At 34.2% G+C, this 72,089-nt stretch overlaps 2 protein-coding genes across 2 annotated transcripts; both read left to right on the top strand.

Annotated features, from left to right (window-relative positions):
- The first annotated feature begins 15,935 nt into the window (after nucleotides 1-15,935).
- LOC127877931 (acetylcholine receptor subunit alpha-like 1) lies at nucleotides 15,936-19,184 on the top strand. Its single transcript, XM_052424256.1, has 5 exons — nucleotides 15,936-16,057; nucleotides 17,150-17,259; nucleotides 17,533-17,713; nucleotides 18,071-18,911; nucleotides 19,045-19,184. Exons 1-5 carry the CDS (start codon nucleotides 15,998-16,000, stop codon nucleotides 19,053-19,055), a joined length of 1,203 nt encoding a protein of 400 aa, XP_052280216.1. The 5' UTR covers nucleotides 15,936-15,997; the 3' UTR covers nucleotides 19,056-19,184.
- A 17,632-nt stretch (nucleotides 19,185-36,816) lies between these two features.
- LOC127877006 (acetylcholine receptor subunit alpha-type unc-63-like) lies at nucleotides 36,817-53,629 on the top strand. Its single transcript, XM_052422577.1, has 7 exons — nucleotides 36,817-37,495; nucleotides 42,566-42,630; nucleotides 50,406-50,450; nucleotides 51,543-51,652; nucleotides 51,926-52,106; nucleotides 52,464-53,304; nucleotides 53,413-53,629. Exons 1-7 carry the CDS (start codon nucleotides 36,817-36,819, stop codon nucleotides 53,589-53,591), a joined length of 2,100 nt encoding a protein of 699 aa, XP_052278537.1. The 3' UTR covers nucleotides 53,592-53,629.
- The last annotated feature ends 18,460 nt before the right edge of the window (nucleotides 53,630-72,089 follow it).

Below are 72,089 nucleotides of genomic sequence, written 5' to 3' on the forward strand. Positions count from 1 at the left end.
ATCATAATTTGTGATGAAATGGGCATCTAAACACTCACCCAATTAAATGGAATTGTATAAATTGAGTTTGTGTTCTCTAAAGTTTGAAGATCACAAACACAACACAAATCAATATATACAAATTGAACTATCATTTTGACGCATGGAAGGGACGTGAAAAAGTGCTTACATCTATTGTATTATGTTATGTTTCGATTTTTTTTATGGTTGAATTAGCTGAATTTGATGTTTTTTATGATAAACAGTTGTTAAATAAACACACAAAAAACATTTTATGGATTTTGTTATCATGAGCCTAAAGTAAAGATAATGATCATAACGTAATGATATTTCAGTTACCATAACCAATACTAAAGACTACCATTTTATATTGCTATCTTATTTCTTTTTGCAATATTACGTTATGTTATTACCAACAAATACAGACTAACATTATTTATAATTATGCTGATGATTGCCGACACACACAAGTTGCGAATGATATACTCCCTGTTTGGGACACGGATTAAAATATCTTTATATTAATTATATATTATCTATTATTTACACAATTTTAAATATTTTTCTATTCATTTTGCGACCTTTCTTAAACAATACGGCTATTTGTATTAAAGGTTAATGCTCATTTTCGGATATGTATCTTGATGGTTACGTTTTCTACTTTTCTGTATGATTAACAGCCTTAGTTCAGCTACTAGGTTTCAATTACAAGTGTCTATTTATTAGATAGCGTATATGTGGTTTATTACGCGTCCATATTTGATCAGCAACACTATGCAAATACTGCGAGAACTCTGTTCAAACAAGGGACATTATCATACCAATGCCATTATTAACTCTTTGTCCCATTTTTCGATCTGATTATCGACCGACAACGTGTCTGTTTTGTACTTTTCATCAAAAGTCACGTCGTTTTTTTTTTGTAAAAAATGTTATTAGACATTAAGTATGTATGTTTGTTCGGCCTTCTGTCGGACCGTTCATCCGTTCTACGTAAGTCTGTCTGCCTGTTCAATATTGATTGATTATGTTGCGCCACTTTTTTTTTCAATTTACATAGTTTTCATAACCTGCTTATAATAATACGGTGTAAAGCATTATCACTTTAATGATGAGCTTTTGGTTTTTATTTAGAATATGATAAGTTTTTCGTCTATGTACTAAATAGAATTCTTAGTTTTAGTTATGAAAGTCTTGATAAAGGATATGCAGTGTATTAAGGTAAATCCGACTAAACGGTCCTGCTGTGTTGGCTATTATACTGTTTCTCTAGTTAAATAATGCACACCTTTAACTTGTTATTTATTTAAAGACCAGCAAAAAGACAATAATTCATTTACAAATGACATTTAACGGTTAAATGCATTGTATATATTTCAATACAAAATTAGTAAAATAAGACATTTTGGTCGATCAGTGTATATTTTACATACAAGTACATTTCGTTTCAGTTTTTAGACACGGAGCATATTAACATTAAATGTTTAAATATAACCACATGAACACATTTTGTTTCGATTTCTGATTTGAACTAAAACAATGAGCATCGCTCAAAATAATTAGGTAAATAGGATTATTCATGCAAACGTAATTACTTAAAGTTTTGTAGTATTTAACAATAATTTCAAGCAATCCTTTTATCATGAATAGGTATAAAGATGTATAATTAAGCTGCATGAAAATGACCATTCTGCTTCATTTCATCATCAAAGATATTAAACCTTCAAGACAGCATGTCATTCTTAGCTTTTTCGTAACATTAACACGTTGATTACATTTGTCTGAAGATTGCAGACATAAATCTTATTTCCTCAAGCCTCCAAAATCTCCATAATTTCCCAATGTTTTGATTGGCGTGAAATAATTGTGAATCAATTCAGTAGCTAACGTTCAAGGGGTCATTTAAATAAGTGCATTGTTGGTTCCGTCTAAAAATAGTGAAATAATTTTCAACGCACACATTCCTTTTTGTTAGTTTGATTATTTCAGCTGTAAAGCAAACTTTACTTATACTTATCTTCATACAGAGTATTTGGAAAAGAATATCTTTTGTAAAGTGTACACGTGTCCCGCGCCAACTTAATTTGTTTCAAATTTATGGTTTGTTGATATTACGATTTGGTTATAAATTATAATTGATTTATGTAGTTTGTATTGATACTTTATACACTTATTTGGTTAAAGATGTTGCAGTGTGTGCATATTCATAAAAATGGTTATCAATATTAATAGATTTATTAATGGCATAATCATCATCAGATTTGTCCATGAATATTTCACATTTATGATGTGTGTTATCCTAAACAAATTTGGTCATAAATGAAAACAGATCATGTTGGCACAGCTCACTATTCATGTCCTTAGTTTAATAACAGTAGAATTATTTATGCAGTGCATTTATAGCAAAATGTCAAGTACATGGACATTTTCTTAAGAATAGCTTTTCATTTCAGTATCTGGTCATTTACAACTATGAGCAAAAAAGTGTTCACAAATCAAAACAAAACGAGCTTAAATCGCTGAAACATAACGTTAACTTTGAGAGAAATGTTGGAGTGTGTATTCATGTAGCGAGGAAAATACCCCATGCAACGTTACTATATCTGTCTTTCGATGCATTACAGTGTGGACAAAAAATCTCATTTATGAATAACTTTCAATTGTATTGACAAGGCTGTGTGATTCCTGATTTAAAAGTATGTTTTATTTATTACTATTTTATTTTATTTATTACTATGCAGATCTTTTGCTAACGTTTGCAATCGTTCTCATAATAATTTGGTTTAGTTGAGATTTTGAAATGCATTTTGAAACTAAAATTGCGTTTGGAGTTGTTGATATTTGAAATAACCAACTATCTTAAAGAAAGATATACCGCTTTTGTTCCCCTATCGGGAATAAATTGCACTTGGAGAAAATTGCATGTTTGCTTTGTTTGCGTGTAAAATCCAGTTGGTATCACTTGTTCAACTTTTGACCTTGTATTTATGCATCAATGAGAAAGTGATCAGGATTTTCTTTTCTTTAACATCCTGACAACAATGTGTTATGTGTGTGTCATTATTTGAGGTTAAGGCGTGTTACATGCTGAACACATCGAGATATATAATCCCATCGCTAGTTTATTGGTCGTACGATATTGGTCAAACACAAATACATATAGTAAGCTTAGTCCCCGAAACTAAATTGTAATTACCATCCGTGAAATGTAAAGGTAGACTTGTCGTGTTCTCTTTAAACTGGGTTCCCACTGCCGATCAGATCAACTCGATCAAGCCCGACCAAGCGGTCGGGTACTGGTCTGGTTCGGTCGGCATGAGTGGTCGGGGGCGGTCGGGTAGGTCGGCATTGGTCGGGCTTCCTTCCCGATATTTTTTGACATGTCAAAAAATATCGAGTAGCGGTCGAATAGGAAATGGATCGAGAAGCGGTCGGGAAGTGGTCGTGTATTAGTCGAGTAGAACATCGATTTGATCGTGAAGCAATCGTGTGGCGATCGGATTGACATCTTTTACACGATCTGTACCCGATCCGCTCGACCTCTAACCGAGTTATTTTAGATCGCAACACGATCCACTCGACCTCTATTCGATTTGATGTACAGATGTTCTAGACTGCTACCCGACGGCTACTCGACCGTACACGATCACTTCCCGATTGCTATTCGACCATACACGAGCTCATGTCACTAAAACAAAACTCACGTGCAAAACGTCGTGCTTGTCTCTCTAGTAAAACTAGTGGTAAATGAACAGTCGTTGAGACTGAAGGAACTGTATTCCCACAGGAAGAGGGGAATGATCCACATACACCTCCAAATGAGGTACACAAATGTTTTGTTTTGCTTCGCTTTCTCTACGATTCTGTACAATAAACCTGACATAACACTTATTTTGTTTGCTAAGTAATTCGAAAGTTATTGCCATACATTTATTTATACTGTTAAACGGTTTGTCATGTTCAATTGTATTCATACAGTTAGTATACGGCTGTATTTGTTCGACAGTTAAGGCTCAAAAGGCATTTTAAACAAACAAAAAACATTGATGATAATTTTCATTGATATTCATACGTGTTCTTTTTATTTTGACAGACTGAATTCAAACCCCGGAAAACATTACAACGTACAGTCACTCAATACGAAGAGGATGACCTTGTTGCGTGGCTGCGAGAGAATTCGTTCCTGTTTGACAAGTCATCAGCAGGGTTTAAGTACAATGAAAATAAAAACAGTACATGAGAGGCTGAGTTTGGCCTTAGACCTGGTGACCTGTCTACAATATGGTACCAAAATATGAGGACACAGTACAGTACTCAAAGCTCATCAAGGTTTCCAACAAATCGGGATTTGGTGCTGCACTGCTTAACCCACACTTCCCTGCGTCGTGGCCGCCTACGCACCTGGGCGGCTTCCTCCTCCTCTTACTCTAATACAGCCATGACCCTGTCTCTCTAGAGCTCTAACCATCTGGCCCACAACTGTAATTGTTCAATCTCCATGATGATAAAAGCGATTAGTGAACAACAATGTTTGAAGGTTTTATTCTAAAAATTTCAATACAATACCGTTCGCGTATAGGTCGAAATGATCGAGCGGAAATTGGAAAGATGGTTGAGTGGACGTCGTGAATGAGTCGTGTGGGGGTCGTGTGTTATCGACAAGAGGTCGAGAAAAAGTCGTGTATACCATGTTTAGTCGAGTTTGATCGGGTTTGGTCGAGAAAGTTCGGTGATCGGGATGATCGAGTTGATCGGATCGGCAGTGGGAACCCACCTTTACCTAGTTACATTTCATTGACAAAGTTTTCAGGTTACTATCAAAGAATATCCGAATGACAAGAACTTATTCAGGGAACACGCAGAACAGATTAAATACATTTTGACAGTAACGACTGCAACACTTACATACCAATAATGCAAAAACACATACATTTCAAAGAATATGTTGATATTTAATTGCATGTATTTTTAACATTGAACTTTCACTGCAAAATGAATATGTACACAATCCGTTATTGTGTGTAATCCAGGTCTACTTAATGCCGTACTTATTGGCCATTTAGTTATGTTATATTGATTTTGATACAATATTGAAAATGTACGATAGCCCTTGATAATTATGACTGCATTGATGGATACTAATGTGTTTTGTTTCAAAGGGTTTTCCGTACATACTATAATCACGGGGTTTATTTTCCACTGCCATGTTAAGATGTTGAAAGCACGCGATGTTAAACGGAATACGATGCAAATTTTCCTCTTTGGCAAATAAGTCCGTATATGTTGATTTGGAAACGTCTTATTTTCCGTGATCAAATTCTTATCTACCGAATCATACATTAAGTACGCCAGATAAATGGGTCTTCAATTTGTCAGAGGCGGTCGATTATCACAGAAATAATCAGTTATTGACTTCCTATCCAATTTTCTGCATAATTATTCACGTGTAACAGACGTGAATATGGACGGGAGAAAATTTATCCCATCTGTAAAACGTCTTGGAAAGCTGGAACGTTATGACAATTTAATCACAGTTGAACATTACACATTTTCAATGGTTATTTTCTCTTTATTTTGGTGTCATTTTGAAAACGTTTATTTATGTTTGCTTTTTGAGCTAATTATATTTTTGTATCTGCTTACTTAAACTGCATTTCAATAGTTATCTTTCATTATGAAAGTAACATAAGTACATTTTTGGCCTAAGGTTACCCAACATAAAAAAAACGCCTGACTTTTCGATCGAGATGTTAATAAAATATTCATCAAAAATTACGCAAACTTAACACTTCATAAAACCATGTCCAGCTTCATTTTGCCAAAACGATTATCGATAGCAGCACGACTTAATTTAATAACAACACAACTGTCAGTTAACATTGAGTACACTTGATGGATGGTTATTTTATAAGAAAGCAAATCAAATAAGGTTTGATCACAATTCCACCATATTTTTGTGTATGTGTACTAATTTATAAAATAGACTGAACTGATTAATGATTAAGATCTTTCAAAACTGCTGAGTGAGTGAGTGAATGAGTGAGTTAGTGAGTGAATGGGGGAGAGAGGGATGAATGGAGGGAAGGAGGGAGGGAGTAAGTGAGGGAGGTTTGGGGGGAGGGAGAAAGGGAGATATTATAAGCGATTGAGCGAGGGATTGAGAGAGCAAGGAAGGGAAATATTTAGAGATCAAAGGAGGAAGAGAGAAAGATAGAGCGATGAGGTAACGGTTTGAGTGAGCGAGCGTTTAATAGGTCTCTAATGAGGTTTTCACTATCAAGTAATATCACCAGCATTTATTCACGTTTAGAAAATATGTTGCTCACTACAATGTTTGTTTTTTCTACGCACATTAGCATTGTGCTAATTTGTTGTTTATAATTATAATGGTGTCATTTTTCTTTTGGTGTCCTTGTTTTAGTCGTCGTATGTTGCAAGTATTAGATTCTTTAATAGCAACGTGTTGGAAATGTTACATATATGTGTATATATATTTGGTATTTTCAAGACAATAATGTTTATAGCTCTAAAAATTTGTACATACATGTCTTTCAGTGTTTCTCACTTGTTCATAGCATGCGTATGTGCATGTATGCTCATGTTAGTTATTATTTCCCCTGATATCGTCTATGATTTCGTTACGAATAGGCGATTGGAAGGAGGGGAACACAACATTCAAAGCTCGTGTGTATAACGAGCTATAACTAATTTGAAAGATTAATACAAGGTAATAATTTCACATACTCGCCCACGGTAGGCTGCATAGATATGAGAACAACAGACGTTAAAGTTGTTTTTGTTTCTTTTTCCCCCATTCTCTCTTTGTCTGTTGCTATATTTTTCTCCATATGTATTTTCAATGCAAACATGTTAGCTGTGGTTCGCTCATTCAATGTTGTTGTTGATTTTGTGTGTCGTTTTTTGTGTTTGTTTTTGAAGCATCGTTTAAAGTCATAAAAGAAAAACATAGTAATTATCTGATTGTTTCTTGTATTTTCGTATTAATTCATAACCATGATATACCATACTTTTCATCTCAGCAATTGTAGTAATTATGTCTTTTTTCTACACCGTCTTGCGTCATTACATGTACATTTATGTTTTCTTTTTGGCTATGTACACATGTATTTGCCAATAAAATTGACTTGACTTGACTTGTAAAAGGTTTTAAATCCTTGCCTCTATATTGAATGTTCTCGAGACATAAGGTGACATTACTGCGACATTAAAAGATAAGAGCTACACTACAGCAGGCGATTGGTGGCGAGTTGTTATTTAAATTCGCCACAGTTTGACAGGGCTTTTACTTTTCCACCGATGAGACTGTTGTTGCATGTGCATATTTGTTGGTAGTTACCAGCTTTTTGAAAGTCATTCATATAACTAATAAGGTGTGTGATTGACATTACTTTCTCGTGGGAACGACTTAAAAAGTCGTGGTAAGATATCGATAACTCAACGGAATGAAGTTAGGAATGAGAACAAATTCGAGATAATTAAACCGTGGGTACGACACAATGTTTCGTGTGAACGACATAACCAAAACGTGGTATTGAAAAAACCATTGTGACAACATTACTTCAAAATCTCAGTGTAACACATCTTTCAAATGTGAGGATCAATATTATCCCAAATACTTTCAATTAACTATGTATACATATAGCACAAACATGCTTTGAGTTGTGCCCAGCTTCAATCGTGTGTTATGGTAAGTATAATGTTGCAATTATTACATTTTAATGTTTAACCCATATATGCCTAGCGTCTAGAAAAAAGACCGTGGCAAACAGCATAGACCCTGATGAGACGCCGCATGATACGGCGTCCCATCAGGGTCTGCGCTGTTTGCATAAAGGAATTTCTGTAAGAAATATTCTAAATATAGAAATAAATATAATAGACATACCTAATTTTGGAACTAAATTGATCCAATTTAGAAGGATGGGAGAGTCCACTAGGCATAAATGGGTTATAAATGGGAATAAAAGTGGCCACTTGTCTGAGGTAATGGACTAGTGAATATAAACAGACATTCCACGTCTCATAATGACTCTTTAGATTCATTATTCCTAAATGTGATAAAAATACCCGTTTACTTGTACTGGGCGAGTGTTGTCCATGATGGAGGTACATTTATATATTATCCTTTAAGAAAGTTGTTCCAGCAAGCTGCGTGGACCAGGCCAAAAGGAGCCTCACGTGCTTCCTGTAAAGCTTGGTATGCGACTGTCACAGGTAATCGACGTCGTAGATCAACGATTTCCTATGCCCGCAAATCTATCCATACATTGTAAACAACATTTATGCTATTATAAATCACTTCCATATTGAGCGAAACATTATCGTCCAACCGATTTATTATTTTATTATAGTAATCTAATAAGAAACTGAAAGGGATAATTTCACTTAATCTTTATTGAGTCATCGGTTTACGCTGCTCATAGACGTGTAATCTGATGTCATATAAACCATTTTCTTTGCTCGAACTTGTACTCATACATTTTAAAATCCTTTTATGTTACTTGCGCTTTCAATAGTTTTTAGCTTAGTGCGTGCATGCTTTCATAACAATAAACATAATCATAAAGATATAGAAACTTATACACTAAATACAATTTGATTCCTCGGTAGACTATGAGCATATACGTGTTATATGGTGTTTGCCTCGTTATTTTGGGGGAAAAAACACAAGTAAAACTTAAAGTTAAAAATACGAAAATTATCAACTAATTATACAAATGATTAACTAGTTATTCACATCACATACAATCTATATATTGTCATTGATAGTTAAAGAGGTGTCTTCGCACTACCAAGACAGTCATACTTTTGCTACATCGGTTGTATGTGCAACTTTGCATGTGTCTTGAGTTTGGCACAATATATGAAATTCTCAGCCATTCACTTTCTTTGAATATTGCTACAGGTATATTCTCTACCATGTGTTCGAGTAATTATGAGGTATGTTGATTGCATTTTAATTTCAGAACATGGTTTTCTTATTATAATTGGTCTGCAATTTTTTGCTATAGGAGTTGTCAAATGTCTTAAGAACGTTCCAGGTTAAAGACTTGCGTTTACGTCAGTACACCTTTACTTACTTTTGATTTGTATATCTTCATGTGGAAATAATTCAAATAACAACTACTTATATGTAGTAACGACGTGTCGGTTAACAACCTGTTCATATATTCGATGGTTTATCTTATGTAGCCAACTTTAGAAAAACAATTGCGGGTGTGTTTGTTGTATTAATACACGTATCGCATCGCTGGTTTATTTATGAAAACGGTCTATTGCAATAATCCTTTTGGGTAAATGTACAAAGGAATGGATAGACAAACAGCTACAGTGGGCCCCTACGCATTTCGGAAACATCTACGTCTACTCCTTTTTCTATTGAAGACATATGGCGCCCGATATTTGTTCCGACATTGTAATAATAACGTAGGCAAGTATGATACATTTGGAGTCAACTCTTATGCTTGATTTGCTGTGCTCTAGAAAAACAATATATGACAACATAATTTTCATTGACACCGATTATTTAAGTACCTTATTCCTTCAGACATGCATCTGGTTAAAGAAAAATAGAATCCATTATTTGTATGTTAAAGTGCGGACTCCAATTTTGCCGTGGTCATTTGAAACCAAAGGTTTTGTCAACTACACTGGTGTATTTGGGACCCGTATCATCAAACAAGTTCAGCCCCAAACACTTCGAGTATTTCTCATTTGATGCGCACGAATGCTCCATCACGTTCACGGAATTATGATGGCGGAGACGTAAGAGTCAGAATTAATTAGTTTCCAGTTAGGGATTCCAGCTTGTTTTGTTGTTTGCCTGTTTTATTCAATTGTGTTTGGTTACGTGAAATGCAATACGTTTGCAACTGAGAAGCATCTTTGCCAAGACCTTTGCAACAAAGGACGGAAACGTAAATTCTTCCTCACGTTCAGCGCATGAATCAGCCAAGTCAACAAGAATAACATATATATGGATTGATGGAACAAATCATTACAGGAGAAACGAGAAAAAGAAAGAAAAAAAGATGATAAAGTTTAAAAACCTTCAACACCCAACATAAGAAAATTGTTATCGAAAATTCGAATGCATTATTAGCAACATATCCCGAAAATAATCTAGGCATCACATAAAGAGATAAGACTTATCGTTGAACATTTTAGGACAACGGACAGCATCACAAAGAGCTATGAGACTTATCGCTGAACATTTCAAGACAACAGATGGCATCACATAAAGCGATGAGACTTATCGTTTAACATTTCAGGGCAACGGACGGCATCGCATAGAGCAATGAGACTTATCGCTGAATATTTCAAGACAACGGACGGCATCACATAGAGCTATGGGACTTACTGCTGAACATTTCAAGACAACATACGGCATCACATAGAGCTATGAGATTTATGGCTGAACATTTCAAGACAACATACGGCATCACATAGAGCTATGCTACTTATCGCTGAACATTTCAAGACAACAGACGGCATTTCATAGAGCTATGAGCCTTATCGCTGAACATTTCAAGACAACGGACTGCATTTCATAGAGCTATGCGACTTATCGATGGACATTTCAAGACAACGGACGGCATCACATAGAGCTATGAGACTTATCGATGGACATTTCAAGACAACGGACGGCATCACATAGAGCTATGAGACTTATCGCTGAACATTTCAAGACAACGGCCGACATCACATACAGCTATGAGAATTACCACTGAACATTTCAAGACAACGAAAGGCATCAAATAGAGCCACGAGACTGATCGCTGAACATGTTAAGACAACGGACGGCATCACATAGAGCTATGAGACTTATCGCTGAACATTTCAAGACAACGAACGACATCACATAGAGCTATGAGACTTATCGCTTAAACTTGCAAGACAACGGACGACGTAAAGAAGAAAATAAATACACGACTTTATTTCTTTTTGAAACGCACTAGCAATAATGACCATGGCAACACTTTGTGTTTGTTTATTATGTTGTTTTGAAAACAGAAATATACACATTTATAAACATAGTAAAACATGATGAAATATAATTATGCTTAATTTCTGCTATTTAGTATTTTTCATCATTCGTGTGCCATTTATTGCAGCAAATGTTTTACCAGAAATATATTGCCATGTGGATGGATCGCAATTATGTTTCTTATAATCTTCATGTCAGCCTGCCCAGTTAGTTCGATTGCAATTTTGCTTAACGCCCTTTCTGTTCACGAACGTTAGTCTGAGAGGGATTTCAAATATAGTCACTTTAGATACAGTTGCGTTTGGACTCGTGATGTGTTATGCAATGTTATTAAAAGCGTATGTACAGTGTTCATGTCTTTATTTGATTAAACATGTTGAATTATACAAACATTATTTTAAATTTATATTGAATTAACAGTTTATTATGTTTCACGTGCAATTCAACACATCCATAACCGTTATTGTAATTATAATATAGTGCTTATACTGGTGTAAACGTATAAGTATGGTAGTATAACTTTCATCAACTGTTTTCTTTCTGCTAGTGTATTCCTTCCACAACAGCTTTGTCAAACACTGATCGTTTTTGTTGTTTGTAACCATGTATATTACAGTCTGTTGCACTATCGCTAACACACCGGCAGTAACAGCTGATGTTTGCTACCGCACGCATTTAGATCAATCAAAGTAGTGCTAACTGTTTACAGCGTTAGAAGTTCATCGGTACAGACTTCTCTAAAATGCATTCTTCACTTCGACTGAACATTTGAAAACTTATAATTGCCCGTGTTCGCGGAATCGTTATTAATATAGTGCACATATCGGTTATGCTAATCCGAAATAAATCATTATTTACAAAGAACACTTCTTGCGTGGCATGCAATTTATTAGAGTAGAAAACCGTTTAATTATGGGGAAAAATTAATACACTCAATCACACAAAACATAGATCGTATTTAACAAACAATTAGGGAACTCGTCGAAATACATCATTGTTTTCGGATTCATGTTGGCCGTATATCAATCGAAGCTATTTAATCTCCCTCTCTAAATTCCTGAAACAATGACTGATCGCGATAATTTGGTCCATGTTGTGCTTCTTGATTCCTGTCTGCCGATCTTCCACAATTAATTGCATGGTTATTCGGGAAGTGCCATCCGTCTTTGTCAGGGAGAAATCGCTGGGAAGCCGTCATGTTAGAGGCGCACGATAAGGCGTGGCATAACAGGGAGAACTTTTGTACTTAACCCATATATGCCTAGTGGACTCTCCCATCATTCTAAATTGGATCAATTTATTTCCAAAATTAGGGATGTCTAGTATATTAATTTCTATATTTAGAATGTTTCTTACAGAAATCCCTTTAAGCAAACAGCGCAGACCCAGATGAGACGCCGCATCATGCGGCGTCTCATCTGGGTCTACGCTGTTTTCCAAGACATTTTTGTTCTAGACGCTATGCATAAATGGGTTAAAAAGATATGCATATAGACAATGCCATCGCCATATTATTTGTATAACGAAAAATACATCGGTGTTGGTCATGAGATACTTCATACGTGACGCAGACATTAAATGATACAGATCAATTTTGAACACCCCATGGTGAGTGTATTATTAAGTAGTTGGTAATATTAGATTTGAATTCTAATAGTTAACAATGTTGAACAAATGCGACGTTATTACACTAATTATAATTTGAGTGCATCAATACTCTTACCGTTTTAAGGAATGGTATTTAAAATAAAATAAACTCCATCAATAGGTTAAATTGCTTTATCAGTATGACAGCATAAGTTTAATTGAAAATGACATTTCTAAAGGTATAGTTTTACGTACTCTTATCAGGACAAGTGCTTTTCCCACGGGTTACATTTGTTTGATATCATTGTCGACCATTGAAAATATGAAACTGTTGTTAAACGCTCTCCCTAATATATAATTACCAAATAAAATCGTACAAAGTTTCTGCGATGAATCTTTGTTAAACGTGATTTTGGTAAATGTAAATGAAACTCCTTTGTAGACATTAGTATAAGCGTAATTATAGATTTCAAAGCAGTTAAAGTTTTATTAGCAACAACCATTGGAGAATTATTCGCTTTGGTACTTAGGTCTTTGCAATGTTAACATACCCTTATTACGTTTTCGAGTGTGCTCTTGTGTTAAAGAATGTTATCTAAAATTAAGAATCTTTGTCAATTGTTATTATTGCTTTATTTTCAAAATGAAAGGATTAGTTTAAATTAAAATTGACACTTCTACTTTTGAAAAGGTCTGGTATTTACATAAATATTCAGGAAAGTGGTGTTCGCACGGGTAATATTTGTCGACTTAATTGACAATTGTTGGATATAAAACTGTTGTCAATCTATATCATTCATATATATATAATTACGCAATCAATCGTGCAAATATCGGTACAGTGGATTTTAGATCTTATACAGGATCATGTGTAGACATTGTGAAATGATTTTCAGCTTCATTTTGTATATTGAAGTACTATACACCAACAATTTAAGGGTTGTATAAATTAATTCCAAGTTTATTTATATTGCACCTTTTTTAAACTAGTGTTCACGTGAAATAAAATTCATTTTTTATATAAACATCGTTATTATATCAAACTTTTAAAAATATTTGTCAATCTATTTATTATATTTTATTTAACTTGACTAGTATTATAATAAAATTGATAATACAATAGCCGATACTGCGACAAAAAGACTTCATTACAATTTGAAGAACGCTCATCGTATTATTAAATGTTTAATATGGTAAATATCTAAAAACATGTTGTCACAAAGTGTTTGGCATATTTTTCTTCATAAAATACTTATTTTTGATTCATTAAATGTTTACACTGGATCATCGCGTAATGTGAACGCAAAGAAGTAAAGAGAGGCAACTATTATTGTTTCGTATGCATGGTTGTATGTGGTGCTTTATTTTTTGTAGATGATCTAATAGACGTACATTCCTAAAGAAATATCCGACCTTTCACGACCGACTGAATTAATGTCAATCATTGCATAGGAAAATGACGTTAATATTTACTATCATTGCAAAGGAAAATGATGTTTATATTTACTATCTGGAGAATCAACACCAGTAAATGAACACTCACAATTGGAACTCGCTCACAAAACACATTAGAAATAAACATGCAAAGATTGTTTTCGTAAAAATACATTTATACAGTATAAATACGTTTTATGAAGTAGTTTATTCTCAATAAAAAAGTTTCACTATTAACATACATACGTGATACAGAATGTTACGCAATCAAACGGTTATTGATTGTTACGGTCGGCTATACGCTCATATTTCATACATCAGGATAATTTTCCTCTTATATACACGCGGCGATTTATACAAAAGTATGTATACATGTGATCTTAAATAAATTGCTTATTGTCAATGAAAATCGACATTCTTATATGGAAACAAAGTAACCCAAACTTAGCCGAATGCAGTCGAGTGCCCAGATCAGATAATAAGGCGGTAGTTTTAATTTCAGATTTTATCATTAATCTTTATAAAACCTGATCTCTGATTTTAATCGGCATATTGGGATAGAAACGATGCACGCTATCCATCAACCATTTGGATGTTTAACCCATTTATGCCTAGCGTCTAGTAAAAAAAGGCCTTGACAAACAGCGTAGACCCAGATGAGACGTCGCATGCACTGTTTGCTTAAAGGAATTTCTGTAAGAAATATTCTAAATATAGAAAATAAATATACTAGACATCCCTAATTTTGGAAATAAATTGATCCAATTTAGAATGATGGGAGAGTCCACAAGGCATACATGGGTTACGCTGCATTCTGCATCATTAACTAGTCTAAGATTCAAACAAAACATCATGTCATTCCTTGTATTTTCCGACAACGTAAACATTTTGATAAAATTGACTTTAGATTTTAGACATAGTTCTTATTTCCCTAAGCCTCCAAAATCTCAATTATTTCCCAATGTTTTATTGGCGTGAAATAATTGCAAATAAATTCAGTGGCTAGCGTTAAAGAAGTCATTTGAATAATTGCATTACCGTTCACGTCTGAAAAAAATCTAATTTCCACTCACGTATTCCATTCGTAATATTTATCAAGTGACGTAAAAGCAGCTTGTTAGTCATTAGAGTCATTATCATCGGCTGTCAAAGTATTAGAAATCGAATGGCTTTTACATATTTAAAATTTCTTTGCCCAAAAAGCTTTATTAAGAAAATGACTCAAAGTTTGATATCTTAAAAACCAAATCTGTTTACATCTTGTTATAGCTTTGCAGCAGACATCTGGATAAAAGTCGCTCATTTAAGTATCTTGTCAGTAAAATGCCAATTGAAACCAGAACCACCAAGTTTATTGTATCATTTATATATAATATATACAGTTATGATAAATCATGAATGTTTGATGGTAAAACTAACAAGCTGGCATAATCTACGACCTAGAGACAGCTGTAAACATTCAATTGAGAGGTTCATTTAATGAGAAATAAAAGTCTGTTTAGCGCTCTTTTAACCATTGAGGCGTTATGATTGCTCTAGATCTAGCCATATATTTTACATTTTACGAATTGGAAGGGCATTGTTCATGACATTGAAGATGCGTGACACTTTTCACGCCAATACTCTGATGCTCTATTGCGATGATAATAACAGTGTTCAGTTGACGATGTCTTATGTCAAAACTTTACAAAGTACTAAAGTTCTTGTTTACTTATTACATACATGTCTTTGTAAAAGAATATGCCACGATACTTTTATACAAATATCATAAGCGTTTATGAAAGTTTTATTGTGTAGGAGCAACATCAACAGACAGTATCCTAATTTTTACTCCTTCTACTACCTACTATTTGACAAATGTTGAGCAATATTTTATCAAATTGCACAACTGCTTATTTTTCTATTGTTCTACTTAAGAAGACAATACAAACTTATTTGTATTGTTGTATTCATATAACAGAAAACAATATGACTTTATTGCAGCCAGAGAAGAACCAGATATTGACAACCAACTTATGGCTTCGCCAAGTAAGTTTTCACTCACCATTTTAAGGTTGTTACGTATGCCAAATATTGAGGATTATACATATAATAATATTTTTATTGGTCAAGACGTCAATATTTTGCATCTACGCTTAAAAAGAAGACGCGTTAAATTAAATTAATGTATTCATTCATATATACAACATCACAACCATACTGCAACATTTACCGAACATAATGCTACGTACAATAAGGCTTAAATGGTCATAACATGGCATCGGGTTGGTAAAAAAACCTGAATAATTTCGGGTCGGATCGGATCAGTTATTAAAGTAACATTGCTACTCAAAATCATCGAAAATTTCGAACAATATTTCGTAAAATAAAGCCAAACAATTAAAAAACATTGTTCGTTATGGCCATTGTCGAAATTTCTACGCCAGATGTGGTCTGGTAAAATAGATGTTTGTGGATACAAAATGCTCGTTTTTATTATGGTTTTAACATGGTGTCATTTTAGTGTTCGTGTGTCGTATCAATAGATATTTTCGCAGTAAATTAACATGGAATTTATTGTGGTCACAAATAAATAAAAACGAGCATTTTGTATCAACAACAATCTATGTAATCATAACACATCTAGCGTTGAAATTGTGGCTATTGCTTAAAGGAACATTGATTGTTTAGGTGTTAACTTTATTTTACAAAATACTTTACGAAATTTGTGTTGATTTTGACAGTTATAGAGACTTTAAAGACGTTTGTAAAACAAACAAGTACGTATAAGTAATACAACATTAAATGTAGACAACTACTTAGATTAAATGCAACGTTCATGAATGCGTCGCGCTCTGAGAAAACTGGGCATAATGCATGTGCGTAAAGTGTCGTTCCAGATAAGCCTGTGCAGTCCGCACAGGCTAATCAGGGACGACACTTTCCGCTTGTATGACATTTTTCGTTTAAATGAAATCTCTTCTAAGCAAAAATCCAATTTAGGCGGAAAGTGTCGTCCCTGATAAGCCTTTGCGGACTGCACAGGCTAGTCTGGGACTACACTTTGTGCACATGCATTATGTCAAGTTTTCTCAGAACGCAACTCAAATGTAAGTAAGGTTTGTGGACCCGTCTCTTCAGGAATGGGTGGACCTGCGCCTTCGCTGGAATCGAGCGATGTTCCAAGAAATCGAGATGACTCATATCCCAGCTCGGGAGCTCTGGATACCGGACATTGGGCTTTACAACAAGTATATGCTCTTCGTGTGGCACTGTACCAGTAGTGTATTTTAGTGTTGTTAAAACCATGAAGCGGGCAAATGTTGTAAATTTGACAATAACTATTGCTGATACATGTTGCGCATTTGTTTGTGTTTACGTTTTCGCAATATAGCGAGTACTCAAGAAAAAGAAAGCAAAGCGTCCACAATTATCTAGAATCATTGTTTTTAAACTAGTACAATATAAATAATACAACAAACCGTGGAAATACCATATTCAGTTAATATGTGCTTGCTTTTCAGTGCGGATGGTGACTTTGTTATCACTTTGCTTACCAAAGCAAAGGTCTACAGCACCGGTCTTATTGTCTGGGAGCCACCGGCAATCTACAAGACCTACTGCCCAATCAACGTCGAGTTCTTCCCTTTTGATCAGCAGGAATGCTTCATGAAGTTCGGTGTGTGGACCTACGACGGCCATGAGGTAGTATAAGCTTCATAGGCTAGTATCATCAACAGCAACAGCTTCATCATCACCGTCATTCTCATCAGCAATAGCAGCTTCATTGTGATCATCATCATCGTCTCATTCAGAATCATTATCAATAATAAAATTAATAAACTAATGATAACAAGGAGCTTAATACTCAACACCATTTTCCTAAACATTATAAAGATTATCATGAAACTCATCACCTCATCAAATATCATAACCAATAATAATAATTTAATGAGCAAAAGGACCGTATACATTAAATAAAACCTCATCATTCGATGTATCGTCATCGTCAACATTAGCAGCAACATAAATATCGTTTACCTTTTTATTAAACATTAACAGGTAGATCTGCAGCACGTGTTGGAGAAACAGGGGGTGGCGGAAGGTGACCAGATGGTGATTCCAAACGGCGTGGACCTTTGTGACTACTACCAGAACGTGGAATGGGACATCATCAATGTGACCGCCAGGCGCAAGGAGAAGTTCTACCCTTGCTGTCAGGAACCATTCCCGGATATTACGTTCAACATCACCATACGCCGGAAAACACTGTTCTACACGATCAATCTAATCATGCCGTGCATTTCAATATCATGCCTTACAGTGCTAGTGTTTTATCTGCCCAGCGACTTCGGAGAGAAGATCACACTCTCGATATCAATATTGCTTGCACTTACCCTGTTCTTTCTTCTGTTGTCCGACATTAATCCCCCAACATCCATTTTCATTCCGCTTATTGGGAAGTATTTACTGTTCACCATGATAGTTGTGACCATGTCCATATTCCTGACCGTATCAACACTAAGCATCCACTTCCGGTCACCATCCACTCACACGATGTCGCCATGGATCATGCGTTTACTGATGGAGATTCTGCCAAAGATCTTGTGCATGAAACGCCCGCCTGTCAATAGAAAGCAAAGCGCCTTTCAAACTGTCAAAGACAGGGAAGTCAGAGATGCAAATCTCGACACAGCCAAAGTATTCATGAACTGGCAGCGACAAACGGACATGTTGCGCCACAGAATATCTTCGGAAAGTTCAGAAGCCTTTTCCACATATCCGCCAGAAATAAGGGAGTCTCTTAAAGGAGTCCGGTATATTGCGAAACACAAGAAGACTGCGGACGATGCAAAATTGGTTCGCCAAAGCAGCACACTTTATAAGAATGACTATGATTTAAGTGAGTTCCATAAAATAAGAAAATACAGATAAAAGTTTTTTTTAAATTGCATTACCAATATTTTTATTATTATTATCATTATTATTATTATTATTATTTTAACAATAATTATTTTAAAATTGGTCCCTTACAGGAAGAACGTGACTGGAACTACGTCGCTATGGTGATGGACCGCCTCTTTCTGTACATCTTCACAACTGCGTGCGTCTGTGGAACCATCGGCATCTTTCTAAACGCGCCATCTCTGTACGACCCCTGGGAAGCCATGACAAGAGACAACTTTAACTGCTCAAAAAGATGGGCAGCGTTGGTTTAGGTTTTGACTGGTCTTTTTTCATTACAATGAACTGTTGGTGTGCGATCTGGAAGATGAACCTCGTATAGTAGCATCTATTATAATGTTAGTATTGGAGAAGATATAAATGCGTAATTTGAAGCATTACATATTTCTTCTACTAAACGTTTATGCTCTCATTTGTATTTTTTTAAATTGTTTCGAATCATAAAAAAAAAATATTTTCTTCAGGACTATAATAAATACATTATATTTATTTTTAACCATGATAACAAACACAAAAATACGATCAACATAGTATTATTAATTGACAAAAACGTTCATATGAAAATGAACAAAACTCATCCACGAAAAAGCAATACGTTAATAATAGATATGACAATACACATATTTTTGTGCGCAGAACACCTTATCCTTTACGACTTGCATTCATTAACTATACCTTTCACGAGTGCTTTGTGCAATATTTCTTTCCACTCTATCTACCGGTTTTTCATGCGTCAAGCACCCACGCATGTTTCTAAACAGTACGCTTCATTCCTCTGACTGCGGTTGTGGATTGGCACTCGCCTGTGTTTCCTGTTGTTGGATGTCAGGTTAATCATTGGAAATACATTTCTTTGCGTTCTTACCACGTCCGGTTTGGTATGGGTTTTAATGCACAATTAGCAGCTTGTTGAAATCTGGCTTGAAAAACCAGGGACTCTTAACCCATTTATGCCTAGCGTCTAGAAAAAAAGGCCTTCGCAAACAGCGTAGACCCAGATGAGACGCCGCATGATGCGGCGCCTCATCAGGGTCTGCGCTGTTTGCTAACAGGAATTTCTGTAAGATATATTCTAAATATAGAAATAAATATACTAGACATCCCTAATTTTGAAAATAAATTGATCCAATTTAGAAGGATAGGAGAGTCCACTAGGCATTAATGGATTAATATTTCACATTTTCTAAATTCAGAACATACCAATACAGAAGAGTATTCAGTTGTGTTCTCAAAAGAAAGATTTTTTAAACGTATTATCAAATACAAAAATAACATTCTTAATAAAGCATGATGTGTTAAGGACAAAATAGCAAATGATTATTTTGCTTCATTAAGAATACCTTTTTAAACCTTAGATTTGTTCTAATGAGGCGGACTCGTTTGTATTAGTAATTGTTTAATTTCTATTTGGGACATGCATTTAATTAAAAAAAAAAGGAAATGTATAATACAGTTTGTTTTGAGAATAGCATCGTATCTAAAAAAAATATGGACACAAACACAAAGTTTATTACGAAAAAATCTATTTGTTTTTTTCTAACCTCTGTTTCCAAAGACCACACAATAAACCAGCATAAGAAATAAAAGCTAATAAGGCTGTGATAGTCACATAGGCGTAAATTCTCTTTGACCTTGACATTTTTTTATATTCTTGTTATAAAATTAAAGGGACATTTTCACGTTTTGGTAAATTGAAAACCTGTGAACTATTAAGCGTTGCAACGCGAAGCGATTGAATTATTTGGAGATTTCTGTTGTTGTCGTTATATTTTGTGACACTAAGAAGATAACTTATATAAAGTATAAAATACATCATTAACTGTATGAGCACGGATGGCCGAGTGGGCTTTTACTTCAGGGGTCAGTGGTTCGAGCCCAGTTGAGGGTTTCTTTTTTTCTTTTATTTCATTATCTTTTTCATTTTACTAGAGCTTTTTAGATCCAATGTTTACATTTATTTATATAAAGTATTTAATGAAAAACTTCAATACATGCCAAAATCTGTGAAAAGGTCCCTTTAAATTCAGCATATCAATAAGTCATTCATGAGGAGCATCAGAATTGTGCTTCAGATTCAGATACTTAACAGTGTCAATCAAAATCGGGATCGCATATGGGATTAGTGCGATGACGACCAATTTCAATATGAAGAACAAGTGGACACATTTAAAAAATATTTAACAAAGCTTAATTAATACCGAGCATGGGTTGCATACATGTAGGATGTGGGTGGATGTTACACACGTTACCTTATTTACACAGAAAAGAAAACGCGAACGATTAATCAATAATTCTTAAATTTGTTTTCACATCCTAACATAATATAATTAAAGTCCAATATTATTGAAAATATAAACTACCCTACACCGCCAGTGTACTACACAAAATCCTATCCATTCATTAAATGTTAAGTTATAAAAATATGAGGATACGAATAACCTATTGTTAATATCTTTTACAAGACTAAACTTTCATCTTGCTGTAAACAATATTGTTCTATCACAAAAATAAATTGTATGTATAGATAAAGTCATGTAATAGACAAGACTGCATCGGATGGGAGCATCCGTATTGTATGTGGATGCACCATGTTGCGTAACAGACAATGAAGGCTTCATCGGGTACCACGAGGAGTTCGTATTTTATATTTACCCATATCTATATATTCTCAAAAACTGGATGTGTGTGAGAGATCGGGATGTTGGCAATGATTTCATAGAGACGCATGTCCATGTCATCAACGCTTACGAAATGCGTAAGTAAGACAGCGCCCGTCTGTCCACTGCTCATGCATACATATCGGTCAATAAATAATGATTTATGACAAGAAAGGTCAGATATTCTTATTAAGCAACATGCGCATTCATGTGATCATGTTTTTGTGTAATCATTTGAGCCGCGTTCTGAGAAAACTGGGTATAATGCATGTGCGTAAAGTGTCGTCCCAGATTAGCCTGTGCAGTCCGCACAGGCTAATCAGGGACGACACTTTCCGCTTTTATGACATTTTTCATTTAAATGAAGTCCTTTCTGAGCAAAAATCCAATTAAGCCGGAAAGTGTCGTACCTGATTAGCCTGTGCGGACATCACAGGCTTATATGGTACGACACTTTACGCACATGCATTATGCCCAGATTTCTCAGAACGCGACTCATTTATTGCAAGGGATGTTGACTTCCAATTGACCAGTGCAAAGTATATTGTCACGAGCCGAGCGGTAGCTGTGATTTTTTCTTCAATTTTTCCAAACTTGAAGCTTTTGTTCAAGTTTAACATAGAACTAAAATGGACTCTGATAAACAGTAAACTAAGAATAACATGTTTGCCTATAAGTTGTTTAAAATTGTAAAAAATATTAACTCAAGATTTAAAGCATTTCCAGAATTTATTCAATTAACAATTAACATCTACCTGTGATGGTTCATGCAGAAAACTGCTTCATGGTGGCATTTAAGTAACATCCCATGCAATTACGTTTTTAGAGTATTTAAAGCATGCAAATCTTGAAATTTGACCAGCTTAACAGCATCCAAGACTCAAGAGCGACCATTTTAACTTCAAGAAAGCGGTTTGACATGTTCGATACTATTTATGTTGACAGACGATACAGATTTGCAAAAAGCAATAAATCTAACGACCAAAAGTTAATTATTTTGTGTATAATGATTCATTGTCATATATTTATAAAAGAGTTGAGGTGTAATATTTTTATGAAAATTACTCACGACTCCAAAGGAATATAGGATACATGTTCGAAATGCATTAAAACGCGTTTATGATATTTATCTGCTGTGTCCATCTGTAGAACGATCAATTTAATGTCAAAATGTGTTATGTCGTGTTCCCTTTGCAGTTTTTATGACTCTGTACTCTGACATATATCAAAACAAACACACTTATGTTTTCTTCATTTATTTAATAGTATAAAGCAGATACGTCCTCCGACATTAGTTACACTTGTGAAATTGTTTTAACATAATAAAAATATAATTACAAGTATAAACTGCCCTAAGTGTTTCTTTTGTTCAAAGATTCTATTTACATGTTTGTGTGGCTAGTTTCTTCCAATAGTAATACGAACTTACACACTACACTTTTTTTCCAAACGATTTGATGCATTTGAGGCATTTTAAATATTAACAGAAAATATAACCAACCAGAACGTACCATGAATCATTATTAGAAAAGCAGTCACATGCGCTAGCACTTTACGCTCTATAACTCATTAACTTAAAAGTATATATCACGTTGAAATGGATTTATATGACTGATTCATGTATACTACCGTGATTTATCTCAATAGTTGTAATATTCACAGTTTGGCAGAATCAAACGATACATATGCATGAGTTTTTATTATAATATATACAAACCATTGTAGACATTGAATATAATCGGTAATGAGGATCTAAAAACACAATGAATGTCCGAAACAAGTCTAACATTATAACTAACCATTCTTTTGTAACACATTCCAAATAAGTTAAACATAACACAAGCAGTGTAAAGAGCGTTTTTAAATTTAAAATATATATATTGTGAATATTTCTTAGTCCGTAACGCAGGCAAATTATTTCCACATAAAACATATGTGGTTAATAGTGAATTACTGTTTCAAATCCCTGTTGTGTATATCTTTAAGTATCGTCAATTAGGAATATAAGAAATCGTAAAATGTTTCTTATCTAGACTTATCTAGAACTACCGAGAGACGATATATGATTTTCTTGGCATTTTAATGTTTACATCCACTCAACTCTACAGGAGAGTCTGATAGATCATATCTCGAAATCTATGTACGCTAAATTTTAAGTTCGTGATGAAACATGTGCAGCGATAAGACATCAACTATCAAAAAGGCATTGATCACGTCATATAAGCAGTTCAAATGCTCTTTTTATAGCACGAATGCTATGTAAATTGGTAATTTTAATTGGTTTGCACCTTTCGATTTTAAACAAACACTTTTAACATCTAAATCTTATTCAGATAGACACAAAAATCATGTAAATATTTTTATATGTGTTTTTCTTTGTGTCGTAAGCACGAAGTGGACTCGCCAAACTCATTTAGTGGTCCGAAATCTCAGAACTATGACTTAGGTTGTATATTCAATGTTGCGTGTGTGTCTATTGATATCTGTTGTTCTCGGACTCCCCCCCCCCGACCAATTACCGTTCCGTGTCTAACAAACGCAAACTATAATTAAATATTGACGGTACAGAATGGTTGAAAAGAGATTTGACTTAATCAAGAAGAAGTTTTTCAATAGTTCTGCCTATGTTGATTGTCTGGACCACGCATTTCACGGATGCTTACACGCGTTTGGAATTATAAGTACGATACAAACTTATCCCATTTATGCCTAGCGTCTAGAAAAAAGGCATTGGCAAACAGCGTAGACCCAGATGAGATGACGCATGATGCGGCGTCTCATCAGGGTCTTCGCTGTTTGCTTAAAGAAATTTCTGTTAGAAATATTCTAAATATAGAAAGAAATATACTAGACATCCCAAATTTGGGAAATAAATTGATCAAATGTAGGATGGGAGAGTCCACTAGGCATAAATGGGATAAGTTACGACATGTTATAACGTGCTTTAAAACGAAGTCTTATCTGAATACATAGTGTGCTATGAATATCAAAACCAGGCCCGTAGCCAGAGTTTTGAAGAGGGGGGGGGGTGCGAGTTTTCCCATCAACGATTGTTATTGAGCAACGAAGTTGCGAAGCGGTAGGTGGGGGAGGGGTTGTTCCCTTCCTACAATCGGGGGTTTGGAGGTCCTCCCTCTAGAAAATTGTGAAAATGAAAAGTAAAATCCTGCATTTTGGTGGCTTTTCATCTGAATTCAGAGACTGAAGTTATAGAGCATTTTTATATGAAAATTCACATTCATTGACTATACTCAGTGACTGATCGACATGAATATGATATAACATACATGTATTCCCCACTGCCGTTTTTCAATAACCACCTTTGTTGATATGTCACGGAAATACATTATTTTATACCCGACGCTAGTATGCGTGAACACACTTTGTTTACATATGCAACAACAAATTGATAGAATATAAAATCAACAATAAGAACGGTATACAATATCATTATTTATTGGAATCTTGAGAACATTTGTGTATTTTACCATTCCAAAATTCTACCATTCCTAAATCAAGCAAATTAAAAGGAAAAATTTGACTTTTTTCAAAACAACTGTTTGTCTGCTATTATGGATAGTACCCGAGGCATAGCATTGCTCTAAACGTGCTAATAGTGTTTTGTACAACAAACACTGATTAACAAAACTGGGTCTTCTCTTATATGCATCAATACTAAACAGAAATAAAAATGTTATAACTGGTTACTTTTATTTTTGAAATTATTTTTAACAAATTAGTATTCATTTTCCAAACGAATTTCAGAATACAACAATTAAGGCTTCATAAAGACCCTTTAACCACAAACTACTGGTCCTATCGTCTCAAAGCCCTTATAAATGTATAACAGGACGTTGAAGAAAAAATATGGACTTATTTGCCCGTATGTTCAAGATCCGTCACAGTTAATGAACATTTAACGCTAACGTCCACCTGATCATATATGTTATAACGTTTTAAATTAATTACAACATTTAATTCAGAGAATGGCATATTTTCTAGTGTCAAGTTTGACATAATTAAAACATTATGGGCAGTTATGTATGTGGAGCAGAACAGATGCCATAAGGTGTTGGTAAACTACAAAAAAAGCTTTTAAATTATTGCTTTGTAGAAATGATTTGTTTTCTTGCCATACAACAAAAAAAAATCCTGTCTTGAGCATAGCTGATATTTTTTGTCTGAAAACCCTTAAGATGATCGAAAATGCTTGTACGGGGATATAACAAAAAGACAACGCAGTCTGTCGAAAATGCTGTGTACAATCGTTAATTGTTATAAATCGTTGTATAATGCAAAATTATTAACCAGTGACTCATTTATCTTCGGCAATATTCGACGGGTGTCTTTTGATTTCCGTCATATTCGGAAGCTGGCATAACATTCCGTTAATAATAATCTAAAATGTTCTCTTTCCTGTCGGTAGCATATTGAATTCTACATTATTGTAACGCTTAAATACGAAGACTCACCGGATTCCGGGAAAAGATAAATAATTGTTTTTGCGTCGAATAAAGTTGGGTGCATCTCATAGTTCAAATATTTTGTTTACTCGTCAAAAAACATTGGGTGCGAACGCACCCAACGAACCCCCTGGCTACGGGTATGAAAACATCATTCTACAATGCATTTTTTAAGAATAAACGTTTTTTATCAACTTAAATTGTATCTAATTTTCGTAATTTAATCTGATAAGTACCTGATTAAGACTCAAAGACTTCGATACGTTTGTTGTACGTATTGTTGGTTGGATACTAAAATGCACGTAATGCCTTTTCACTATGTATTTGTTGATAAAATATTTTTTGATAAATAAATATGAGCCGTGCTCTGTGAAAAGAGGGTTAATGCATGTGTGTAAAGTGACGTCCCAGATTAGCCTGTGCAGTCCGCACATGCTAATCAGGGACGACACTTTCCCACTTTCCGCCTAAACTTGATTTTTGCTAAGAAGAGACTTTCTTTATACGAAAAAAAATCATGAAAGCGGAAAGTGTCGTCCCTGTTTAACCTGTGTGGACTGCATAGGCTAATCTTGGACGGCACTTTACGCACATGCCTGAACCCCCTTTTCACATAGCACGGCTCATATTAAGGTTTGGCCATCATCGCATCCTTATGACTTATCCCCCGAGACTAATATACATAATTAATCAACTATTTATATCATACATACCAACTTTAAATAGTGTTATTACTCTATTTCACAATATATTATGAAGTTTTATTTAGAAAAAACGTTCATGAAATCAAATGTATTTAATTGATATTCGTAAGTATATAACCGCAACTGGTTGATAACAGACTTCGCTGGGCCCCGACGAATATGACATTTATACCACATGAGTGATAATGACGGCCTAATATTTTGCTCTTTACACGTATACTAAAAATGCTTAATTGAGTATACATTTTTGTTTTCCTGTTTGTCATTCACAGTAAAATATATGTCTTGCATTTTTTGCAATAGATTTTGATATTATATATTATTATAGTTTACATGTTCGTATCGAAATTGTGTAAATACATATGGACGAGAGATTCATAATTTTCATTTGCGATATTCAAATAAAAAACTCACTTCGGAGCATTGATGGAGATTTTATGATGGCCCCGCTTACTTACGTCTACAACACCGGTCTATTTGTCATGTCGCAACTAGCCATCTGCGCGACCTGCAATCCAATCATAGTCTAGTACTTCCCTTTTGACAAACAGAAGTGCTATATGGAGGCCTTTCGATGAATAGCGTCATGAAGAGCGCTGGCATTTTTTAATTGGAATATTTTCCAAAAGCGTTAAATGCTTTGTGGTTTACATGTCTCATTGTATTCCCCATACAGGGAATATTTGGTTTCATGTGGTTGCCCGGCGGTTGGATTTTTTGTCTAGAGCATATCTAGAAAATGAAAAGGCTGTCAAACTAATGATTTCAAAGGTTGTTCAATAGATCTCAATGTAAGAAAGCGATAGGACACATAATTATTGCTTTATATATTTTAAAGCGTTCACCCTTTTTTATTGTGATATTGAAATTGTGCCCGGAGCATATTCTAAACATCGAGAGGTATTAACTTGAATGTTCAAGGCGCCATTACTGCTCAGTTATTGCCCTTTGATATTGTTTTACTTTAATTTTCCCGAACCATCTTTACGACTTAAAGATATATCACAGAGAAACTTGTGGTTGGTTTACGTCCATAGAGGATGTGGAGTGTTCAAGAACAATTACTAATGCTCCTAATTGTGTGTTATTGCCATTTGTTATTTTTCAAATTTAATTTTATACGGAGAATCAATTTGAATACATTAAGGGGTATCAACTTGAAACTGTATCGTTAGATCTCGTGATGAGAACTTGCAGTATACAAGCATCATAATGAATGCTTCCTTATTTCGATAATTATTGCTAATTGTAAATCATTTGCATGTAAATTTTTAATGTATTATATCTAATGATGGGGAATGCGATGCACACTAATCATCTTGAAATTTTCCCCAGGGAATATGTACACAATATACATGTTGAATGAAGAAGAAACTTTATCGGTATAAAGCTGGTATTGTTTGGACTCCCTTTCTGACAAAGCGATATGTCGTTGTATTTCAGGCTTGACAGTGACGGTTCTACTTGAAAATGTTTCTTTGTTTCTTTTCTTTGTTTAAAAAATAGAAGCGACAACTGTTTCTTCTTCCCCGTCGCTTTTGTCACGAACGATTGAATTTTGAAGAGTTTCCATACTGAACATATTAAATAATAAAATATATACTATTGAAATTCAAGGGTGCATTTAAAAGAATTCTCCAAAGCTAATTTAATATGTGTTGTGTAACAGAATATTAAGAATTTACAGTTTATACGTTTAAAAAATTGGAACATTTGATGGCGTTAGCATTAAAAATACGAGTTTTGCCGATCATTTCTTCCACGCGATGACAAAGGACTATGCACCGTGGGTTTTCCTCAGAGAAATACAATTAAATTATTAATTAGTTTTAAAACCTTTTTATTCAGCTCGATTGCATCGAAAGCCTCAGTCTTATAGAAACGCTCTTTAGTCCGTTTCCTTGGCCTATAACCAGTATTTGGTGCCTTTGGGGAAGATCTAGAGAACGCTCCCGAGTGGATCGAACCCGTGACCTCCCGATCGCTGGGCGGACACCGTATCCATTACGCCACGGCGAAATTATTGTTTTAAAGTACAATATGCCTAAAGGGGTAAGGTACATTTGTATATCAATGATTGATGATATTTTTCATTTAAAACTCACAAAGGCATATGGAATAGTATAAATTTGAGTTTTGTGAATAGGATCGAGTTCGAAGTCAACTTATACAAGAAATCAGTTCTCTTGTACTGCTATTTAATTTGAATTGTATTGCTATGTTGTCAACTTGTATAGACCCTGTATTGCTTTTTTTAACGTTTTGGCCGTGTGTGGGTTTTTTCAGTTCTTTAAAAAAAAAGCCGGTTACCACAAGTTTATGTGTTTTGTGTAATCTGAGTCTTGTTAATGAGTGTAACATATCATACTTTTTGATGAAATGGGCATTTAAACACTCGCACAATTATATGGAATGTATGAATTGAGTTTGTGTTCCCTAAAGTTTGAAGTTCTCAGACACAACACAAATCCATATTTCTACTATAGAACTTGAACATGCATTACGACGCATATGCTGAAACGTGAAAAGGTTGCGTATATCTATTGTATTATGTTATGCTTCGAGAGCTTTTTTTGGTAATGATCATTTCATAAGGATATTACAGTTACCATCACACATACGTAAAGACCTACATATTATATTGCTTTATTATTTCTTTTTGCAATATTACATATGTTATTTCCAACAAATACACACTAACCGTATTTATAATTATGCTGATGATTGCCCACATATACAAGTTACGAATGATATATTTCCTGTTTTGGACAACTGATTAAAATTATGTTATATTAATTAAATCTATTATTTACACAGTTTAAAATCATTTTCTATTTATTTTGCGACACTGTCTTTAACAATGCGACTATTTGTATTAAAGTAAATGCTCATTTTCGGATAGGTGATATGATGGTTACGTTTTCCACTTTTCCGTATGATCAAACAGCCTGAGTTCAGATACTGGTTTTCAATTACAAGTGCCTATTTATTAGATAGCGTATCTGTGGTTTATGACGCTTTCATATTTGACCAGCAACACTATGCTAATACTGCGAGACCGCTGTTCAAAACAAGGGACATGATCATACCAACGTCAGTATTAAACTCTTGTCCCACTTTTCGATTTATCATCGACCGAGACCGTTCTGTTTTGTACTTTTCGTCAAAAGTCACGTCGTTTTTGTTTTAATTTGTTATCAGACATTAAGTATGGCTGTTTGTTCGCCCTTCTGTCGGCCCGTCCATCCGTTTCCCTGACCGTACGTAAGTCGGTCTGCCTGTTAAAAATTGATTATTAGGTTGCGCCACTTTTTACAATTAACATAGTTTTCATAACCTGTTATAGCAATATATGATGTAAAAGCAATAGTCACTAAAATGATAATCTTTTGTTGTTAATTACAATATGATACTTGTTTCGTCCTCGTGATAAAATGAAATTCTCTGTGTTGTTATGAAAGTCTTGATAAAGGAAATGCAGTGTATAAAGGTAAATGCGCTTAAACGATCCAGCTGGAACATAGGTTGGCTATTATACTGTTCCTCTAGTTAAATAATGCACACCCTTGAGATGTTTATTTTCGGCCGATTTCTCCTTGTATGTGGATATAAGTTTACATAAGCTTACCGGTATATACGTTTATAAAAACTCATTATGTAATGACCATCATAAAGACATAAATTCATTTAAAATTACATCAATATGTTGAATGCATTGTCTTTATCGATCACAAATCAGTGAAATGCTATATAAGGACATGTTGATCGGTAAGTGGATATTTTACATACATTTTGTTTCAGTATTTAGACACGCAGCCTTTAATCATATTAACATTAAATGGTTAAATATTGCCATATGAATTCATTTTATTTCGATTCCTGATATGAACTTAAACCATTATAATTTTTCAAAATAATTAAGGTAAATAGGATTATTCATGCAAATGTAATTAACTAAAGATAAGTAGTATTTAACAATAATTTCGAGCATTCCTTTATCAAGAAGTTACAAATTATAAACATTTATAAATAAGCTGCATGAAAATGACCATTCTGCTTCATTTCATCATCCAAGATATTCACCTTGAAGACAGCATGTCTTTCTTTGCTTTTTCGTAACATTAACATGTTGATAACATTTTCTGAAGAATGCAGACATAAATCTTATTTCCGTAAGCCTCCAAAATTTCCATAATTTCCCAATGTTTTGATTGGTTAAAATAATTGTGAATCAATTCAGTAGCTAACGTTCAAGTAGTCATTTAAATAAGTGCATAACCGATCTCGTCTGAAAATAGTGAAATAATTTTAAACGCACGCATTCCTTTTTGTTAGTTTGATTATGTCACTTTTAAGCAACCTTAACTAATTATTATCTACATGCAGAGTATTTGGAATCGAATATCTTTGTGTAGCGTACAAGTGTCCGGCGCCAAATTAATTTGTTTCGAATTTAGGGTTTGTTGAAAGTATTATTGGTTATTAATTATTATTGATTTATGTAGTTTGTATTTATCGTATAATACTTATTTGGTTGCAGATGTTACACAATGTACCGATAATAGTTGCATATTCATGGTTATTGATATAAATAGCTTATAATGCATAAATCATCACCAGATTTTATTCATGAATATTTACGGTTTATGATGTGTGTAATCTTAACATATTTGGTAATAAATGTAAAGAGCTCACGTTGGCACAGCTCACTAATCATGCCATTAGTTTGATGACAGTATAATTATTTATATACAGCGTATAATGTAAAGTACATAGAAATTGTTTTAAGAATAGGTTTTCATTTCAGTATCTGGTCATTTACAAGTGTAAGCATAGGGCGTATAATAAGTAACGCCAGTAATAACATACAAAAATGTGTTCAAATTTCAAAACAAAGTTAGCTTAAATCTCTAAAACATAATTACCTTTTGGGAGAAATGTTGGAGTGTGTATTCATGTAGCGAGGAAAAATACCCCATGCAATTTTACCATATCTGTCTTTCTATGCATTACAGTGTGGAAAAAAATCTCATTCATGAATGACTCTCAGTTGTCTACATATGTGTGGACAAGGTTTTGTGATTCCTGATTTAAAAGTCTGTTGTAAAAATTACCTTTAGCGTTTTATTTATAACTATGTATTGCTAACTTTTTTCAACCGTTCTCATGTTAATTTGGTTTTATTGAGATTTTAAAATGCATTTGGAAACTAAAATTGCTTCTGTATGTATGTCTTTTTTATATTGGGAATAACTAACAGTATACGAATCGGGAATAAATTACACGCTTTTTGCGTTTAAAATCCAGCTGATAACACTTGTTTAACTTTTGACCTTGTATTTATGCATAAATCAGAAAGTGAACCCCGTGTAAGCATCTTTCTAACATGTTTAGTAAGACTATTAAACTAGATTTCAAAATTATGATGGACAATAAATCGCGCTGCACCTTTCGTTTTATGAACGAAAGTATGCCATATGCATAGGTCATTTAATGTTTAATCATCAATGTAAGTGGACAAATATGACCCGCGCTAAAAGCATCTATCAAGACAGTATGTTTCATCTAACTTAAAGCATCTCTCAATATTGTGAGTCTGATCTTAATTGAAACATTTCTCAAGACTGTAAGTCTGGTCTTACTTTAAGCATCTATCACGACTTTTAGACTGAAATTACTTTAAGTATCTCTCAAGACTGTGAATCTGATCTTACTTTAAGCATCTATCAAGACTGTAAGTCTGGTCTTACTTTAATCATCGCTTAATAGCGTAATTCTGGTCTTACTTTAAGCATCTATCACGACTTCATGGCTTATATAACTTTAAGCATCTATCAAGACTGTAAGCCTGGTCTTACTTTAAGCATCTATCAGGTCTCTAAGTCTGGTCTTATTTTAAGCATCTCTCAATGCGGTAAGTCTGATCTTACTTTAACCATCTCTACTGTATGTCTGATCTTACCTTAAGTATCTCGCAGAACTGTATGCCTTATCTTACTTTAAGCATCTCTCAAAACTGTAAGTCTATTCTTACTTTAATCATCCATCAAGACTGTAAGTCTGATCTTACAAAAAGCATGACTCAAGACTGCAAGTCTGATCTTTCTTTAAGCATCACTCAATACTGTAAGTGTGATCTTACTTTAAGCATCTCTCAAGACTGTTAGGCTGATCTTAATATAAGCATCTCTAAAAGACTGTAAGTCTAATATTACTTTAAGCATCTCTCAAGACCGTAAGTCTGATCTTACTTTAAGCATTTCAACCAAGAATGTTAGGCTTATTTTAATACACGCAGGCGATACTCCTATATTATATTTACCGTTTCTTTTTCATATGTACCTTAACCATAAACAATACTCGTTGCTTTCCATACTTCATATAAAGAGTATTTAGAAGTTCTGTTGTTTTAATGATAGTTAGTTGGTTCATTAATATTTTTAATACGAATAAATATCTTTTTTGAATTTTGGAAATGGTGTTCCCCAAACATTTTGTGAAGACTTCTTGTTGTATAGTACATGAATACTACACTTACTACGGCAATTAATTGCCAGATGCATAACACATAAACAACACCAATCCCTAAATACACCTTCAACTAATTATCTGAATATGTGAATACAAAGGTGAACGTAAAAAAACTATGCAATTGATGTATTCTTTTTTATTGCAATTTATATGATTGTGATGCTATGAGATCCAATTTTAATACCCTTCATTATTGTATGAAAACCTCTTAGTCATCTATGGTATATGGAGCTCTTTAAACCGATTCAACATCTAATAAATAATAATAATAATAATTATAATAATAATTATAATAATAACAATAATAATAATAATAATAATAATAATAATAATAACTTATCATTTAAATAATAACGAGACCCCTGTCTTATTCACGTGTCTGTGGTTGGTTGTTGTATTTTTGTGAAATGTGTCTGAATAATTGGTTTTACGTCTCACTGTTTGCCAAATGAGTCCTTGATATAAAACGGTTTCTCTCATGCTGGTGCAGCAAACGTTCCATTTTTTTAATATAATATATTTTCATGTAGGCCATCTTTCAAAAAATTATGTGAAAGTCAGAAAATAATATCCACAAACACCATCATAACATTAGATTAAAAATGAAAATACTAGCTCATTACAATACATAATAATAAATGATATGAAGATATGTTTAATTTATCTGGAGGATTGTATTTATACATAGATATATTTCCCTATAATCTATTGATAACTTAAATGTTAGGATTGCTAACATCTGTAACCCATCTGAAACAAGCAGAAGACATCTGTAACCGATCTGAAACAAGCAGAAGACATCTGTAACCCATCTGAAACAAGCAGAAGTGAACGCTTGCTAACATCTGTAACCCATCTGTAACCCATCTGAAAAAGGCAGAAGTGAAAGATTGCTACATCTGTAACCCATTTGAAACAAGCAGAAGTGAAAGCTGCTAACATCTGTAACCCATCTGAAACAAGCAGAAGTGAACGCTGCTACATCTGTAACCCATCTGAAACAAGCAGAAGTGAAAGCTGCTAACATCTGTAACCCATCTGAAACAAGCAGAAGTGAAAGCTAACATCTGTAACCCATCTGAAACAAGCAGAAGTGAAAGCTGCTAACATCTGTAACCCATCTGAAACAAGCAGAAGTGAAAGCTAACATCTGTAACCCATCTGAAACAAGCAGAAGTGAAAGCTAACATCTGTAACCCATCTGAAACAAGCAGAGGTGAAAGCTAACATCTGTAACCCATCTGAAACAAGCAGAAGTGAAAGCTAACATATGTAACCAATCTGAAACAAGAAGAAGACATCTGTAACCCATCTGAAACAAGCAGAAGTGAAAGCTGCTAACATCTGTAACCAATCTGAAACAAGCAGAAGTGAAAGCTTACATCTGTAGCCCATCTGAAACAAGCAGAAATGAAAGCTTAACACAGGTGTGCCAAGTTATGGTATCAGTTTAGATAGATCAACATCACAATTCATCGTCAAGGACTGATGCCTGTATTGTATGTACAGAACTTTTGATGTATTGCGTTGCTATGAAAACTAAGTCCATGTTTTCCTTTAAGTGTGGCGTGTGTATATATCAATACTATCGCATTTCTTTTCATTCCAAAATTATCTTCTCACAATCTTTGAGGGCGAACAAAACCCCAGTAAATTGTGATGCATTCGTAATCTCAAATACTTCTGTAACGAACTGAAATGCCTGAATGTGTAATTGTTTTTCACTTCAAACATTAGATTAGTTATTATTTCGATGAAACATTCATTGGTTTCAATATAACATAGAACACTTCGCCTTGTATGTTAAGTCGTCCTGTACAAGAAAGGAATAGTGATTATTGAACTAATTTAATTGAGAATATATACATTCAAAATTACCCAGTTCTAGATTTCCTCATAATATTTCTGCGTTGAATAAGACCGAGATCGTGAAACTCGCTGCTCAATTGATGACGTTATGGCTGTTCAAAGTGATCCACCCCGTTTTCGGGTGATTTTGAGTTGGATACCTTGTTATATATATATTTGATAGTGAAATAAAAAATTTCTGGAAAGTTGATTTTTCGTAAAATATATGATAATTTTTCATTCAAAATGATAATTTCACTAATTAATATCATAGTCACACGCTAACCACCTGTGGGTCAGACGTTTCTACGGTTTGCGTTCGAGAATGCGCAATATTCCTTTGACATTCCTTTAACCTGTGAACAAATAGAAAAAGCGACAATAATTGTAAAAGGTTTTAAATCCTTGCCTCTATATTAGGTGTTCTCGAGACATAAGGTGACATTACTGCGACATTGAAAGATAGGAGCTACACTACAGCAGGCGATGGCGAGTTGTTATTTAAATTCGCCACAGTTTGACAGGGCTTTTACTTTTCAACCGATGAGACTGTTGTTGCGTGTGCATATTTGTTGGTCCTTACCAGCTTTTTGAAAGTCATATATATGACTTATAAGGTGTGTGACTGACATAACTTTCTCGTGGGAACGACTTAAAGGGGCCTTTTCACAGTTTTTGGCATGTATTGAAGTTTGTAATTAAATGCTTTATATTGATATTGATATATTGTTAACATTGGGTCTAAAAATCTCCAGTAAAAAAACAAGAATACAAATAAAGAATTTGAAAAAAGTAACACTCAACGGGGTTCGAACCACTGACCCCATAGTGCCATGGATCAAAGGTCTACCGCTCTATCCACTAGACCATCCGCTCTCATGACATGCCATGCGTATTTTTCACCTTATATATGCAATCCTCGTAGAATCAAAAAATACAGCGACAACAACAGAAGTCTCAAAAAAAATTTTCGTTTCGCGTTGCAACGCTTTATAATTTTCAGGTTTTTAAATCGTCAAAAGATGCACGTAATGGATATTTTAGAGCATGGTAAATGTTCAGTATTACTGTTTCCTCACAAATATCATAACTTCAAGGAAAATTTGCAAATCTAAAACAATTTTTTTTCAATTTTGTCAATTTACCAAAGCGTGAAAAGGCCCCTTTAATAAGTCGTGGTAAGATATCGCTAACTCAACGGAATGAAGTTAGGATTGAGAACAAATTCGAGGTAATTAAACCGTGGGTACGAAACAATGTTTCGTGTGAACGACCTTTTTTGTCACGTGGTCTTGGCGCGAACGGTCGTAATATTCAAGTGGGAAAGAAATTTTGGATTATTTAATTAAATCTAAACGTCTTATAGTAATATTATAGTGTTTTTTATGTGCAAATGTGTGCAAATGTGCTTTATCAAAATGTGATATTGAACGATGACAAGAACGCGAGATAAAAAGAGGAAAGAAAGAAACAGTAGTGACAATGATCCAAATAACCGGAAAATATGTAAACAAAGAGGCCCGTCTGGGGAGTCAGCAAACGCGTCAGTAAGCGAAGTTTTGCACTGGACTAACTCTGTGCTTTATGGCGAGAATAATTTAGAAAGTAGTGTATTTGAACAGTTTTGTGACAGTGCTGCAATGGCGGAAAATAATGCTGAACCAACAATCCGGGATTTAATGACACTCATGAAAAATGTAAGTGATCGCCTTGAATCTGTAGAAAAGAAAATGGGCGGCATAGACTCTATCGAGAAGAAAATGTGTAACATGAAGAAAGATCTGAATAAACTTTGGGTTGCCCTAGAAGATCGAGTAAGGAAGGTAGATGAGCGCGTTACACGTATTGAGGACAAGGTGGACGGGGCGGACTTTTACGCGGCGCAGCTGTCGGAGTGGGTACAGGAGCTGGAGAAACAGAGGGATACCCTGCGTGACAACGTAACATACCTCCAGTCGCAGTCAATGCGCAATAATCTAATATTCGCGGGGGTATCGGAGGACAATTCGAATGGAAGTGAGCCACCGGAAACAACAGAGAAGAGGCTTCGCCAGCACCTCCATGACGCATGTAAGATAGCTCGTGACGTTGCGGACTCCATAAAGTTCGAAAGGGTGCACCGTTCACCGGGTTCACAAATTTCTGGCAAGGTCAGAAATATAGTGGCGAAATTTACATATTTCAAGGACAGAGAGAGCATTCGAAAGTGCTGGAAAGAGTTAGATGGGACTGTGCACCGTGTGTTCGAACAATTTCCACAGGACGTAATCGAAAAACGGCGTAAATTAGTGCCTAAGATGAAGGAGGCAAGGCGACAGGGTAAGCGTACGTACCTGGTATTTGATACGCTTTACATCGATGGAAACGCGGTGCGAGCGTAGGGGCACGAAGGCAGTGAGATATCCATACTATCATGGAATGTACATGGGCAGAGTGAATGTAAAAAATCTAGTACTGAGTTTTTAAATATTTTATGTTCTTCTGATATATGTTTCTTATTTTAATCATGGACCAAAGCTTCTAGTAACATTACAATCAATGGCTATCAATCCTTTAACTTTTTTAGAAAATTTCAACACAGGAATGCACGGCGATGCAGCGGTGGAATTGTTATTTATTTTAAAGACCATCTGAAAGATGGTATCGAAATTGTTCGTAACCATCACGACACTATTATTTGGTTAAAACTTAAACATGATTTTTTAATACTGCTAATGATATGTATATATAGAGAATACTAGGTCGGTGCCGAATAAAGCAAAGTTTATTTTGCGAGGCTTAGAAAATCTGAACCACGAGCCTTGGCGAGTGGTTCAGATTTTCGTGCCGAGCAAGATAAACTTTGCTTTATTCGGCACCGACCTAGTATTCGATTTATCCCATCAATTTTCTTAGTCGTAAATTATTTCTTTAAACATAGAATAGGAAAATCGAACTAGACGGAAAATTCCAAAGATATTTTAAGCAAACATTGTTTCATTATTTTAATCGTGTCGAGCCTAATACATTACAAAAAGATCAGTAACCAACCTGTTTTTTCGTTTATCATACCTCTACGTCCCCGATTTTTAAGAAATAATGAAAAAAAGAGACACTAAACAACTGCATCTTTAGCGTGAAACTACATGCATTGTGTCGTATGACGTGTTAATAATGACGTCACGAGTACGCGCACTTAATATTTGTAAATAATGTTTATTTGCTTTTTGAGTTGCATTATGTGATAAAACTATATTACATCTTGGTATCAAATTGTTTGTTTTGTTGAATCTGATTCGATTTTACTAAAAATGATTACTTTATAGTTGATTCCGAGTAATATGAACATTCTTCGCCGCGCGTGACAGCTATATTTCAGCACTGCTGAAATAAAGGAAAATTTATTCCACAGTGGTTTATTTCGACAATGCACGTCTGATGATGGGATAAATGTGGAAGCTATGTATGGGGAGAAGATTCTCCAGTTTATAATACCATTAACATGGATCTTTTTGATATTTTAGAAAATGATTTTTCATATTATTCTGAACTTGGTAGTGTCTTTGTTACAGGAGATCTGAATAGTAGAACCAGTAATAAATGTGATTTTATTGTATATGACTCAATTAATACTGTACTTGACGATTTTGACTATATACCAGACCACTCCTCAGTTAGGGCCTCTATTGATACAATACACAATAATCATGGGATTAAATTGCTCGATTTATGTAAATCAACCACTTTACGTATTGTCAATGGAAGAATAGGTGATAGTAGTAAACAAACATTCTTTTCAAGTAACGGTTCATCTGTCATTGACTACTTATTGACCAATGAATGCAACTTTCCATTGATATCACAATATACTGTTGTCGAATTTAACGAGTGGAGTGATCATGCTCCGTTGCACTTTTCATTGTTTGGTAATAATTGTCTACCTAGTTACGAGACATTCACCGATGTCAAATATATATGGGACAGTTCGCGTAGAGATGAATTTCGCTCAAGAATTATTTCGAAACTTCCTATTTTTAATGATATTGTTATAAGTATTGATAGTTCGAGCCAATTGTCAATTAACTCCATTATAGATAAATTCACAGCCACAATTCGCAGTGAAGCGGATGAGTTATTCTCAAAATCGTACAAGTACAGTAATAAACCTTCATTCAATACTGGCAGTAGTTTAAAGCATGCAGATTGGTTTGACAACGAATGTATTACTGCACGAAATCACTACCATGACGCTTTAAAATATTTTAACCTTAACATGACCGATTTAAATAGAAAAGTGTTGTGCGAAAAAAAAAGTATTTAGGGAAAAAAAAATATTGTATATCAGCGTAAAATGGCAGAAATTGAAAGTTTGAAAAGTAAAAAGCCGAAAGATTTTTGGAAAATTTTCAAATCAAAAAATAAAAGTAATTGCAATAAAATTCCATTAGATGTATTTAAAGAGTTTTTGGAAAATTTAAGTAACACTTATTCGGACAATCATAATGCACAGGCAGAATTCTTTTGTTCGAACAATGACTTTGACATTGAAAAATGTACTTTTCCAGAATTAGACCAACCAATAACGGTCAATGAGGTATTAAATGCATGTAAACACTTGAAGCGTAATAAAGCGTCTGGTGGTGACTGTATTTAAAACGAATACTTTATTGAGTGCATTGATATCTTATCCAGTCATTTGTGTGATGTTTTTAATAGTATTTTAACCTCGGGCTATTTTCCTGAAAAGTGGACAGAGGGTATAATTATACCATTGCATAAAAAAGGCCCCGAGGACGATGTGAAAAATTATAGAGGAATAACCCTTGTTAGCTGTTTTTCTAAGCTATTTACAACTATTTTAAACAAACGCATTGAATTATTTTGCGAAAATAATGCTAAAATTTCGGATGCACAATTCGGATTTAGAAAAGGTTGTTCAACCGTTGATGCCATATATATTCTTATGTCAGTTGTACAACATTTTTTTAATGAAAATAAGCGTCTGTATGTTGTTTACGTTGATATGCTTAAATGTTTTGATAGCATATATCGCAATGCATTATGGCTAAAAATGTACAAATCCGGTATACAAGGCAAAATATTACGAATATGTATGAAAATGTCAAATCATGTGTAAAAGCATGCTCGACATACTCTGAATACTTTAGCTACGTCGTTGGTCTACGGCAAGGGGAGGTAATGTCTCCTATTCTATTTTCATTGTTTGTCGAGGACTTAGAACTTTTTTTACAAGATAGTGTCCATTCTGGTTTAAATATAGAAGATATAATTTTAATTTTACTGTTGTTTGCAGACGATTTGGCGATTTTGGGTAAATCACCCGAAGAAATACAATCTCATTTAGACAACCTTTACCTTTATTGTAACTCATGGGGACTCATGTTAATACTAGCAAAACAAAATTAATGGTTTTCCGGAAAAGGGGTAGAATTCGCCGAGATGAGACTTGGACATATAATGGGGAAACTATAGAAGTCGTTGATAATTTTAACTATTTGGGTAATGTTATTAATTATACTGGAAGTTTTATATTAAACCAGGAGCAGTAAGTAGGTAAAGCCCTTAAGGTTATGAATACTTTGCTTTATAAATGCAAACAGTATGATCTAAAACCTAGAATATTGTGTCAATTGTTTGATGCCTTTGTTGGCTCTATTTTAAACTATGCATCAGAGATATGGGGTTTTAATAAATTCAAAGATATTGAACGCATCCACTTAAAATTTTGTAAAAGGTTGTTAAATGTTAAAAGCAATACATGTAATGCAACGGTATATGGTGAATTAGGTAGATACCCACAGTATGTAAATAGATATGTTCGTATTGTAAAATATTGGCTTAAAGTTGTTAATAGTGAAAATATTATCATAAAAACTGTGTATAACCAGGAGATAAATGATTGTGATAAAGGGTATAAAAATTGGGTTTCGAATGTGAAAAAGTTATTTAATGATTATGGATTTTCATATATATTCGAAAATGCAAATATGATTAATGCAAAGTCGTTTTTATGTGAATTAAAATGTAGAATTGTAGATGCTTTTAAACAAGAATGGTTTGGCAATATGAACGATATTTCTGTTTTAGATATGTATAGAATATTCAAAACAACTCTTGAATACGAAACTTACTTAGATTTACTGCCAAAAAGTTTGCGTACATACTTTGTTAAACTAAGGGCTTCTGCCCACCCTTTGAGAATTCAAACTGGAAGATACGCACGTAATAATATTCCCCGTAATGAAAGATATTGTCAATGCTGTGATCAAAGGGACATAGAGGATGAATTCCACTTTATATGTAAATGTCCATGTTTCCAGCAATTACGACAAAAATATATAAATATTGTTTACTATGTGAATCCATCAGTTTTTAAGTTCCATACTTTATCGAACTCAACTTGTAAAATTGAAATTATAAATTTGTGTAAATATATGAAGGAAGCTCTAGCCGTAAGACATTCTATCACAAATAATATTGCCAGCGAAAACTAAAGTAGTTCCTTACTGCTAGTAAAACGATATATATTTAACTACAGTAATGTAAAGTATTTCTTCTTTGTTAAATATACTTTGTCTCAAATTGTTATATTACATTTTGTATATTGTTATAACTCAAACGTTGTAATATATAGACACGTGACAATATTTTGTATTATATTTTGTGTATTTAGACGATGTACATTTGTATAAGTCTTAATAAACTGTCTGTTCTGTTCTGTTCATAACCAAGACTTGGTATTGAAAAAAAAACAAATGTGACAACATAACTTCAAAATCTCAGTGTAACACATCTTGCACATGTGAGGATCAATATTATCCCAAATACTTTCAATTAACTATGTATACATATACGTTGAATTTGAATGCTTTGCGTTGATTTTTTCTATCCGATGTGCCCAGCTTCATCGTGTGTTATGGTAAGTAAAATGTTGCAATTATTACATTTTATTGTTTAACCCATATATGCCTAGCGTCTAGAAAAAAGGACGTGGCAAACAGCGTAGACCCTGATGAGACGCCGCATGATACGGTGTCCCATCAGGGTCTGCGCTTTTTGCATAAAGGAATTTCTGTAATAAATATTCTAAATATAGAAATGAATATAATAGACATACCTAATTTTGGAAGTTAATTGATCCAATTTAGAAGGATGGGAGAGTCCACTAGCCATAAATGGGTTAAGTCAGTGGCCACTTGTCTGGAGTAATGGACTAGTGAATATAAACAGACATTCCACGTCTCATAATGGCTCTTTAGATTCATTATTCCTAAATGTGATACAAAAAATACCCGTTTAATTGTACTTGGCGAGTGTTGTTATTCATGATGGAGGTACATTAATATATTATCCTTTAAGAAAGTTGTTCCAGCAAGCTGCGTTGGCCAGGCCAAAAGGAGCCTCACGTGTTTTCTGTAAAGCTTGGTATGCGACTGTCACAGGTTATCGACGTCGTAGATCAACGATTTCCTATGCCCGCAAATCTATCCATACATTGTAAACCACATTTATGCTATTATAAATCACTTCCATATTGAGCGAAACATTATCGTCCGACCGATTTATTCTTTTATTATAGTAATCTAATAAGAAACTGAAAGGGATAATTTCACTTAATCTTTATTGAGTCATCGGTTTACGCTGCTCATAGACGTGTAATCTGATGTCATATAAACCATTTTCTTTGCTCGAACTTGTACTCATACATTTTAAAATCCTTTTATGTTACTTGCGCTTTCAATAGTTTTTAGCTTAGTGCGTGCATGCTTTCATAACAATAAACATAATCATAAAGATATAGAAACTTATACACTAAATACAATTTGATTCCTCGGTAGACTATGAGCATATACGTGTTATATGGTGTTTGCCTCGTTATTTTGGGGGAAAAAACACAAGTAAAACTTAAAGTTAAAAATACGAAAATTATCAACTAATTATACAACTTATTAACTAGTTATTCACATCACATACAATCTATATATTGTCATTGATAGTTAAAGAGGTGTCTTCGCACTACCAAGTCAGTTATAATTTTGCTACATCGGTTATATGTGCAAATTTGCATGTGTCTTGAGTTTGGCACAATATATGAAATTCTCAGCCATTCACTTTCTTTGAATATTGCTACAGGTATATTCTCTACCATGTGTTCGAGTAATTATGAGGTATGTTGATTGCATTTTAATTTCAGAACATGGTTTTCTTATTATAATTGGTCTGCAATTTTTTGCTATAGGAGTTGTCAAATGTCTTAAGAACGTTCCAGGTTAAAGACTTGCGTTTACGTCAGTACACCTTTACTTACTTTTGATTTGTATATCTTCATGTGGAAATAATTCAAATAACAACTACTTATATGTAGTAACGACGTGTCGGTTAACAACCTGTTCATATATTCGATGGTTTATCTTATGTAGCCAACTTTAGAAAAACAATTGCGAATAATTGTGGGTGTGTTTTTTGTATTAATACACGTATCGCATCGCTGGTTTATTTATGAAAACGGTCTATTGCAATAATCCTTTTGGGTAAATGTACAAAGGAATGGATAGACAAACAGCTACAGTGGGCCCCTACGCATTTCGGAAACATCTACGTCTACTCCTTTTTCTATTGAAGACATATGGCGCCCGATATTTGTTCCGACATTGTAATAATAACGTAGGCAAGTATGATACATTTGGAGTCAACTCTTATGCTTGATTTGCTGTGCTCTAGAAAAACAATATATGACAACATAATTTTCATTGACACCGATTATTTAAGTACCTTATTCCTTCAAACATGCATCTGGTTAAAGAAAAATAGAATCCATTATTTGTATGTTAAAGTGCGGACTCCAATTTTGCCGTGGTCATTTGAAACCAAAGGTTTTGTCAACTACACTGGTGTATTTGGGACCCGTATCATCAAACAAGTTCAGCCCCAAACACTTCGAGTATTTCTCATTTGATGCGCACGAATGCTCCATCACGTTCACGGAATTATGATGGCGGAGACGTAAGAGTCAGAATTAATTAGTTTCCAGTTAGGGATTCCAGCTTGTTTTGTTGTTTGCCTGTTTTATTCAATTGTGTTTGGTTACGTGAAATGCAATACGTTTGCAACTGAGAAGCATCTTTGCCAAGACCTTTGCAACAAAGGACGGAAACGTAAATTCTTCCTCACGTTCAGCGCATGAATCAGCCAAGTCAACAAGAATAAAATATATATGGATTGATGGAACAAATCATTACAGGAGAAACGAGAAAAAGAAAGAAAAAAAGATGATAAAGTTTAAAAACCTTCAACACCCAACATAAGAAAATTGTTATCGAAAATTCGAATGCATTATTAGCAACATATCCCGAAAATAATCTAGGCATCACATAAAGAGATAAGACTTATCGTTGAACATTTTAGGACAACGGACAGCATCACAAAGAGCTATGAGACTTATCGCTGAACATTTCAAGACAACAGATGGCATCACATAAAGCGATGAGACTTATCGTTTAACATTTCAGGGCAACGGACGGCATCGCATAGAGCAATGAGACTTATCGCTGAATATTTCAAGACAACGGACGGCATCACATAGAGCTATGGGACTTACTGCTGAACATTTCAAGACAACATACGGCATCACATAGAGCTATGAGATTTATGGCTGAACATTTCAAGACAACATACGGCATCACATAGAGCTATGCTACTTATCGCTGAACATTTCAAGACAACAGACGGCATTTCATAGAGCTATGAGCCTTATCGCTGAACATTTCAAGACAACGGACTGCATTTCATAGAGCTATGCGACTTATCGATGGACATTTCAAGACAACGGACGGCATCACATAGAGCTATGAGACTTATCGATGGACATTTCAAGACAACGGACGGCATCACATAGAGCTATGAGACTTATCGCTGAACATTTCAAGACAACGGCCAACATCACATACAGCTATGAGAATTACCACTGAACATTTCAAGACAACGAAAGGCATCAAATAGAGCCACGAGACTGATCGCTGAACATGTTAAGACAACGGACGGCATCACATAGAGCTATGAGACTTATCGCTGAACATTTCAAGACAACGAACGACATCACATAGAGCTATGAGACTTATCGCTTAAACTTGCAAGACAACGGACGACGTAAAGAAGAAAATAAATACACGACTTTATTTCTTTTTGAAACGCACTAGCAATAATGACCATGGCAACACTTTGTGTTTGTTTATTATGTTGTTTTGAAAACAGAAATATACACATTTATAAACATAGTAAAACATGATGAAATATAATTATGCTTAATTTCTGCTATTTAGTATTTTTCATCATTCGTGTGCCATTTATTGCAGCAAATGTTTTACCAGAAATATATTGCCATGTGGATGGATCGCAATTATGTTTCTTATAATCTTCATGTCAGCCTGCCCAGTTAGTTCGATTGCAATTTTGCTTAACGCCCTTTCTGTTCACGAACGTTAGTCTGAGAGGGATTTCAAATATAGTCACTTTAGATACAGTTGCGTTTGGACTCGTGATGTGTTATGCAATGTTATTAAAAGCGTATGTACAGTGTTCATGTCTTTATTTGATTAAACATGTTGAATTATACAAACATTATTTTAAATTTATATTGAATTAACAGTTTATTATGTTTCACGTGCAATTCAACACATCCATAACCGTTATTGTAATTATAATATAGTGCTTATACTGGTGTAAACGTATAAGTATGGTAGTATAACTTTCATCAACTGTTTTCTTTCTGCTAGTGTATTCCTTCCACAACAACTTTGTCAAACACTGATCGTTTTTGTTGTTTGTAACCATGTATATTACAGTCTGTTGCACTATCGCTAACACACCGGCAGTAACAGCTGATGTTTGCTACCGCACGCATTTAGATCAATCAAAGTAGTGCTAACTGTTTACAGCGTTAGAAGTTCATCGGTACAGACTTCTCTAAAATGCATTCTTCACTTCGACTGAACATTTGAAAACTTATAATTGCCCGTGTTCGCGGAATCGTTATTAATATAGTGCACATATCGGTTATGCTAATCCGAAATAAATCATTATTTACAAAGAACACTTCTTGCGTGGCATGCAATTTATTAGAGTAGAAAACCGTTTAATTATGGGGAAAAATTAATACACTCAATCACACAAAACATAGATCGTATTTAACAAACAATTAGGGAACTCGTCGAAATACATCATTGTTTTCGGATTCATGTTGGCCGTATATCAATCGAAGCTATTTAATCTCCCTCTCTAAATTCCTGAAACAATGACTGATCGCGATAATTTGGTCCATGTTGTGCTTCTTGATTCCTGTCTGCCGATCTTCCACAATTAATTGCATGGTTATTCGGGAAGTGCCATCCGTCTTTGTCAGGGAGAAATCGCTGGGAAGCCGTCATGTTAGAGGCGCACGATAAGGCGTGGCATAACAGGGAGAACTTTTGTACTTAACCCATATATGCCTAGTGGACTCTCCCATCATTCTAAATTGGATCAATTTATTTCCAAAATTAGGGATGTCTAGTATATTAATTTCTATATTTAGAATGTTTCTTACAGAAATCCCTTTAAGCAAACAGCGCAGACCCAGATGAGACGCCGCATCATGCGGCGTCTCATCTGGGTCTACGCTGTTTTCCAAGACATTTTTGTTCTAGACGCTATGCATAAATGGGTTAAAAAGATATGCATATAGACAATGCCATCGCCATATTATTTGTATAACGAAAAATACATCGGTGTTGGTCATGAGATACTTCATACGTGACGCAGACATTAAATGATACAGATCAATTTTGAACACCCCATGGTGAGTGTATTATTAAGTAGTTGGTAATATTAGATTTGAATTCTAATAGTTAACAATGTTGAACAAATGCGACGTTATTACACTAATTATAATTTGAGTGCATCAATACTCTTACCGTTTTAAGGAATGGTATTTAAAATAAAATAAACTCCATCAATAGGTTAAATTGCTTTATCAGTATGACAGCATACGTTTAATTGAAAATGACATTTCTAAAGGTATAGCTTTACGTACTCTTATCAGGACAAGTGCTTTTCCCACGGGTTACATTTGTTTGATATCATTGTCGACCATTGAAAATATGAAACTGTTGTTAAACGCTCTCCCTAATATATAATTACCAAATAAAATCGTACAAAGTTTCTGCGATGAATCTTTGTTAAACGTGATTTTGGTAAATGTAAATGAAACTCCTTTGTAGACATTAGTATAAGCGTAATTATAGATTTCAAAGCAGTTAAAGTTTTATTAGCAACAACCATTGGAGAATTATTCGCTTTGGTACTTAGGTCTTTGCAATGTTAACATACCCTTATTACGTTTTCGAGTGTGCTCTTGTGTTAAAGAATGTTATCTAAAATTAAGAATCTTTGTCAATTGTTATTATTGCTTTATTTTCAAAATGAAAGGATTAGTTTAAATTAAAATTGACACTTCTACTTTTGAAAAGGTCTGGTATTTACATAAATATTCAGGAAAGTGCTGTTCGCACGGGTAATATTTGTCGACTTAATTGACAATTGTTGGATATAAAACTGTTGTCAATCTATATCATTCATATATATATAATTACGCAATCAATCGTGCAAATATCGGTACAGTGGATTTTAGATCTTATACAGGATCATGTGTAGACATTGTGAAATGATTTTCAGCTTCATTTTGTATATTGAAGTACTATACACCAACAATTTAAGGGTTGTATAAATTAATTCCAAGTTTATTTATATTGCACCTTTTTTAAACTAGTGTTCACGTGAAATAAAATTCATTTTTTATATAAACATCGTTATTATATCAAACTTTTAAAAATATTTGTCAATCTATTTATTATATTTTATTTAACTTGACTAGTATTATAATAAAATTGATAATACAATAGCCGATACTGCGACAAAAAGACTTCATTACAATTTGAAGAACGCTCATCGTATTATTAAATGTTTAATATGGTAAATATCTAAAAACATGTTGTCACAAAGTGTTTGGCATATTTTTCTTCATAAAATACTTATTTTTGATTCATTAAATGTTTACACTGGATCATCGCGTAATGTGAACGCAAAGAAGTAAAGAGAGGCAACTATTATTGTTTCGTATGCATGGTTGTATGTGGTGCTTTAATTTTTGTAGATGATCTAATAGACGTACATTCCTAAAGAAATATCCGACCTTTCACGACCGACTGAATTAATGTCAATCATTGCATAGGAAAATGACGTTAATATTTACTATTATTGCAAAGGAAAATGATGTTTATATTTACTATCTGGAGAACCAACACCAGTAAATGAACACTCACAATTGGAACTCGCTCACAAAACACATTAGAAATAAACATGCAAAGATTGTTTTCGTAAAAATACATTTATACAGTATAAATACGTTTTATGAAGTAGTTTATTCTCAATAAAAAAGTTTCACTATTAACATACATACGTGATACAGAATGTTACGCAATCAAACGGTTATTGATTGTTACGGTCGGCTATACGCTCATATTTCATACATCAGGATAATTTTCCTCTTATATACACGCGGCGATTTATACAAAAGTATGTATACATGTGATCTTAAATAAATTGCGTATTGTCAATGAAAATCGACATTCTTATATGGAAACAAAGTAACCCAAACTTAGCCGAATGCAGTCGAGTGCCCAGATCAGATAATAAGGCGGTAGTTTTAATTTCAGGTTTTATCATTAATCTTTATAAAACCTGATCTCTGATTTTAATCGGCATATTGGGATAGAAACGATGCACGCTATCCATCAACCATTTGGATGTTTAACCCATTTATGCCTAGCGTCTAGTAAAAAAAGGCCTTGACAAACAGCGTAGACCCAGATGAGACGTCGCATGCACTGTTTGCTTAAAGGAATTTCTGTAAGAAATATTCTAAATATAGAAAATAAATATACTAGACATCCCTAATTTTGGAAATAAATTGATCCAATTTAGAATGATGGGAGAGTCCACAAGGCATACATGGGTTACGCTGCATTCTGCATCATTAACTAGTCTAAGATTCAAACAAAACATCATGTCATTCCTTGTATTTTCCGACAACGTAAACATTTTGATAAAATTGACTTTAGATTTTAGACATAGTTCTTATTTCCCTAAGCCTCCAAAATCTCAATTATTTCCCAATGTTTTATTGGCGTGAAATAATTGCAAATAAATTCAGTGGCTAGCGTTAAAGAAGTCATTTGAATAATTGCATTACCGTTCACGTCTGAAAAAAATCTAATTTCCACTCACGTATTCCATTCGTAATATTTATCAAGTGACGTAAAAGCAGCTTGTTATTCATTAGAGTCATTATCATCGGCTGTCAAAGTATTAGAAATCGAATGGCTTTTACATATTTAAAATTTCTTTGCCCAAAAAGCTTTATTTAGAAAATGACTCAAAGTTTGATATCTTAAAAACCAAATCTGTTTACATCTTGTTATAGCTTTGCAGCAGACATCTGGATAAAAGTCGCTCATTTAAGTATCTTGTCAGTAAAATGCCAATTGAAACCAGAACCACCAAGTTTATTGTATCATTTATATATAATATATACAGTTATGATAAATCATGAATGTTTGATGGTAAAACTAACAAGCTGGCATAATCTACGACCTAGAGACAGCTGTAAACATTCAATTGAGAGGTTCATTTAATGAGAAATAAAAGTCTGTTTAGCGCTCTTTTAACCATTGAGGCGTTATGATTGCTCTAGATCTAGCCATATATTTTACATTTTACGAATTGGAAGGGCATTGTTCATGACATTGAAGATGCGTGACACTTTTCACGCCAATACTCTGATGCTCTATTGCGATGATAATAACAGTGTTCAGTTGACGATGTCTTATGTCAAAACTTTACAAAGTACTAAAGTTCTTGTTTACTTATTACATACATGTCTTTGTAAAAGAATATGCCACGATACTTTTATACAAATATCATAAGCGTTTATGAAAGTTTTATTGTGTAGGAGCAACATCAACAGACAGTATCCTAATTTTTACTCCTTCTACTACCTACTATTTGACAAATGTTGAGCAATATTTTATCAAATTGCACAACTGCTTATTTTTCTATTGTTCTACTTAAGAAGACAATACAAACTTATTTGTATTGTTGTATTCATATAACAGAAAACAATATGACTTTATTGCAGCCAGAGAAGAACCAGATATTGACAACCAACTTATGGCTTCGCCAAGTAAGTTTTCACTCACCATTTTAAGGTTGTTACGTATGCCAAATATTGAGGACTTTACATATAATAATATTTTTATTGGTCAAGACGTCAATATTTTGCATCTACGCTTAAAAAGAAGACGCGTTAAATTAAATCAATGTATTCATTCATATATACAACATCACAACCATACTGCAACATTTACCGAACATAATGCTACGTACAATAAGGCTTAAATGGTCATAACATGGCATCGGGTTGGTAAAAAAACCTGAATAATTTCGGGTCGGATCGGATCAGTTATTAAAGTAACATTGCTACTCAAAATCATCGAAAATTTCGAACAATATTTCGTAAAATAAAGCCAAACAATTAAAAAACATTGTTCGTTATGGCCATTGTCGAAATTTCTACGCCAGATGTGGTCTGGTAAAATAGATGTTTGTGGATACAAAATGCTCGTTTTTATTATGGTTTTAACATGGTGTCATTTTAGTGTTCGTGTGTCGTATCAATAGATATTTTCGCAGTAAATTAACATGGAATTTATTGTGGTCACAAATAAATAAAAACGAGCATTTTGTATCAACAACAATCTATGTAATCATAACACATCTAGCGTTGAAATTGTGGCTATTGCTTAAAGGAACATTGATTGTTTAGGTGTTAACTTTATTTTACAAAATACTTTACGAAATTTGTGTTGATTTTGACAGTTATAGAGACTTTAAAGACGTTTGTAAAACAAACAAGTACGTATAAGTAATACAACATTAAATGTAGACAACTACTTAGATTAAATGCAACGTTCATGAATGCGTCGCGCTCTGAGAAAACTGGGCATAATGCATGTGCGTAAAGTGTCGTTCCAGATAAGCCTGTGCAGTCCGCACAGGCTAATCAGGGACGACACTTTCCGCTTGTATGACATTTTTCGTTTAAATGAAATCTCTTCTAAGCAAAAATCCAATTTAGGCGGAAAGTGTCGTCCCTGATAAGCCTTTGCGGACTGCACAGGCTAGTCTGGGACTACACTTTGTGCACATGCATTATGTCAAGTTTTCTCAGAACGCAACTCAAATGTAAGTAAGGTTTGTGGACCCGTCTCTTCAGGAATGGGTGGACCTGCGCCTTCGCTGGAATCGAGCGATGTTCCAAGAAATCGAGATGACTCATATCCCAGCTCGGGAGCTCTGGATACCGGACATTGGGCTTTACAACAAGTATATGCTCTTCGTGTGGCACTGTACCAGTAGTGTATTTTAGTGTTGTTAAAACCATGAAGCGGGCAAATGTTGTAAATTTGACAATAACTATTGCTGATACATGTTGCGCATTTGTTTGTGTTTACGTTTTCGCAATATAGCGAGTACTCAAGAAAAAGAAAGCAAAGCGTCCACAATTATCTAGAATCATTGTTTTTAAACTAGTACAATATAAATAATACAACAAACCGTGGAAATACCATATTCAGTTAATATGTGCTTGCTTTTCAGTGCGGATGGTGACTTTGTTATCACTTTGCTTACCAAAGCAAAGGTCTACAGCACCGGTCTTATTGTCTGGGAGCCACCGGCAATCTACAAGACCTACTGCCCAATCAACGTCGAGTTCTTCCCTTTTGATCAGCAGGAATGCTTCATGAAGTTCGGTGTGTGGACCTACGACGGCCATGAGGTAGTATAAGCTTCATAGGCTAGTATCATCAACAGCAACAGCTTCATCATCACCGTCATTCTCATCAGCAATAGCAGCTTCATTGTGATCATCATCATCGTCTCATTCAGAATCATTATCAATAATAAAATTAATAAACTAATGATAACAAGGAGCTTAATACTCAACACCATTTTCCTAAACATTATAAAGATTATCATGAAACTCATCACCTCATCAAATATCATAACCAATAATAATAATTTAATGAGCAAAAGGACCGTATACATTAAATAAAACCTCATCATTCGATGTATCGTCATCGTCAACATTAGCAGCAACATAAATATCGTTTACCTTTTTATTAAACATTAACAGGTAGATCTGCAGCACGTGTTGGAGAAACAGGGGGTGGCGGAAGGTGACCAGATGGTGATTCCAAACGGCGTGGACCTTTGTGACTACTACCAGAACGTGGAATGGGACATCATCAATGTGACCGCCAGGCGCAAGGAGAAGTTCTACCCTTGCTGTCAGGAACCATTCCCGGATATTACGTTCAACATCACCATACGCCGGAAAACACTGTTCTACACGATCAATCTAATCATGCCGTGCATTTCAATATCATGCCTTACAGTGCTAGTGTTTTATCTGCCCAGCGACTTCGGAGAGAAGATCACACTCTCGATATCAATATTGCTTGCACTTACCGTGTTCTTTCTTCTGTTGTCCGACATTAATCCCCCAACATCCATTTTCATTCCGCTTATTGGGAAGTATTTACTGTTCACCATGATAGCTGTGACCATGTCCATATTCCTGACCGTATCAACACTAAGCATCCACTTCCGGTCACCATCCACTCACACGATGTCGCCATGGATCATGCGTTTACTGATGGAGATTCTGCCAAAGATCTTGTGCATGAAACGCCCGCCTGTCAATAGAAAGCAAAGCGCCTTTCAAACTGTCAAAGACAGGGAAGTCAGAGATGCAAATCTCGACACAGCCAAAGTATTCATGAACTGGCAGCGACAAACGGACATGTTGCGCCACAGAATATCTTCGGAAAGTTCAGAAGCCTTTTCCACATATCCGCCAGAAATAAGGGAGTCTCTTAAAGGAGTCCGGTATATTGCGAAACACAAGAAGACTGCGGACGATGCAAAATTGGTTCGCCAAAGCAGCACACTTTATAAGAATGACTATGATTTAAGTGAGTTCCATAAAATAAGAAAATACAGATAAAAGTTTTTTTTAAATTATTATTATTATTATTATTATTTTAACAATAATTATTTTAAAATTGGTCCCTTACAGGAAGAACGTGACTGGAACTACGTCGCTATGGTGATGGACCGCCTCTTTCTGTACATCTTCACAACTGCGTGCGTCTGTGGAACCATCGGCATCTTTCTAAACGCGCCATCTCTGTACGACCCCTGGGAAGCCATGACAAGAGACAACTTTAACTGCTCAAAAAGATGGGCAGCGTTGGTTTAGGTTTTGACTGGTCTTTTTTCATTACAATGAACTGTTGGTGTGCGATCTGGAAGATGAACCTCGTATAGTAGCATCTATTATAATGTTAGTATTGGAGAAGATATAAATGCGTAATTTGAAGCATTACATATTTCTTCTACTAAACGTTTATGCTCTCATTTGTATTTTTTTTTATTGTTTCGAATCATAAAAAAAAATATTTTCTTCAGGACTATAATAAATACATTATATTTATTTTTAACCATGATAACAAACACAAAAATACGATCAACATAGTATTATTAATTGACAAAAACGTACATATGAAAATGAACAAAACTCATCCACGAAAAAGCAATACGTTAATAATAGATATGACAATACACATATTTTTGTGCGCAGAACACCTTATCCTTTACGACTTGCATTCATTAACTATACCTTTCACGAGTGCTTTGTGCAATATTTCTTTCCACTCTATCTACCGGTTTTTCATGCGTCAAGCACCCACGCATGTTTCTAAACAGTACGCTTCATTCCTCTGACTGCGGTTGTGGATTGGCACTCGCCTGTGTTTCCTGTTGTTGGATGTCAGGTTAATCATTGGAAATACATTTCTTTGCGTTCTTACCACGTCCGGTTTGGTATGGGTTTTAATGCACAATTAGCAGCTTGTTGAAATCTGGCTTGAAAAACCAGGGACTCTTAACCCATTTATGCCTAGCGTCTAGAAAAAAAGGCCTTCGCAAACAGCGTAGACCCAGATGAGACGCCGCATGATGCGGCGCCTCATCAGGGTTTGCGCTGTTTGCTAACAGGAATTTCTGTAAGATATATTCTAAATATAGAAATAAATATACTAGACATCCCTAATTTTGAAAATAAATTGATCCAATTTAGAAGGATAGGAGAGTCCACTAGGCATTAATGGATTAATATTTCACATTTTCTAAATTCAGAACATACCAATACAGAAGAGTATTCAGTTGTGTTCTCAAAAGAAAGATTTTTTAAACGTATTATCAAATACAAAAATAACATTCTTAATAAAGCATGATGTGTTAAGGACAAAATAGCAAATGATTATTTTGCTTCATTAAGAATACCTTTTTAAACCTTAGATTTGTTCTAATGAGGCGGACTCGTTTGTATTAGTAATTGTTTAATTTCTATTTGGGACATGCATTTAATTAAAAAAAAAAGGAAATGTATAATACAGTTTGTTTTGAGAATAGCATCGTATCTAAAAAAAATATGGACACAAACACAAAGTTTATTACGAAAAAATCTATTTGTTTTTTTCTAACCTCTGTTTCCAAAGACCACACAATAAACCAGCATAAGAAATAAAAGCTAATAAGGCTGTGATAGTCACATAGGCGTAAATTCTCTTTGACCTTGACATTTTTTTATATTCTTGTTATAAAATTAAAGGGACATTTTCACGTTTTGGTAAATTGAAAACCTGTGAACTATTAAGCGTTGCAACGCGAAGCGATTGAATTATTTGGAGATTTCTGTTGTTGTCGTTATATTTTGTGACACTAAGAAGATAACTTATATAAAGTATAAAATACATCATTAACTGTATGAGCACGGATGGCCGAGTGGGCTTTTACTTCAGGGGTCAGTGGTTCGAGCCCAGTTGAGGGTTTCTTTTTTTCTTTTATTTCATTATCTTTTTCATTTTACTAGAGCTTTTTAGATCCAATGTTTACATTTATTTATATAAAGTATTTAATGAAAAACTTCAATACATGCCAAAATCTGTGAAAAGGTCCCTTTAAATTCAGCATATCAATAAGTCATTCATGAGGAGCATCAGAATTGTGCTTCAGATTCAGATACTTAACAGTGTCAATCAAAATCGGGATCGCATATGGGATTAGTGCGATGACGACCAATTTCAATATGAAGAACAAGTGGACACATTTAAAAAATATTTAACAAAGCTTAATTAATACCGAGCATGGGTTGCATACATGTAGGATGTGGGTGGATGTTACACACGTTACCTTATTTACACAGAAAAGAAAACGCGAACGATTAATCAATAATTCTTAAATTTGTTTTCACATCCTAACATAATATAATTAAAGTCCAATATTATTGAAAATATAAACTACCCTACACCGCCAGTGTACTACACAAAATCCTATCCATTCATTAAATGTTAAGTTATAAAAATATGAGGATACGAATAACCTATTGTTAATATCTTTTACAAGACTAAACTTTCATCTTGCTGTAAACAATATTGTTCTATCACAAAAATAAATTGTATGTATAGATAAAGTCATGTAATAGACAAGACTGCATCGGATGGGAGCATCCGTATTGTATGTGGATGCACCATGTTGCGTAACAGACAATGAAGGCTTCATCGGGTACCACGAGGAGTTCGTATTTTATATTTACCCATATCTATATATTCTCAAAAACTGGATGTGTGTGAGAGATCGGGATGTTGGCATTGATTTCATAGAGACGCATGTCCATGTCATCAACGCTTACGAAATGCGTAAGTATGACAGCGCCCGTCTGTCCACTGCTCATGCATACATATCGGTCAATAACTAATGATTTATGACAAGAAAGGTCAGATATTCTTATTAAGCAACATGCGCATTCATGTGATCATGTTTTTGTGTAATCATTTGAGCCGCGTTCTGAGAAAACTGGGTATAATGCATGTGCGTAAAGTGTCGTCCCAGATTAGCCTGTGCAGTCCGCACAGGCTAATCAGGGACGACACTTTCCGCTTTTATGACATTTTTCATTTAAATGAAGTCCTTTCTGAGCAAAAATCCAATTAAGCCGGAAAGTGTCGTACCTGATTAGCCTGTGCGGACATCACAGGCTTATATGGGACGACACTTTACGCACATGCATTATGCCCAGATTTCTCAGAACGCGACTCATTTATTGCAAGGGATGTTGACTTCCAATTGACCAGTGCAAAGTATATTGTCACGAGCCGAGCGGTAGCTGTGATTTTTTCTTCAATTTTTCCAAACTTGAAGCTTTTGTTCAAGTTTAACATAGAACTAAAATGGACTCTGATAAACAGTAAACTAAGAATAACATGTTTGCCTATAAGTTGTTTAAAATTGTAAAAAATATTAACTCAAGATTTAAAGCATTTCCAGAATTTATTCAATTAACAATTAACATCTACCTGTGATGGTTCATGCAGAAAACTGCTTCATGGTGGCATTTAAGTAACATCCCATGCAATTACGTTTTTAGAGTATTTAAAGCATGCAAATCTTGAAATTTGACCAGCTTAACAGCATCCAAGACTCAAGAGCGACCATTTTAACTTCAAGAAAGCGGTTTGACATGTTCGATACTATTTATGTTGACAGACGATACAGATTTGCAAAAAGCAATAAATCTAACGACCAAAAGTTAATTATTTTGTGTATAATGATTCATTGTCATATATTTATAAAAAAGTTGAGGTGTAATATTTTTATGAAAATTACTCACGACTCCAAAGGAATATAGGATACATGTTCGAAATGCATTAAAACGCGTTTATGATATTTATCTGCTGTGTCCATCTGTAGAACGATCAATTTAATGTCAAAATGTGTTATGTCGTGTTCCCTTTGCAGTTTTTATGACTCTGTACTCTGACATATATCAAAACAAACACACTTATGTTTTCTTCATTTATTTAATAGTATAAAGCAGATACGTCCTCCGACATTAGTTACACTTGTGAAATTGTTTTAACATAATAAAAATATAATTACAAGTATAAACTGCCCTAAGTGTTTCTTTTGTTCAAAGATTCTATTTACATGTTTGTGTGGCTAGTTTCTTCCAATAGTAATACGAACTTACACACTACACTTTTTTTCCAAACGATTTGATGCATTTGAGGCATTTTAAATATTAACAGAAAATATAACCAACCAGAACGTACCATGAATCATTATTAGAAAAGCAGTCACATGCGCTAGCACTTTACGCTCTATAACTCATTAACTTAAAAGTATATATCACGTTGAAATGGATTTATATGACTGATTCATGTATACTACCGTGATTTATCTCAATTGTTGTAATATTCACAGTTTGGCAGAATCAAACGATACATATGCATGAGTTTTTATTATAATATATACAAACCATTGTAGACATTGAATATAATCGGTAATGAGGATCTAAAAACACAATGAATGTCCGAAACAAGTCTAACATTATAACTAACCATTCTTTTGTAACACATTCCAAATAAGTTAAACATAACACAAGCAGTGTAAAGAGCGTTTTTAAATTTAAAATATATATATTGTGAATATTTCTTAGTCCGTAACGCAGGCAAATTATTTCCACATAAAACATATGTGGTTAATAGTGAATTACTGTTTCAAATCCCTGTTGTGTATATCTTTAAGTATCGTCAATTAGGAATATAAGAAATCGTAAAATGTTTCTTATCTAGACTTATCTAGAACTACCGAGAGACGATATATGATTTTCTTGGCATTTTAATGTTTACATCCACTCAACTCTACAGGAGAGTCTGATAGATCATATCTCGAAATCTATGTACGCTAAATTTTAAGTTCGTGATGAAACATGTGCAGCGATAAGACATCAACTATCAAAAAGGCATTGATCACGTCATATAAGCAGTTCAAATGCTCTTTTTATAGCACGAATGCTATGTAAATTGGTAATTTTAATTGGTTTGCACCTTTCGATTTTAAACAAACACCTTTAACATCTAAATCTTATTCAGATAGACACAAAAATCATGTAAATATTTTTATATGTGTTTTTCTTTGTGTCGTAAGCACGAAGTGGACTCGCCAAACTCATTTAGTGGTCCGAAATCTCAGAACTATGACTTAGGTTGTATATTCAATGTTGCGTGTGTGTCTATTGATATCTGTTGTTCTCGGACTCCCCCCCCCCCGACCAATTACCGTTCCGTGTCTAACAAACGCAAACTATAATTAAATATTGACGGTACAAAATGGTTAAAAAGAGATTTGACTTAATCAAGAAGAAGTTTTTCAATAGTTCTGCCTATGTTGATTGTCTGGACCACGCATTTCACGGATGCTTACACGCGTTTGGAATTATAAGTACGATACAAACTTAGCCCATTTATGCCTAGCGTCTAGAAAAAAGGCATTGGCAAACAGCGTAGACCCAGATGAGATGACGCATGATGCGGCGTCTCATCAGGGTCTTCGCTGTTTGCTTAAAGAAATTTCTGTTAGAAATATTCTAAATATAGAAAGAAATATACTAGACATCCCAAATTTGGGAAATAAATTGATCAAATGTAGGATGGGAGAGTCCACTAGGCATACATGGGATAAGTTACGACATGTTATAACGTGCTTTAAAACGAAGTCTTATCTGAATACATAGTGTGCTATGAATATCAAAACCAGGCCCGTAGCCAGAGTTTTGACGAGGGGGGGGTGCGAGTTTTCCCATCAACGATTGTTATTGAGCAACGAAGTTGCGAAGCGGTAGGTGGGGGAGGGGTTGTTCCCTTCCAACAATCGGGGGTTTGGAGGTCCTCCCTCTAGAAAATTGTGAAAATGAAAAGTAAAATCCTGCATTTTGGTGGCTTTTCATCTGAATTCAGAGACTGAAGTTATAGAGCATTTTTATATGAAAATTCACATTCATTGACTATACTCAGTGACTGATCGACATGAATATGATATAACATACATGTATTCCCCACTGCCGTTTTTCAATAACCACCTTTGTTGATATGTCACGGAAATACATTATTTTATACCTGAAGCTAGTATGCGTGAACACACTTTGTTTACATATGCAACAACAAATTGATAGAATATAAAATCAACAATAAGAACGGTATACAATATCATTATTTATTGGAATCTTGAGAACATTTGTGTATTTTACCATTCCAAAATTCTACCATTCCTAAATCAAGCAAATTAAAAGGAAAAATTTGACTTTTTTCAAAACAACTGTTTGTCTGCTATTATGGATAGTACCCGAGGCATTGCATTGCTCTAAACGTGCTAATAGTGTTTTGTACAACAAACACTGATTAACAAAACTGGGTCTTCTCTTATCTGCATCAATACTAAACAGAAATAAAAATGTTATAACTGGTTACTTGTATTTTTGAATTTTTTTTAACAAATTAGTTATCATTTTCCAAACGAATTTCAGAAAACAGCAATTAAGGCTTCATAAAGACCCTTTAACCACAAACTACTGGTCCTATCGCCTCAAAGCCCTTATAAATGTATAACAGGACGTTGAAGAAAAAATATGGACTTATTTGCCCGTATGTTCAAGATCCGTCACAGTTAATGAACATTTAACGCTAACGTCCACCTGATCATATATGTTATAACGTTTTAAATTCATTACAACAACTGTTTCAGAGAATGGCATGACATAATTAAAACATTATGGGCAGTTATGTATGTGGAGCAGAACAGATGCCATAAGGTGTTGGTAAACTACAAAAAAAGCTTTTAAATTATTGCTTTGTAGAAATGATTTGTTTTCTTGCCATACAACAAAAAAAAATCCTTACTTGAGCATAGCTGATATTTTTTGTCTGAAAACCCTTAAGATGATCGAAAATGCTTGTACGGGGATATAACAAAAAGACAACGCAGTCTGTCGAAAATGCTGTGTACAATCGTTAATTGTTATAAATCGTTGTATAATGCAAAATTATTAACCAGTGACTCATTTATCTTCGGCAATATTTGACGGGTGTCTTTTGATTTCCGTCATATTCGGAAGCTGGCATAACATTCCGTTAATAATAATCTAAAATGTTCTCTTTCCTGTCGGTAGCATATTGAATTCTACATTATTGTAACGCTTAAATACGAAGACTCACCGGATTCCGGGAAAAGATAAATAATTGTTTTTGCGTCGAATAAAGTTGGGTGCATCTTATAGTTCAAATATGTTTTTTACCTGTCAAAAAACATTGGGTGCGAACGCACCCAACGTACCCCCTGTCTACGGGTATGAAAACAGCATTCTACAATGCATTTTTTAAGTATTATAGTTTTTTATCAACTTTAATGGTATCCTATTTTCGTAATTTAGTCTGATAAGTACCTGATTAAGACTCAAAGACTTCGATACGCATGTTGTACGTATTGTTGGTTGGATACTAAACTGCACGTAATGCCTATTCACTATGTATTAGTTGATTAAATATTTTTTGATAAATAAATATGAGCCGTTCTCTTTGAAAAGAGGGTTAATGCATGTGTGTAAAGTGACGTCCTAGATTAGCCTGTGCAGTTCGCACATGCTAATCAGGGACGACACTTTCCCACTTTCCGCCTAAACTTGATTTTTGCTAATAAGAGACTTTCTTTAAACGAAAAAAAATCATGAAAGCGGAAAGTGTCGTCCCTGTTTAGCCTGTGTGGACTGCATAGGCTAATCTTGGACGGCACTTTACGCACATGCCTGAACCCCCTTTTCACATAGCACGGCTCATATTAAGGTTTGGCCATCATCGCATCCTTATGACTTATCCCCCGAGACTAATATACATAATTAATCAACTATTTATATCATACATACCAACTTTAAATAGTGTTATTACTCTATTTCACAATATATTATGAAGTTTTATTTAGAAAAAACGTTCATGAAATCAAATGTATTTAATTGATATTCGTAAGTATATAACCGCAACTGGTTGATAACAGACTTCGCTGGGCCCCGACGAATATGACATTTATACCACATGAGTGATAATGACGGCCTAACATTTTGCTCTTTACACGTATACTAAAAATGCTTAATTGAGTATACATTTTTGTTTTCCTGTTTGTCATTCACAGTAAAATATATGTCTTGCATTTTTTGCAATAGATTTTGATATTATATATTATTATAGTTTACATGTACGTATCGAAATTGTGTAAATACATATGGACGAGAGATTCATAATTTTCATTTGCGATATTCAAATAAAAAAAACTCACTTCGGAGCATTGATGGAGATTTTATGATGGCCCCGCTTACTAACGTCTACAACACCGGTCTATTTGTCATGTCGCAACTAGCCATCTGCGCGACCTGCAATCCAATCATAGTCTAGTACTTCCCTTTTGACAAACAGAAGTGCTATATGGAGGCCTTTCGATGAATAGCGTCATGAAGAGCGCTGGCATTTTTTAATTGGAATATTTTCCAAAAGCGTTAAATGCTTTGTGGTTTACATGTCTCATTTGTATTCCCCATACAGGGAATATTTTGGTTTCATGTGGTTGCCCGGCGGTTGGATTTTTTGTTTAGAGCATATCTAGAGAATGAAAAGGCTGTCAAACTAATGATTTCAAAGGTTGTTCAATAGATCTCAATGTAAGAAAGCGATAGGACACATAATTATTGCTTTATATATTTAAAAGCGTTCACCCTTTTTTATTGTGATATTGAAATTGTGCCCGGAGCATATTCTAAACATCGAGAGGTATTAACTTGAATGTTCAAGGCGCCATTACTGCTCAGTTATTGCCCTTTGATATTGTTTTACTTTAATTTTCCCGAACCATCTTTACGACTTAAAGATATATCACAGAGAAACTTGTGGTTGGTTTACGTCCATAGAGGATGTTAAGTGTTCAAGAACAATTACTAATGCTCCTAATTGTGTGTTATTGCCATTTGTTATTTTTCAAATTTAATTTTATACGGAGAATCAATTTGAATACATTACGGGGTATCAACTTGAAACTGTATCGTTAGATCTCGTGATGAGAACTTGCAGTATACAAGCATCATAATGAATGCTTCCTTATTTCGATAATTATTGCTAATTGTAAATCATTTGCATGTAAATTTTTAATGTATTATATCTAATGATGGGGAATGCGATGCACACTAATCATCTTGAAATTTTCCCCAGGGAATATGTACACAATATACATGTTGAATGAAGAAGAAACTTTATCTGTATAAAGCTTGTATTGTTTGGACTCCCTTTCTGACAAAGCGATATGTCATTGTATTTCAGGCTTGACAGTGACGGTTCTACTTGAAAATGTTTCTTTGTTTCTTTTCTTTGTTTAAAAAATAGAAGCGACAACTGTTTCTTCTTCCCCGTCGCTTTTGTCACGAACGATTGAATTTTGAAGAGTTCCCATACTGAACATATAAAATAATAAAATATATACTATTGAAATTCAAGGGTGCATTTAAAAGAATTCTCCAAAGCTAATTTAATATTTGTAGTGTAACAGAATATTAAGAATTTACAGTTATACGTTTAAAAAATTGGAACATTTGGTGGCGTTAGCATTAAAAATACGAGTTTTGCCGATCATTTCTTCCACGCGATGACAAAGGACTATGCACCGTGGGTTTTCCTCAGAGAAATACAATTAAATTATTCATTTAGTTTTAACCTTTTTATTTCAGCTCGATTGCATCAAAAGCCTCAGTCTTATAGAAACGCTCTTTAGTCCGTTTCCTGGGCCTATAACCAGTATTTGGTGCCTTTGGGGAAGATATAGAGAACGCTCCCGAGTGGATCGAACCCGTGACCTCCCGATCGCTGGGCGGACACCGTATCCATTACGCCACTGCGAAATTATTGTTTTAAAGTACAATATGCCTAAAGGGTGTAAGGTACATTTGTATATCATTGATTGATGATATTTTCATTTAAAACTCACAAAGGCATATGGAATAGTATAAATTTGAGTTTTGTGAATAGGATCGAGTTCGAAGTCAACTTATACAAGAAATCAGTTCTCTTGTACTGCTATTTAATTTGAATTGTATTGCTATGTTGTCAACTTGTATAGACCCTGTGTTGCTTTTTTTTAAACGTTTTGGCCGTGTGTGGGTTTTTCAGTTCTTTAAAAAAAAAGCCGGTTACCATAAGTTTATGTGTTTTTGTGTAATCTGAGTCTTGTTAATGAGTGTAACATATCATACTTTTTGATGAAATGGGCATTTAAACACTCGCACAATTATATGGAATGTATGAATTGAGTTTGTGTTCCCTAAAGTTTGAAGTTCTCAGACACAACACAAATCCATATTTCTACTAAACAACTTGAACATGCATTACGACGCATATGCTGAACGTGAAAAGGTGCGTATATCTATTGTATTATGTTATGCTTCGAGAGCTTTTTTGGTAATGATCATTTCATAAGGATATTACAGTTACCATCACACATACTAAAGACCTACATATTATATTGCTTTATTATTTCTTTTTGCAATATTACATTATGTTATTTCCAACAAATACACACTAACCGTATTTATAATTATGCTGATGATTGCCCACATATACAAGTTACGAATGATATATTTCCTGTTTTGGACACTGATTAAAATTAAGTTATATTAATTAACTCTATTATTTACACAGTTTAAAATAATTTTCTATTTATTTTGCGACCTGTCTTTAACAATGCGACTATTTGTATTAAAAGTAAATGCTCATTTTCGGATAGGTGATATGATGGTTACGTTTTCCACTTTTCCGTATGATCAACAGCCTGAGTTCAGATACTGGTTTTCAATTACAAGTGCCTATTTATTAGATAGCGTATCTGTGGTTTATGACGCTTCCATATTTGACCAGCAACACTATGCTAATACTGCGAGACCGCTGTTCAAACAAGGGACATGATCATACCAACGTCAGTATTAACTCATTGTCCCACTTTTCGATTTTATCATCGACCGAGATCGTTTCTGTTTTGAACTTTTCGTCAAAAGTCACGTCGTTTTGTTTTAATTGTTATCAGACATTAAGTATGGCTGTTTGTTCGCCCTTCTGTCGGCCCGTCCATCCGTTTCCCTGACCGTACGTAAGTCGGTCTGCCTGTTAAAAATTGATATATTAGGTTGCGCCACTTTTTACAATTAACATAGGTTTCATAACCTGTTAATAGCAATATATGATGTAAAGCAATAGTCACTAAAATGATAATCTTTTGTTGTTAATTACAATATGATACTTGTTTCGTCCTCGTGATAAAATGAAATTCTTCGTGTTTGTTATGAAAGTCTTGATAAAGGAAATGCAGTGTATAAAGGTAAATGCGCTTAAACGATCCAGCTGGAACATAGGTTGGCTATTATACTGTTCCTCTAGTTAAATAATGCACACCCTTGAGATGTTTATTTTCGGCCGATTTCTCCTTGTATGTGGATATAAGTTTACATAAGCTTACCGGTATATACGTTTTATAAAAACACATTATGTAATGACCATCATAAAGACATAAATTCATTTAAAAATTACATCAATATGTTGAATGCATTGTCTTTATCGATCACAAAATCAGTGAAATGCTATATAAGACATGTTGATCGGTAAGTGGATATTTTACTTACATTTTGTTTCAGTATTTAGACACGCAGCCTTTAATCATATTAACATTAAATGGTCAAATATTGCCATATGAATTCATTTTATTTCGATTCCTGATATGAAATTAAACCATTATAATTTTTCAAAATAATTAAGTAAATAGGATTATTCATGCAAATGTAATTAACTAAAGTTAAGTAGTATTTAACAATAATTTCGAGCATTCCTTTTATCAAGAAGTTACACATTATAAACATTTATAAATAAGCTGCATGAAAATGACCATTCTGCTTCATTTCATCATCCAAGATATTCAACCTTGAAGACAGCATGTCTTTCTTTGCTTTTTCGTAACATTAACATGTTGATAACATTTTCTGAAGAATTGCAGACATAAATCTTATTTCCGTAAGCCTCCAAAATTTCCATAATTTCCCAATGTTTTGATTGGCTTAAAATAATTGTGAATCAATTCAGAAGCTAACGTTCAAGTAGTCATTTAAATAAGTGCATAACCGATCTCGTCTGAAAATAGTGAAATAATTTTAAACGCACGCATTCCTTTTTGTTAGTTTGATTATGTCACTTTTAAAGCAACCTTAACTAATTATTATCTACATGCAGAGTATTTGGAATCGAATATCTTTTGTGTAGCGTACAAGTGTCCGGCGCCAAATTAATTTGTTTCGAATTTAGGGTTTGTTGAAAGTATTATTTGGTTATGAATTATTATTGATTTATGTAGTTTGTATTTATATTTATATACTTATTTGGTTGCAGATGTTACACAATGTACCGATAATAGTTGCATATTCATGGTTATTGATATAAATAGATTTATTAATGGCATAAATCATCACCAGATTTTATTCATGAATATTTACGGTTTATGATGTGTGTAATCTTAACATATTTGGTAATAAATGTAAAGAGCTCACGTTGGCACAGCTCACTAATCATGCCATTAGTTTGATGACAGTATAATTATTTATATACAGCGTATAATGTAAAGTACATAGAAATTGTTTTAAGAATAGGTTTTCATTTCAGTATCTGGTCATTTACAAGTGTAAGCATAGGGCGTATAATAAGTAACGCCAGTAATAACATACAAAAATGTGTTCAAATTTCAAAACAAAGTTAGCTTAAATCTCTAAAACATAATTACCTTTTGGGAGAAATGTTGGAGTGTGTATTCATGTAGCGAGGAAAAATACCCCATGCAATTTTACCATATCTGTCTTTCTATGCATTACAGTGTGGAAAAAAATCTCATTCATGAATGACTCTCAGTTGTCTACATATGTGTGGACAAGGTTTTGTGATTCCTGATTTAAAAGTCTGTTGTAAAAATTACCTTTAGCGTTTTATTTATAACTATGTATTGCTAACTTTTTTCAACCGTTCTCATGTTAATTTGGTTTTATTGAGATTTTAAAATGCATTTGGAAACTAAAATTGCTTCTGTATGTATGTCTTTTTTATATTGGGAATAACTAACAGTATACGAATCGGGAATAAATTACACGCTTTTTGCGTTTAAAATCCAGCTGATAACACTTGTTTCACTTTTGACCTTGTATTTATGCATCAATCAGAAAGTGAAACCCGTGTAAGCATCTTTCTAACATATTTAGTAAGACTATTAAACTAGATTTCAAAATTATGTTGGACAATAAATCGCGCTGCACCTTTCGTTTTATGAACGAAAGCATGCCATATGCATAGGTCATTTAATGTTTAATCATCAATGTAAGTGGACAAATATGACCCGCGCTAAAAGCATCTATCAAGACAGTATGTTTCATCTAACTTAAAGCATCTCTCAATATTGTGAGTCTGATCTTAATTGAAACATTTCTCAAGACTGTAAGTCTGGTCTAACTTTAAGCATCTATCACGACTTTTAGACTGAAATTACTTTAAGTATCTCTCAAGACTGTGAATCTGATCTTACTTTAAGCATCTATCAAGACTGTAAGTCTGGTCTTACTTTAATCATCGCTTAATAGCGTAATTCTGGTCTTACTTTAAGCATCTATCACGACTTCATGGCTTATATAACTTTAAGCATCTATCAAGACTGTAAGCCTGGTCTTACTTTAAGCATCTATCAGGTCTCTAAGTCTGGTCTTATTTTAAGCATCTCTCAATGCGGTAAGTCTGATCTTACTTTAAGCATCTCTACTGTATGTCTGATCTTACCTTAAGTATCTCGCAGAACTGTATGCCTTATCTTACTTTAAGCATCTCTCAAAACTGTAAGTCTATTCTTACTTTAATCATCCATCAAGACTGTAAGTCTGATCTTACAAAAAGCATGACTCAAGACTGCAAGTCTGATCTTACTTTAAGCATCACTCAATACTGTAAGTGTGATCTTACTTTAAGCATCTCTCAAGACTGTTAGGCTGATCTTAATATAAGCATCTCTCAAGACTGTAAGTCTAATATTACTTTAAGCATCTCTCAAGACCGTAAGTCTGATCTTACTTTAAGCATTTCTCAAGACTGTTAGGCTGATCTTACTTAGAGCATCTCTCAAGACTTAACTCTGATCTTACTTTAAGCATTTCTCGAGACTGTAAGTCTGATCTTACTTTAAGCATCACTCAATACTGTAAGTCTGATCTTACTTTAAGCATCTCTCAAGACTGTTAGGCTGATCTTACTTCAAGCATCTCTCAAGACTGTAAGGCTGATCTTACTTTAAGCATCTCTCAATACTTTTAGGCTAATCTTACTTTAAACATCTCCCAAGACTAAAGTATGATCTTACTTTAAGCATCTCTCGAGACTGTAAGTCTGATCTTGCTTCAAGCATCTCTCAAGACTTAAGTCTGATCTTACTTTAAGCATCTCTCGAGACTGTAAGTCTGATCTTACTTTAAGCATCTCTCAATACTTTTAGGCTAATCTTACTTTAAGCATCTCTCAAGACTTAATTATGATCTTACTTTAAGCATCTCTCGAGACTGTAAGTCTGATCTTACTTTAAGCATCTCTCAAGACTTTTAGGCTAATCTTACTTTAATTATCTCTCAAGACTTAAGTCTGATCTTACTTTACGCATCTCTCGAGACTGTAAGTCTGATCTTACTTTAAGCATCTCTCAAGACTGTTAGGCTGATCTTACTTTAACCATCCCTCAATGCTGTAAGTCTGATCTTACTTTAAGCATCTTTCAATACTGTAAGTCTGATCTTACTTGAAGCATCTATCAAGACTGTTAGTCGAATCTTACTTTAAGCATCTTTCAATACTGTAAGTCTGATCTTACTTGAAGCATCTATCAAGACTGTTAGTCGAATCTTACTTTAAGCATCTTTCAATACTGTAAGTCTGATCTTACTCTAAGCATCTATCAAGACTGTTAGGTGTATCTTACTCTAAGCATCTCTCAAGACTGTAAGTCTGATCTTACTCTAAGCATCTCTCAAGACTGTAAGTCTAATCTTACTTTAAGCATCTCTCAAGACTGTTAGGTTTATCTTACTTTAACCATCCCTCAATGCTGTAAGTCTGATCTTACTTTAAGCATCTTTCAATACTGTAAGTCTGATCTTACTTTAAGCATCTATCAAGACTGTTAGGCTGATCTTACTTTAAGTATCTATCAAGACTGTAAGTCTGATCTTACTTTAAGCATCTATCAAGACTATAAGTCTGATCTTACTTTAAGTATCTATCAAGACTGTAAGTCTGATCTTACTTTAAGCATCTCTCAAGACTGTTAGGCTGATCTTACTTTAACCATCCCTCAATGCTGTAAGTCTGATCTTACTTTAAGCATCTTTCAATACTGTAAGTCTGATCTTACTTTAAGCATCTCTCAAGACTGTAAGTCTGATCTTACTCTAAGCATCTCTCAATACTGTAAGTCTGATCTTACTTTAAGCATCTCTCAATACTGTAAGTCTGATCTTACTTAGAGCATCTCTCAAGACTTAACTCTGATCTTACTTTAAGCATTTCTCGAGACTGTAAGTCTGATCTTACTTTAAGCATCACTCAATACTGTAAGTCTGATCTTACTTTAAGCATCTCTCAAGACTGTTAGGCTGATCTTACTTCAAGCATCTCTCAAGACTGTAAGGCTGATCTTACTTTAAGCATCTTTCAATACTTTTAGGCTAATCTTACTTTAAACATCTCCCAAGACTAAAGTATGATCTTACTTTAAGCATCTCTCGAGACTGTAAGTCTGATCTTGCTTCAAGCATCTCTCAAGACTTAAGTCTGATCTTACTTTAAGCATCTCTCGAGACTGTAAGTCTGATCTTACTTTAAGCATCTCTCAATACTTTTAGGCTAATCTTACTTTAAGCATCTCTCAAGACTTAATTATGATCTTACTTTAAGCATCTCTCGAGACTGTAAGTCTGATCTTACTTTAAGCATCTCTCAAGACTTTTAGGCTAATCTTACTTTAATTATCTCTCAAGACTTAAGTCTGATCTTACTTTACGCATCTCTCGAGACTGTAAGTCTGATCTTACTTTAAGCATCTCTCAAGACTGTTAGGCTGATCTTACTTTAACCATCCCTCAATGCTGTAAGTCTGATCTTACTTTAAGCATCTTTCAATACTGTAAGTCCGATCTTACTTGAAGCATCTATCAAGACTGTTAGTCGAATCTTACTTTAAGCATCTTTCAATACTGTAAGTCTGATCTTACTTGAAGCATCTATCAAGACTGTTAGTTGAATCTTACTTTAAGCATCTTTCAATACTGTAAGTCTGATCTTACTCTAAGCATCTATCAAGACTGTTAGGTGTATCTTACTCTAAGCATCTCTCAAGACTGTAAGTCTGATCTTACTCTAAGCATCTCTCAAGACTGTAAGTCTAATCTTACTTTAAGCATCTCTCAAGACTGTTAGGTTTATCTTACTTTAACCATCCCTCAATGCTGTAAGTCTGATCTTACTTTAAGCATCTTTCAATACTGTAAGTCTGATCTTACTTTAAGCATCTATCAAGACTGTTAGGCTGATCTTACTTTAAGTATCTATCAAGACTGTAAGTCTGATCTTACTTTAAGCATCTATCAAGACTATAAGTCTGATCTTACTTTAAGTATCTATCAAGACTGTAAGTCTGATCTTACTTTAAGCATCTCTCAAGACTGTTAGGCTGATCTTACTTTAACCATCCCTCAATGCTGTAAGTCTGATCTTACTTTAAGCATCTTTCAATACTGTAAGTCTGATCTTACTTTAAGCATCTCTCAATACTGTAAGTCTGATCTTACTCTAAGCATCTCTCAATACTGTAAGTCTGATCTTACTTTAAGCATCTCTCAATACTGTAAGTCTGATCTTACTTTAAGCATCTCTCAAGACTGTAAGTCTAATCTTACTTTAAGCATCTCTCAAGACTGTTAGGTTTATCTTACTTTAACCATCCCTCAATGCTATAAGTCTGATCTTACTTTAAGCATCTCTCAAGACTGTAAGTCTGATCTTACTTTAAGCATCTCTCAAGACTGTAAGTCTGATCTTACTTTAAGCATCTCTCAAGACTGTAAGTCTGATCTTACTTTAACCATCCCTCAATGCTATAAGTCTGATCTTACTTTAAGCATCTCTTAAGGCTGTAAGTCTGATCTTACTTTAAACATCTCTTTTAAGGCTTTAAGTCTGATCTTACTTTAAGCATCTCTCATGACTGTAAGTCTGATCTTACTTTAAGCATCTATCAAGACTGTTGGGTTGATCTTACTCTCAAGAATATTCTCCTTTCTCTAAAAATATGTGAACACTTATCGAGCAATCAATTCACAAATTGGATGCATATGTTACTTTGGGATGTTGGCATTGATACCATAGCGAAGAATCTTCATGTCAGCAACGAACGCTTAATATTATACAAATGATAATATGATATTAGAAAAATATACGTCTGCCCACTTCTCATATATACATATCGACCAATAGCTTATTTTTGACAATAAAGGTAGCCTTTACTGTGCGAAATGTGCGGTTTGTTCATGCATGGTGCCATTTCTTAAAATGTTGACCAGTGAAAAAACATATAATTACACAGGCTAGTAAACTACCGACGTTGCGAAAAATATTCAGCCGTCAATATTAATTTACAGAAGTTGAAAATGCGACAAACCACATGTGTTACATTATTTTTATTAAATAACTACCGATTTTTACCAATGTGCGATCAAGATATGCCTCAATGTCCAACATTTTCTTCATGCTGGATATATTATCAGCTTTAAGGGACCTTTTTCACAGATTTAAGCATGTATTGAAGTTTGTGATTAAATGCTTTATATTGATAAATGTAAACTTAAGATCTAAAAAGCTCCAGTAAAAATACATGAAAACATTTAAAAAAAAGAAATAAAAGTTACCTCAACTGGGCTCCAACCACTGACCCCTGGAGAACAAGTCTATCGCTTAGACCACTCGGCCATCCGTGCTCCTACAACATACAGTGTATTTTATACTTTATATAAGCAATCCTCGTAGTATCACACAATATAACGACAACAACAGAGCTCTCCAAATTATTCTATCGTTTCGCGTTGCAACGTTTTATAATTTCCAGGTTTTTAAATCGTCAAAAAGATGCATATAATGGGTATTTTAGAGCATGGTAAATGTGCAGTATTACTGTTCCCTGTCAAATATAATACATTGTAACTACAACGAAAATTTGCGAATCTGAAACTTGTTTTTTTTATTTTTTCGATTTTCCAAAACGTGAAAAGGCTCCTTTAAAACTGACTGTGGTTTTATGAAAGAAAATGATTCATTATATTCCATAGAGTTTTCAATCAGCTTTTAGTATATAGAATGCACCGGATGTGAGTACAGAAACATTTTTTAATAAGGTGTCTTTTGTCATACATTATTCAAATATGAACTAATTTATAATCTTTGGAATTGCGCAAAATGTCTTTTTATTATACATTGACAAGTAATTATCAAATATATAATGATAAACATATTATGGAGAAATGTACCTGTGATCAGGGCAAAAAGGTGTATGTACTTTCCGAAACAAATGCATCATGAATGTTCCAGTTTTAATCAATGGATCTAAAATTCCACCCACATGTGACAAATGTGGTCATTGAGATTAATCGAATAAATTCAAGTGTTGCAGGATCATATTCAGTATAAGTCGGAACTGTATTAAATGAAAATGCATGGTTTGT

The sequence above is a fragment of the Dreissena polymorpha genome, chromosome 4 (assembly GCF_020536995.1).
Source record: "Dreissena polymorpha isolate Duluth1 chromosome 4, UMN_Dpol_1.0, whole genome shotgun sequence".
Taxonomy (NCBI): domain Eukaryota; kingdom Metazoa; phylum Mollusca; class Bivalvia; order Myida; family Dreissenidae; genus Dreissena; species Dreissena polymorpha.

Coding starts and splice junctions, on each gene's coding strand:
- LOC127877006 (XM_052422577.1), top strand. CDS start 36,817: ATGGCGGAAAATAATGCTGAACCAACAATCCGGGATTTAATGACACTC. Junction 50,451..51,542: donor CCAACTTATGGCTTCGCCAA/GTAAGTTTTCAC, acceptor CCGTCTCTTCAG/GAATGGGTGGACCTGCGCCT. Junction 53,305..53,412: donor TAAGAATGACTATGATTTAA/GTGAGTTCCATA, acceptor CCTTACAGGAAG/AACGTGACTGGAACTACGTC.
- LOC127877931 (XM_052424256.1), top strand. CDS start 15,998: ATGACTTTATTGCAGCCAGAGAAGAACCAGATATTGACAACCAACTTA. Junction 16,058..17,149: donor CCAACTTATGGCTTCGCCAA/GTAAGTTTTCAC, acceptor CCGTCTCTTCAG/GAATGGGTGGACCTGCGCCT. Junction 17,260..17,532: donor GACATTGGGCTTTACAACAA/GTATATGCTCTT, acceptor CTTGCTTTTCAG/TGCGGATGGTGACTTTGTTA.